The sequence below is a fragment of the Astyanax mexicanus genome, chromosome 17 (genome assembly GCF_023375975.1).
Source record: "Astyanax mexicanus isolate ESR-SI-001 chromosome 17, AstMex3_surface, whole genome shotgun sequence".
Lineage (NCBI taxonomy): Eukaryota > Metazoa > Chordata > Actinopteri > Characiformes > Acestrorhamphidae > Astyanax > Astyanax mexicanus.
Window position 1 is genome coordinate 839,509 of NC_064424.1, and position 62,612 is coordinate 902,120.

At 36.0% G+C, this 62,612-nt stretch overlaps 2 protein-coding genes across 9 annotated transcripts in view; both read right to left on the reverse strand.

Annotated features, from left to right (window-relative positions):
• Window positions 1-17,875, reverse strand: part of ebf1b (EBF transcription factor 1b) — a 219,206-nt gene extending 201,331 nt beyond the window's left edge. Inside the window, exons 1-5 of one of the 3 annotated variants that reach the window (XM_049466755.1) lie at window positions 17,185-17,875; window positions 16,404-16,560; window positions 15,573-15,636; window positions 14,276-14,331; window positions 2,358-2,431 (exon numbers count right to left, since the gene is read on the reverse strand). In XM_049466755.1, the coding sequence (XP_049322712.1) occupies window positions 2,358-2,431; window positions 14,276-14,331; window positions 15,573-15,636; window positions 16,404-16,560; window positions 17,185-17,318 (485 nt within the window). In that variant the 5' untranslated portion in view covers window positions 17,319-17,875. The remainder of the gene's footprint in view (window positions 1-2,357; window positions 2,432-14,275; window positions 14,332-15,572; window positions 15,637-16,403; window positions 16,561-17,184) is intronic. The other 2 variants (XM_049466754.1, XM_049466757.1) reach the window with 2 other exon arrangements.
• Window positions 17,876-25,667: 7,792 nt separating this feature from the next.
• p4ha2 (procollagen-proline, 2-oxoglutarate 4-dioxygenase (proline 4-hydroxylase), alpha polypeptide 2) lies at window positions 25,668-56,667 on the reverse strand. 6 transcript variants are annotated; one of them, XM_022686794.2, is made up of 16 exons: window positions 56,506-56,667; window positions 48,773-48,875; window positions 45,484-45,580; window positions 44,371-44,522; window positions 41,947-42,084; window positions 40,823-41,062; window positions 39,048-39,247; window positions 37,060-37,236; window positions 36,374-36,444; window positions 35,298-35,397; window positions 34,035-34,088; window positions 32,292-32,351; window positions 32,172-32,237; window positions 30,310-30,378; window positions 29,358-29,454; window positions 25,668-27,318 (listed from the first exon to the last, which is right to left on the reverse strand). In XM_022686794.2, exons 2-16 carry the CDS (start codon window positions 48,849-48,851, stop codon window positions 27,248-27,250), a joined length of 1,671 nt encoding a protein of 556 aa, XP_022542515.1. In that variant the 5' UTR covers window positions 48,852-48,875; window positions 56,506-56,667; the 3' UTR covers window positions 25,668-27,247. The 6 variants fall into 6 exon arrangements, with proteins under 6 accessions (XP_022542515.1, XP_022542513.1, XP_022542514.1 ...); XM_022686792.2 differs by lacking the exon at window positions 32,292-32,351 and having other exon boundaries at window positions 56,506-56,666; XM_022686793.2 differs by lacking the exon at window positions 32,172-32,237 and having other exon boundaries at window positions 56,506-56,666.
• Window positions 56,668-62,612: the final 5,945 nt, after the last annotated feature.

Genomic DNA, 62,612 nt, shown 5'->3' on the forward strand with positions numbered 1-62,612 from the left:
CACGCATCGTCTTTACGTACCTACAGTACGTCACACGTACAGCCTCTAAAAGAGGATCCGGCTCAGTTTTACTGAACGTGAGCGGCTGGTGGAGCAACGGGGACTTCAGAAGAGGAAACTCAGAGCTCAGTAGCTCATTTACTCATAGTAAAACCAAAGAAATGAAGGAATGAAGTTTCTGACTGAGCTCTCTCTCTCTCTCTCTCTCTCTCTCTCTCTGACTGAACATAACCTGGAATCGGATTCATGCGCTCTGAAAGGAGACCGCATCACACCCCCAGTTTAAAATGATTATTTCACCGCATGCTCTGTGCAATTACCAATTCTCACCAGAGAGGCACTAAATCCCACAAGTCCCAAAACTTACGGACATCAGCTTTAAAGTGTAAATGTAGGTTATATCTTTACTTTACTGCAGTAATTATTTTACATGTGCACTATAGGACTCTGTGGGCGTGGCCTAAGCTTTTGTTCTTAATGGCTTTATTTTTTCCCCTTATATTACTTTTACTTTCATAATTTAAGTAGTTTTGAAACCAGTACTTTTTTCACACACTTTTACTTAAAGAGTAAAAAGCTTGAGTTGATAATTTAACTTATTTACAGAAGTATTTTATTAAACTCTAGTATCTATACTCTATTTTACCTACAGAGTAATGAATGGGAATTATTAAAAATCAGATTTTTACATATTTCTATTATCTGATTAACCATGTTCATGCAAACCTTCATGTTTTGATTGTTCTGCAGTATTATCAGATGATGAAGTATACAACCTCCGGAATATTATCAAGAGGAAGATGGATGATCACAAGCCATCAAACCAAGAGTGTGTAAGACTGGTGGAGGAGAACATGATGCCAAGATGCATGAAAAGAAACTATGATTAAAAACCAACCAGGATTATTCCACCAAATATTGATTATTTCTGAACTCTTAAAACTTTATGAATATGAACTTTTTGTTTTCTTTGCATTATTTGAGGTCTGAAAGCTCTGCGTCTTTTTTTTTTGTCATTTCTGGCATTTCTCCTCATTTTCTGTAAATAAATGCTCTAAAAGACAATATTTATATATTTTATTTGGAATTTAGGAGAAATGTTGTCTGTAGTTTATAGAATAAAACAACAATGTTCTTTTTACTCAAACATAAACCTATAAATAGCAAAATCAGAGCAGCTGATTCAGAAACTGAAGTGTGATTGAGTGTATTTGATTTAAGCAGCTGGTTTCTCCTAACTGGAAGCCGGTGTTCGCTCAGACTCGGCGCCGCAGTGCAGGATGGCATGTTTGTTAAAGGACGAGAAAAATCCAAACTGAGTAATGAGTTTCCGCTTGCCCTAATTAACTAGGCGTCGGGGTGATATTCATGAGGAGGGACGCTGATAAAATAACGCTAAAAATAGGTGAAAGTCGATCTCCACAACCTACTTTTTACTCAGAATTCATCTTCAGATGTTAATTAAAGACAGAACCTTGTTTTACGTATTGTCGTGTTCCTCATCCGCTGGAGGTTTAGAAGGCTGACCTGGTTAGCGTCAGTGTGAAGCTATCAGGTTTTAATAACACGGCGTAGCGTTTTGTTCTGAGCGTGTTTGCTGAATTCTTCTGAGACCACAGTAATCGTAGAACGCGCAGGGTTATAATTTAGAGGGAGAAAATAACTCTATTAATGTAAATGTATGTTACTCTACAGCAGTGGGAGCATAAAGTGTCATAAAACTGCCATTAAGCAACAAACAGCGGCCTGTTTTCATAAAAAAATCATTTATTAACTGTCTGAGATAACCCAAAAAGACCAAAAGTGCATTTAAAATAAATGCAAATTAAAGTTCTGTACACATCAGGCCACAGGATCTGTGTTTCAATGACCTTTCAAGGAAACTAATGTAAAAACAGTGCAGGACTAATACCCTCCACCGCCAGACCTCGACTATTTTTGTTTGGATGATATACTGTCCCAGAAAATGTTGTGATAAACGATATTATTGTCATATTAAGACCATTACATGCCACTGATAAATAAGAATTTATCAGCATAATATGCCAATTACACAAAACCTTTAAAGTGCATTGATTGTTTAAATACCACCAATCACCAATATTCAGACATTCTAATAAATAAATAAACTATAAATCAAATAACGCCACTGTGTGTTCTTTCCATTTCTTCTTGAATTAACACACACTCTTCGAATCTGTTGCATTTAAAATTTAGAATTAGGACGAATAAACACTGAACTGATTTAGTACTTTAGTATCCTATTCAACTGCATTAAATTAAATTGGTGAAAAAAAAAAGTTCAAAACGGTTTCACCAAACTCACCAAGCAATGCAAATACAACCCATGATCTTACCTGCACATGATCTCGTGAGTCAGAAGTACACGGCACATCTCAGGGTTCTTGTCCTGACCCTCGTAGATGATGGCCTGGCAGGAGAGAACATCGAGAGGTTTGAGTTACAGAGTTAAAAGATCTTCTGTAGAACAGCTGGAGAGAGAATCTGAGATAAAACCCTGGTTATATGAAATTACACATAGTGTTGTATAGTATTGGTATCATAGTGGTATCGGTCTCATATTGGTATCGGTATCGGTATCAGTATCTGTATCAATATCGATATCGATATCGATATCAGTATCGGTATCTGTATTGGTATTGGTATCTGTATCTGTATCGGTATCTGTATCTGTATCTGTATCGGTATTGGTATCTGTATCTGTAAATGTATTGGTATCTGTATTGGTATTGGTATATGTATCGATATCTGTATCAGTATCTGTATTGGTATCTGTATCGGTATCGATATCAATATATGTATAGGTATCTGTATTGGTATATGAATCAGTAACTGTATTGGTATCTGTATTGGTATATGTATCAGTACCTGTATCGGTATCTGTATTGGTCTTGGTATATGAATCGGTATCTGTATCATATTGGTATATGTATCTGTATACTTATCGGTATATGTATCGGTATCGGTATCTGTATCAGTATCTGTATCTGTATCGGTATCAATATCAGTATATGTATTGGTATCTGTATTGGTATATGAATCGGTATCTGTATCTGTACCGAAATCAGTATCTGTATCTGTATTGGCATCAGTATCGGTAACTGTATCTGTAGCTATATCTTTTTAGTATTTGTATCCGTATCAGTTTCGGTATTGGTATATGTATCGGTAGCTGTAACTATATCTGTATTGGTATCGGCACCCGAATCGGTATCGGTATCGATCTCTGTATCTGTATCAGTGCAGGTAGTGGCAAAGTGGCATCAGTTAAGCCAGAGTTGGTTTAAGTACTGGTACACAGTATTGGCAAATACTTTAAAATCTAGCACCAGTATCAGTATTAGGAGGTACATCCCTAGTTAAACATATATTGCACCTTTCAGGAAACCCAAGGACACATTACCAATCAACTCTCTACACAATTCAACACATATTAGCGAGAAGTGGCAGCCAATCACATTTAACATACTCGCCTGTTTTCCAGAATAAAATTCCTTCTGAGAGAAAAACATGAATATCTGGGAGGAAACGGCCAATTTCATTCATCCTGAACGTCACTGAACTCCACCCATCACCATCTCAGTCCTTAAACATCCATTACTCATCCATTACCCAGCATTCCACAGCAACACTCAACAACTCACATCTCTCTCTCTCTCAATCTCTCCCTTTCTCTCAATCTCTCTCTCTTTCAATCTCTTTCTCTCTTTCTCTTTCAATCTCTCTCTCTTTTTCTCAATCTCTCACTATCTTTTAATCTCCCTGTCTTTCTATTTCAATCTCTCTCTCAAGCACTCTTTCTTTTTCTTTCTCTTTCAATCTCTCTCTTTCTTTCTCTTTCAATCTCTCTGTCTCTCTCTCTCAATCTCTCGCTCCATCTCTCGCTCAATCTCTCTCTTTCTCTCAGTCTCTCTCTCAATCTGTCTCATTCTCTCTTTCTCTCTCTATCTTAATCTCTCTTACTATCCCTCTTTCAAAATCTCTCTCAATTTCTCAATCTGTCTCTATAACTTAATCTCTCTCAATCTCTTTTTCAGCCTCTCTCTCAATCCTTCTCTCTATCTCTCTCAATTTCTCAATCTTTGTCTCAGTCTCTCTCTCAGTCTCTTTCTCAATCTTTATCTTAATCTTTTTCTTTCATTCTCTCAATCTCTCTCAATCTCTCTCTCTCTCATTCTCCCTCTCTGTCTCAATCTCATAATCTTTTTCTCAATCTCTATCTCAACCTGTCTCCCTCTCTCTCTCTTTCTGTTAATCTCTCAATCTCTCTCCCTTAATCTCTTTCTCAATTTCTCAAACTCTCTTTCTATATCAATCTACCTCTCCTCTCAATCTCAATTTCTCTCAATCTTTCTTTCAATCTCTTTCTATCTCACAAGAATGATCTCTTTCATTCAATCTCTCTCTCTCTCTCTCTCTCTCTCTCTCTCTCTCTCTCTCTCTCTCTCTCTCTCTCTCTCTCTCTCTCTCTCTCTCTCTCGTGGGCATGGTGGTGGGTATAATGGGTAATAGCCTGTGCCCTGGCTGGCGTGGTCCCTCCTCTCGCCCGTACGGTGCCAGGCCGTGGTCGAGGTGTGGTGGGCGGGGGGGGTGGGGGGGGGCGGGTTGGGGGAGGTGGGCAGTAGGGCTGGAGGAGGTGGCTGTGGGGGCGAGCAGTTGGGATGCCAGACTGGAGCACGGAGACGCCATCTGGCGTGCCCCCCCGCGCCCCCCCACCGGGTTTCTCCTGAATCTTCATGGCTTTGCTCTCGAACCTTACAGCAGAAATAACACGTCTCTGCCAGCCTGGCACAGAACACACCCCTCCCAAACTCAATACCCAGCATGCCATGCCATTCCAACCAGTGCCTCGCTTAACAATGCCAACCGCGTCACCTTGCTACGACTCGTACGTCTCATTTAAAAGCCTGCAGATCGGCTGCAAATCTGTCCAATTTCCCCATAACCTGCCCTAATCTATATATACAGCATACAATACACATACAGCTCCGGGAAAACATAACGAGAGCACTTTATAATCATCAGTTTCTCTGATTTTGCTATTTATAGGTTTATGTTTGAGTAAAATGAACATTGTTGTTTTATTCTATAAACTACAGACAACATTTCTCCCAAATTCCAAATAAAAATATTCTCATTTAGAGCATTTATTTACAGAAAATGAGAAATGTCTGAAATAAAAAAAGGATGTTTTAAAGCTTTTCGACCTCAAATAATGCAAAAAAAAAAAAAACAAGTTCATATTCATAAAGTTTTAAAAGTTCAGAAATAATCAATATTTGGTGGAATAATCCTGTTTTTTAATCACAGTTTTTTTTAATGCATCTTGGCGTCATGTTCTCCTCCACCACCAGTCTTACACACTGCTTTTGTGTTATCTGTATATAAGATTGTTAACGTGCACTTTCTGAGGCTGGTAACACTGATAAACGTATCCTGTGCAACAGAGGAAACTGTTGCTCTTATTTTCTTTGGCAGTCCTGATGAGTGCCAGTTTCATCATCATAACGACATCACAACAACTGATGCTCTCAAACACTTTATTAAGAGACAAGAAATTCAAGTAATTAACTCTTGATGAGTTCAGCACAGCTGTTAACTGAAAGCCTGAATTCCTGAGGGTTTGATTTACACTTCTTCATAGTTTGGATGGGTTTAGTATTAAAAAACACTGAATTTTAAGGTGTGTCCAACCTTTGGACTGCCTCAGAATCCCACATTAACACATGAATACGCAGAATTTCTTACGTTTCAGACAAAACAAAACAAGACAAGACATAGCCGGTCAACAACCTCTAGTTTCATAATGCTGAAACATCCTGCTCCACCCAGTACAGCCCACCAACTCTGGAGGTTAACTAAAAATCGGTCTCTGGTAAAGAAAAGCGCTGTAGAGAAACGGTGAAACGGTGAACCGGTGACGCCGGAGACGCCGGGCTCGGTGAGTGTGTTTAAATGGAGTCACTGTAGGGTAGGATCGTCCCGCTCGTCAGCTGATATGTCGGTGTACAATAGCGTACAATTGATACATTGTTTGATGTCTTTCAGGTGTACTTTACACCACACAAAGGCGCGGAAAGCGATAGCGCTGCAGCCGCTGCCGGAGCTGGCGAGCTCACAGCATTCATTCAGCTGCTTTTCTTTCACTTTGAGAGAATGCAGGCCAAGGTCTTCTAAAAGCGTGCGGAATATATCACTGTCCACCAGCAGCTCTACGCTTATACACCATACATACCCCTCTCAGCTCGTCCCCCCGACCTGCACCGAGACAAACCTATACCTCATCTTAATCTCACACCGACCCCAAACACACTACACCATCTAACACATCCCAGCTGAAACCAAACACACGCTCACATAAACTTATCATTTACACAAATTACCTCCACGCTACTGCAGCGCAATAACTCACAACTCCGCCTACAATAACCTTACATAATACATTTAACAGCGGGCACCTGACTGACCTCTAAATACAGCTAAACTATGTTTAAACAACTTTACTTTTAACCATTTGCAAGTTTAATGGATGCAAAATGTGTTTTCTACCTGAAGTATTTGTACTTTTACTGAAGTATAATTTTCTAACTGGAGTATTCGTTATAAAGTATTTTCTAATTTATTTTTTTGTTCTTTTACTAAAGAATGTTCTAACTAGAGTATTTGTACTTCTACTATCTGGAGTATTTTTACATGTACTAAAGTCATTTTCTAACTGGAGTATTTGTACTTCTACTATCTGGAGTATTTTTACATGTACTAAAGTCATTTTCTAACTGGAGTATTTGTACTTTTACTGAACTAATTTCCAAATTAGAAAATTTAGATACTTTAACTGAAGTACTATTTTATAACTATTGAATTTCTACTTCTAGTATCTTATGTATTTTACTTGTAAAAAAGTTTTTTTCTAACTGGTGTTCTTGTACTTATACTGAAGAAGTATTTTCTATCTGGAGTATTTTTATTAAAATCTTTTCTAATTGGATTTATTGTTACTTTACTGCAATATTTTGTAACTGGAGTATTTGTACTTCTACTGAAATAATTTCCAATTTAGAAAATATGGATACTTTACTGAAGTATTATTTTCTTACTAGAGTATTTGAACTTCTACTGAAGTATTATTTTCCGACTAGGGTATACGTATGTCCTTCTACTAAGTTAATTTTCAAATTCGAAAGTTTGGATAGTTTTAAAAAAGTATTATTGTCTAATGGAGTATTTGTACTTTTAATTAAGTATTTTCTAATTATGTGTTTGCATTTGGAATTGTTGTACTTGTACTGAAGCATTTAACTACTGGAGTATTTGTCCTTCCACTGAAGTATTTTCTAATTGGAAATTGTGCATATTTTCTTTCTGAAGTGTTATTTTATAACTGGAGTATTTCTTTTTTAACCACTGTATTTGTATTTGTACTTGCAATACTCCTGCAGTATGGGATTTGGGTACTTTGGTCACATGCTCTGCAGGTTCAGTACAGTAATGTAGAGAGAGTATTGTCCTGTAAAGTAACTGGTGATTATTAATGGGTCGAGGTTTCTATTCTGGACTCTGGAACCCGCGCTCGGGTAAGCGGGGGGCGTGTTTATAAACATGTAATGTTTTAATCCATATTTCATCTCGCCAAGCGAACGCTTCGTATTCTATCCGGCGTTCTTCCCCGGCAGCTTTGATGTGACGCCTGAAATCGCGGGCGTGTAAACAAGGGCCTATAAATACACGGAAACACACTTCCTACACGGTTAGCATCATCTGTTAGCGCGCCAACACCGCCGCCTTTCTTCCCAGGCCTGTGTTTGACTTTTAAAGAAGTGCTGCGATTTCCCCTTTCTTCCAAACACACACACACACACAAACACACACACACACACACACACATACACACACCATCTGAAACACACACACCACCTGAAACACAAAGGCATCAAGTGTAAGAAAGCAGGAAATGGTGAAATAATCCACAGGAAAAAAAGATACTAGGCCGCATCTGAGTTTAGGGGCGTGTCCTTGGAAAGACCGTCCAATGAAAACTCCTTATCAGTTCCCAGTAATATCTATTGGTCACTAGGACTGGCCGATATGGCAATATGTTAATGTACGATACTATATATAAACTATAATAGAGTTAAAATATCAGTATCAGTATTTATTTGCAGCACCAAAAATAAAACATTATTAAATGTGTATAATATTAAGTATGTAACTGTGTATTACTAAATTGTAAGTATTTCATTGAATAATGAAGTTACAATAATTACATAATTACTTTAATTACAATGTTTCTATGACATAATCTACACAAGTCTTTACTCTCCTCTATGACGTCAATTTTCAGGAACCAAACCATTTCACAACGCAACAAACGACAACCTCATTAAATTGAGAGCAGATACCACAGCAACTCATCCACAAAGATACCACAGCAACCCATACTACAGACACCACAGCAACCTACACAGATACCACAGCAAACCATACTACAGACACCACAGCAACCCACACACAAAGAGACCACAGCAACCTATAATACAGATACCACAGCAACCTAAACTACAGATACCACAGCAACCTAAACTACAGATACCACATCAACCCATACTACAAATACCACAACAACTTAAACTACAGATACCACAGCAACCTAAACTACAGATACCACAGCAACCTAAACTACAGATACCACATCAACCCATACTACAGACACCACAGCAACCCACACACAAAGAGACCACAGCAACCTATAATACCGATACCACAGCAACCTAAACTACAGATACCACATCAACCCATACTACAAATACCACAACAACTTAAACTACAGATACATCAGCAACCCAAGCATATAACACAACAACCCTTACTACAGATACCACAGCAACCCACACCCAAAGATACCACAGCAACCTATAATACAGATACTATAGCAACCCATACTACAGATCCTACAGAAACTAATCCACAAAGACACCATAGCAACCTACGCAGATACCAAAGCAACTCGTACTACAGATACCACAACAACCTAAACTACAGATACCACAGCAACCGATTCTACAGATATCATAGCAACCCACACACATATAAAATAGCAACCCATACTTCAGATACCACACCAACCCATATTACATATACAACAGCAACCCAAGCATATAACACAATGACCTTTACTACAGATACCACAGCAACCTAAACTACAGATACCACAGCAACCCACCCACAGATACAACAGCAAATCATACCACAGATATCACAGCAACCTATACTACAGGAACAACAGCAAACTATACAGATACCACAGCAACTGATATTACAGAAACAACAACCCACGCAGATACCACATCAACGCATAGTACAGATACCCCAGTAACTCACAAATACCACATAAACCCATACACTGTAAGCCCGGATAAGTTGAGTTTACTTAAAAAATTTGAGGAAACCGGTTGCCTTAAAAAAGTTAAGTAATGGGCAATGAAAACTTAAGTTAACATAACTTAAAACATCAAGTTAATACAACTAAATGGTAAGTTGATTTAACTCTTTTGTTTTTGTTACACCAATTCATTTGCCCTACAATTCTACTTAGTATCTTGAGTTACAAGTAAACAAAAATTTTGATTTCTTCTTACTTTTCTTTTTTATTAAACGTTACTTAAATATTTTTATAAATATTCATGGAAAAAACAGAGAAAAACTCGCGGGGCCGACGGGCGTAGCTCGCGGAGCCGGCGGATGGAGCTCGCGGAGCTGGCGGGAGAAGCTCGCGGAGCCGACGGGCGTAGCTCGCGGAGCCAGCGGGAGAAGCTCGCGGAGCCGGCGGATGGAGCTCGCGGAGCTGGCGGGAGAAGCTCGCGGAGCCGACGGGCTCGCGGAGCTTGCGAAGCCGACGGCCGAAGCTCGCAGAGCTCGCGGAGTCGATGGGAGATGGCAGAAAAAAAACTTTTTTTTTTGCATTTAAACCTGCCCTTTTCCCAGCTTGCTGTTGGTGAGGCGGCGGGCGAAGCTTTGCGTCCTCCGTGCCTCTGCAGTCTAAACTGCAAGGCGGGCAAATGTGGGCAGCTCAGTGGACCAGTCACAGCTGCCGCTCTCCGTGTCGCTGAGCCTGCGAGCCTGCCCGCCGTCTCCGCGAGCTACGCCCGCCGGCTCCGCGAGCTTCTCCCATCGGCTCCGCGAGCTCAGCCGAAGCTTTGCGTCCTCCGTGCTTCTGCAGTCTAAACTGCAAGGCGGGAAAATGTGGGCAGCTCAGCGGACCAGTCACAGCTGCCGCTGTCCGTGTCGCTGAGCCTGCGAGCCTGCCCGGCAGCTGTGACTGGTCCACTGAGCTGCCCACATTTTCCCGCCTTGCAGTTTAGACTGCAGAGGCACGGAGGACGCAAAGCTTCGCCCGCCGCCTCACCAACAGCAAGCTGGGAAAAGGGCGGGTTTAAATGCAAAAAAAAGTTTTTTTTCTGTCAAATAACTTAAAAAGTTAAGTCAATCAGTTCAAAAACTTAAAATGTTTAGTTTATTAAACTAAAAACTATTAACACGTTTAAATACGTGCTGAAATGAGTACAATATACTTACATTTGACAGTAATGGACTAAAACTTAAAAATTTATGTACATTGAATATACATTTTTAATTAGAAATAAAATCCGGGCTTACAGTGTACTACAGATACCACAGCAACCCATACTACAGATACCACAGCAACTCATAGTACAGATACCACAGCAACTCACAGATACCACAGCATTCCACAGTACAGATACCACAGCAACCTACGCAAATACCACAGAAACCCATACTACAGATACCACAGCAACCCACAGATACCACAGCAACCTACGCAAATACCACAGAAACCCATACAGGTTTCTAAAAGTCAAATTTGATTTGATCATTTACAAAACTAAGAAACTAATCCGATTCGCCTGCAGTCTGAACATTAATCAGATATGTATCATCAGACCTCAGACCTCAGAATGGAGTAACTCTGAGTCACATGCTCACAGAGACCGTACCTGGTTTAAGGTAGACGTTGAGCAGCTGAGGAGAAAATAAATGGTGCACTACTTTTACTCCCACTGCAGCGCTTCGATTCATGTCTTAAGCAGCGATTCTTTAGCGACCCGGAACTTTCTTCCAGACAATGCGCCAACAAAGCGGATGGCAATCTTATTACAAGCGACTTCTATTACACCCCTTCCATTAGGGTGGGGGAAAATAATGAATACAGGTGCTAAATATATTCGGCGATGTGGCAGCGCACAACTACAAACGAGGCAAAGGCGACAGGGTGATTATTATATATTTATTTTTTTCAGCTTGACACTGGTAAACAGAGGGAGCGCATGCGACACCGAGCACAAAAGTGCCATGTCCTCCCACGACGTGCGGCAAAACAGTTAGTTAGGAAACAACAGCGCTTCCCAGCACCGGCAGACAGGCGCTGTCAGAGCGGCAGCTCGCAGGGGCTGAGGTGCTTTGATAAACCCCATGACGTACGGAGGAACGAGCGAGGGGGAGGCGGCGCCCGCAGGTACGGCGCTGCCACGGTGCCTCGACTTTACAGATCAGCCCGGCGTTACTCACAGCGGACCAGCAGAGCCCCACAACACACTCAAACGCACAGGGGTGGAACAAAACATCGATACTGCCATATATCGTATCGTCCCTCAATATGACCTACAAATTAACAGTGTTAATAAACCTGCGGTGAAGAATATTGGTTGGTAAATTGTGTATTAAACACATACAGTAAATTAAATTAAATAAATCTATAACTGCTGGTATTTGATTATTTATGAGTATTTAAGTAGCTTAGTACCTCAGTAGCGCAACACGTTTTTTTGTGATATACGATATATCATGGGTAAGCAAGTCATGATACTGTATTAAATGTTGGATGTGAGGTAGAGTGAAGATAAACTGAGGTTCAAATGTATATGATGTATTATACCACAGTTAGTTTCAACCCTGCAATGTGATGATTGGCTGAGAGGCGTCTATGAGTGCCATTATCAGCCAGTAATGTACTTTAACGAAGCTCTCCATGTTTTACTCCGCCACATACAGGTAACCTAGCAACCATGCAGTGCTTACAAGCCATTTTTACCAAACACCTGAGGCCTCATGCCTACAAACGCAACACAGCAGTGCCAATATTACACGTTAAAGAACAAACCTCGAGTGTATTATAGCTTAACAGAGTGTGTTACTAATATTTTTATCTAGTTAAATGTGGGGGAAATACCTGTATTTCCTGGAAAAAATGAATTAGTTTCTTTGATTTTACTAAATTGAAAACCTCTGGAATATAATCAAGAGGAAGATGGATGATCACAAACCATCAAACCACCAAACTGAACTGCTTGAATTTTTACACCAGGAGTAAAGCAGCATAAAGTTATCCAAAAGCAGTGTGTAAGACTGGTGGAGGAGAACATGATGCTAAGATGCATGAAAAAACTGTGATTAAAAACCATCAGGGTTATTCCACCAAATATTTATTTCTGAACTCTTAAAACTTTATAAATATGAACTGGTTTTCTTTGCATTATTTGAGGTCTGAAAGCTCTGCATCTTTTTTGTTATTTCAGTCATTTCTCATTTTCTGTAAATAAATGCTCTAAATGAGAATATTTTTATTTGGAATTTGGGAGAAATGTTGTCTGTAGTTTATAGAATAAAACAACAATGTTCATTTTACTCAAACATAAACTTATAAATAGCAAAATTAGACGCTGTAAACAGAGAACTTAACCCTGGTCCTGATTACTCCTGACAGGTATAAAATTAGGTTTTCCCTTTCTCTTTTCTATTGGACAGATGCAATTTTTTTATTTTTTTCACTGATTCACTGCTCTGGATCATTAGAAACCATTAATCTAAATTAGATTAGGGTTGTGATTGTTATGAATAAGCCTTAAAATGCCCAAATGGACTGGTCAGAACATCAGTGTTAGCATGACCAGATCCTAAATTTTTAACTACATGCAGAAATAATTAGAAATTAGTTCAGAAAATGTAGAGATTTACTGTTTAAACACAACAATTACAGATTACACAGTGATAAATAAATACGAAACTAGGGGAGGTGGGGTTTCGTACAGTGACTAGCATGCCTTAATAGGTTAAGATATCTGGCTATTTGCTCTCAGGTGTATGTAGCAGTGTGTACTCGTACTAAAATCTTTATATTGTTGTGATATCTTTGGGTCCTTTCATCATGAGCTTTCAACACAATGTTAAAAAAGAAACAATAGCCAGATTCAAATGATGTAAAAATGAAAGATAGCAAAAAATGAGATACAAGGTTTTATCATGAACTGGGTTTAATTTTCAATTTTGCAATTTAGCAACAATAATCTCACTTTTACTCATATATACTTAATATTTACACCTACATACTAGATATGTCTGAACACAATGGTCATTTTAAAATCTAAAACGTATTTATTATGAACCCATAAAAACTAACCTTTATTCTAACGTAATTGAGAATAACATGCATAAATATATAAATCCCATGCTATACCTGGTAGTTAGCTATACATTTTTACTAACTGAGTTTGTCCAACGTGATATTGTCTGTAAGTATAATTACAGTCTGTATGTTTTGATGAGCATGTGTAATCGCTTATCATCCAAAGATGCTAAAAAGTACTTTTAGAACAGCTGATAGAACTTTATAAATAAATATTACTAAATATTACCTTTAAAATTGTGCTTTTATTCTCTTTTGCATTTGTTGGTAGACATGCACGCTTGTTTATTTCCTTTTTTTGTTAAAATGCTATTTGTGCTTGGACTCAAATAATCCCTCCCTTTATAGAATAGATAATTTCTATGAAAACATAAAAAAAAAAAACAACCACTAACCATCACCACTATAGACCACTATAGATCATCTACTCTCATCCACATCAATTTGTGAGCCATGCGCACTCATGCACTACTCCATCCATGATTGGTCAGACTCTAACTACAGATTGACACAGGTATTTGATTTAAACTGTAAATATTACAGGTACAGGTGTATCGAGTACAGAATTGTTTGATGGTGTTTCTACACACATCACTGTTGCACAACAACACAACAAGAATGTCCACATATTCCCAAACACCACCACCAACAACACAGGGTTGCGTCCCAATTTTGCGCAAAGTCTGCTGGAACGCTGATACAGAGGAGCCCGTGTGCGCATGCGCAACACACGTATACGCAATCACATATACGCAAGGTGGTAACACAGCTCCTTACCTGTTTAGTCATGGAGTCAATAAGGCGCACGTAGAAGTCCTGTTCTGTCCTAATGCCTGCAAAACACAAAAAGAAGCACGTGGGACGTGAGAAATACATGTTTTCGTTTTTTAACATTTAATGTGTTTTTTGTATCAGCTCAGATTTTGTATGTAATGAAAATATAAAAATGCAACGCAGTTAGTTAACAAAAACAATAAATAATATAATGTTGCTGTTCTCAGTGTGTGAATATACAACAAATAAGCAAACATAAGAAAAAATACACATAAACAAGCAATGCGAAAATTCAACAATAACGCTACGCATCAATAGCCGCTAATCAACAGTTTGGTAAATTAGACGCGTTCACTGTAATGATAAAGTGTTATTTGTTAACTGTTTGTTTAACTTGTGTTCCTGAGCCCCCAGCAACAATAAAAGCTAATGCTATAGCAGCTAATTGTGATGCAAAATAAACCATAAAGAAAATAAATTGTGAAATAAACGTGAATTATTTTTATTCATTCTGCCCGCAAGTTTGGGTTAAACTTCATTCTGATGCAACGTGTAGTTCATTTAGTTCAATCACAGTAAACTTTATAATGAGCTAACCTGGTATCTCCACACTTAGTTACAATACCTGATAGACAACCCTGCATTAAACAACAATGCTGGATAAGTGGGCGACGTGAGAGTCAGTCACTCGAGCACGTGGGATTAAGTAATGGTTTGCGTATTTATTAGTATTTTTAATTGCCTTTAAAATGATCATGCGTTAAAAATCTGATTTTTAACATATTTTGTCTGCATAGTCTTTATTTCAAAACGTCAAAATCGCGTGGAATAAGCTCTGATATCGGTTATGTTAGGCCTGTAATAAATAATGCTAATAAATAATGCATTTGTCCGGTTATGATTTAATAAAATAAACAAACGCCAAAATTCTGAATATTGTGAATTTTTAAATGTATTTAAAAATAAATGTATTTTGCAGAGAGTCTATAGCAGAACTGTGTGAGACTGTTATTATCGCAGTAGAAGTGCTTCATTGCTGCATTAAACCGCGCGGGTCAGTCAATCATGAGTTTAGAATAATTGTTTACAGACCGTCACAAACGATGCTAATCGCTGTTTAAACGACTAAATGAAACGTCAATCTTTCTGTAAGAGATTATCTGACAGCCCGCTCTCCGGAGCTATTTTTATTATATTATATTTGTATTATTATTATATATTTTTCTTTTTCTTGATGAATGTTGGATGTAGAGCGTGCTGGTGGTGAGGGGTGAAGCCGCGAGCCCGAGCGCTTCCCTACCGTTACTGTAGAGCAGCTGCAGCCGGTAATGTATTCCATTGTTGGTCTTTTCTCCGGTGCTTTCCTGAGCGCAAAAACAGCGAAAAATAACACATCAGAACAACACAGCACTCACGAGAACATCACGACTATAAAGAGCGAAAGCGCTGCAGTGTTTACTGAGATACAGGACAAACACAAATCAGTTAAATACAGTAAAAAACAATAAAAAAAAGGCCAATATTGACATTTATTTGATTTATTTTAATAATTTTATAACTAGTCGTATTCCTTTTAATTACAAAAAATGACTGGTAAGGATTAACTTTAACAGATATTACTTACGTTTTTTTTTTAGATTCAAGAATTCAACAAGATTCAAAACTTGCTTTAAAATTTAAATAAGATCTGCTACACGCTGCAGATTTTACTTTTTGTTTTTTTTCAGCCAACAACAACACTGCTTTACAATCAAGGACAAAACTGATGTGAAGATATGAAAATATAAAAAAAAAATGAACTAAATAAACTAAATCATAAAGAGCAGGAACCTGCAGGTTCACATGTGACTTTACATGCAGAAATAGACGTAATGTATAGAAAACCTTTCAGTTGTCAATTGTAGAGAAATCCAAGATTTTCCCATATAAGAAGTGTAAGAGGTCTATCAGTTTTACTTAAAAAAAATAACAAAACCACACAATATTGTATCTTTCGGTCAAATATCTACACATGCAATAATTATTTACCATGAATATTAAAATATTAAGATTTTACTGGTTTTGTGTGTTTGTTCTGTGTGTGTTAATTAGTTTAAAAAAGGAGAATATAAGATAAAAACACTGAATTCACCTTTTCTTTCTCCACAAATCCAACGAACGAGGTGCGCTCGATCTCCACGGGCTGACCCTGCCGGTCATACAGCGCGAGGACGAAGTGGAAGAAGTTGGATTTGCGCAGGTTGGAGGGCGGTTGCTTCTCAAAGTGCGCTCGAGCCAGCGCGAGCCCGCTGCGGACAGACACACAGTGCACGAGCAGTGAGCCGAAACCGGGTTATAGGGCTGTTTAAATTATTACATTTTATCATTCATTTTATCTTCGTACACTAATAAAATGGCTTGAATTTACAGTTTAAAACATAACAGAAATTAGCATTATATAAAACAATTATTACTGTAAACAATAATGAAAGCACCCATAATAGAAAAAATAACAGCAGCAACAACAAAATAATAATAGCAATTTCATTATATTGTGTTAGCAACAATAACGTTATTTTTGTTGTTATTATTGTTGTGCGATTAATATTATTAAATAAAAGTTTGCTATTATTGTTGTTTATGTTGATTTATAATTGCTATCACTATCACTATCATTATTATTATAATTGTTATTTTATTAGGCTCAGAATCAATAACAACAATAGTAGTTCTTCTTGTTCTTGTTCCTCAATTATCAAACAATATTCTAATTATTATATTTGTTGTTATTATTATTATTATTGCCATTATTATATGTAGTAGTAATGAAGATATTGATTGAATGTATTTTATTTGTATTTTATTTGTATTTGTATTGGTATTTAGTAATACTATTAAAGAATGGTGCGCACGTGTACGCGCGCGAGCTTCACCTTTGCGCGGCGGTGCTCGCGTCCAGCACACCGGCGCCCTGCATCCACGACCTCACCGCCGCCGCGTTCATCCCGAGCGGCTCCTCCTTTAACGCGCTCGCGCTCCGCTGCACGCTCTCCTGAACAGCGAACATGAAAGTGCGCTCTCCACCAAGCACACGCAGAGACGCACGTGTCTCCGTCAGTGCGCGCGTGCTCTCGGGGTTCCCGGGTTACCGCGTGGATGGAGGGAGTACAAAAAAGAGTGAAAGAGTGAAACAGAAAGAGAGAAAGAGAGAGAGAAGAAAAAAACACGAGGCAACAAGTCCGCGAGTCCGGCTAGGTCCAAATTCCAGATTCTCAGAAATACCGCAAACAGCAAACGCCAACTGCGCGCCCGTGGATCTTCAGAACCGGAGTGAGCTCCTCTCGCGTCTCGCGCTGAGTTGAGAAGATCTGGATGCTCAGAGTCCCGCGCGACTACCAAACCTCATCCTTATCCTCCAAGAACCAAGAAGTTTCACCTCCTTCACAAGATAAGCAACCGAAAACCGGACCGGGGTAACCAACCGGAGTCCTGATCAGATCGCCGCAAATTCCGAGTCGCCCCTCCGGTTGAAAGTGAAGTGATTTGTGTCTCCTCCCTAAGGATATCTCTCTGACTGTCTCCGCGAGCCAAACATGAGCACACTAACCCCAAAGGCTGGAGGGCGGGACCGTGGGGCAGGGACCGAGAAGCCACGCCCACAGTCCAACTGCGACCATTCACAGCGCTGAACGCCTAATTACACATTCATACCCCTCCCTCCTAGCGAGCTGCGAGGTAAAAGGCTGTCAGAAGTGGCCACGCGCTGGAGAAGAAGCCGAGCGCTGAGGTGGTGGGAAGGTGGTGGTGAAACCCGCTGCGTGTTTACATTTAATTCACTTTCCTCAGCTTGACTTGATTATAAACCGATTTGCGGTTACGAGCTGCAAGAGCTAAAATAGCAGCTGTAGGGAAATGCAAAAGGCAAAAGTATTTTTTTTTCATCACAACCTTTCACTGTTATAATGTGCACCACTCTACATTTACTTGCTAAAATTTATAATTAGGTCAGATTTTACTTTAAACCCGCTAAATTAAACCGCTAAATAAACTACAACAGCATAAGATTAGCGGTAGCAGTGGCGATGAGCTAAATCTTACGTACATAAAACAAAGACCACAGCATATACATTCACTCAGCTCTTTATTATCCATAGTATGTATTAGTTTTAATGTGAATTGTTGATATATATATATATATATATATATATATATATATATATATATATATATATATATATATATATATATATATATATATATATATATATTTTTTTTTTTTTTACCTCAAACCTAAAGTCCAAATCTCAATTTAGTCAAAACTAAGATATAACAATTCATCCTACAGAGGTTTTTACATCTTCCTGTCTACTTTAACTTACTGTCTTGGTTTGTCCAATATTAACTATACAAAAATACTATAACTAACTATACACAAACTAAACATGAGGCTAATAACTGAGCACAGTTATTCCTGATTTTTCTTTTTATTTCTACGAACTACTCATAATAATCATAATTTGTCAGCGATTTAATCGTTTCACAGTACCCTAAAATTGACGACTGGACATTTTTATTTCAGAATCAGGCTTTATTACTGCGGCACTGTAGTCTTTTTGCAGTGTTAGATATGAAAAAAAAACCAATTAACTAGAACATGGTTAAGTTTAGAAATAAATAAAATAGAAAAAGAAAATACAAATAAAAACAAGAATAATGATACAAACGCTTCCATGGATTATTAATAAATATGTACCGCAGGTGTAATCTAAAGAGAGATGAGTTCATGTTAAACAATGTGCTTTGCGGGTTTTGCAGCTAAAATAAATTTATTATATATTACATATAACATATAATTTTGTGTATATATTCATGTTCACTGTAGACTGGTATTTGTCTAACAGGCCTATCCCCTAAAGTATGACTCTACTTTTTTATAACTGGAGTTTAGATTTTTGTTCTTGATGATGTCATACCTGTGCAATTTTTCAAAGTCCACGCGAGTCTTTATAAACTCCCTGAGGGAAAACAGCAGAAGCACCACTGATCCGTTTGAATAAATGTTGTTTTAAGGTCGTTTTTCCATCATCAACATAAAATATGCAATGCAACCCAAACATTGAACGTTTATTTAATGTTTTTTTTTGCTATCAGCGTTGTTACTTGTGTTGTTAAAAGCATGCATTGTCTATTTTTCTCTACAACGTTATCATCAATAAGTTGCATTGTCTTTCGGTCATACGACAACGATTAGACAACATTCTGACAAGTGCATAAATTAGAACACACTTCAGTTCAACGTTGGGACAACGTTGTAGGCACCAAAACAGTAGGCTATCACAAAATAACGATGTAAGGAGTTATAACACAAGCTTTAATAGCAGTAAAAGAGAGAGCTCGATGCGATCGATGCTCATTTTTTCATTGAAAAATATGGTGTTAATTTGCTTTACACTATACAGTGCTAATAGGGCTCTGAAGTAACCCACCTCAGTAGAGTATAGAAGAATTAAAAATATACACATTTTGTTTATGCACAGAATAATGTGAACTACTGTTCAGGGTTCTTAAAATCAACTTTAAAAAAATGGTAAAAAACGCTTTTGTATAGCAGCACACGGATTAAACGTCTTTCAGCGCTGGAGCTGTAGGTCAGAATTACATACATTTCCATTTTACAACAACATTTCCAAAAATAAAAATGATTATTCTAACAACAAAATATCATGCGTTATTATTGTTGTTGTTATTATTTATTATCATTCCTTATATTATTTTAAGCCTAAACCAAACCACATTCTAAAACCTTGTTTAAATACCCTAATGCATCAGAGCACAGCAATAACAACAACAAAAATAAATAAATAAACATACAACATGCTTTATAACAATGCGGGTATACTTACCGCAATAACGACATTATTTACTGTTCAGACTTTACAGCTTTATTTTTTCAGTTTGGGGTTAAAAATTACAAATATAATATGCGCTCCCATTCAGTTCTGAAATTTTCAATGTTTTTATGAATAATTAGTAAAATTTTCACACATATATAAGCGACTTTCTTCAGTTACTGAGTCTGGTGATAAATATGTAGAATTGAAACAGGTCGCAGAGTAATGAAGAGTGAACGATCGCAGTGTTACACTATTAGAAAATACAATAGCGCCATCGTGTGTCTGAATGTGGAATGAAATCCAGCCACTTTTCGATTTTTTATTTCTGTGTTCCCGGTATATAAACACATAAATAACAATTGCTAATTACAGAATTTAAGAACACAGATCATGTTCAGCTGACATTTCAATGTTGAATCGAGGTTAAATCAACGTTGATGTTATAGTTGAGTCAACCTTGGATTTGATGTTGATTTTTGGCAACCGTTTCAACGTCATACATTCAACATTTTAGCTCACTAAAAGTATTAAATCGTATGTTTAACAGAGAGTTAATAATAAACTTACATCTCTGTAGTAAATCTACATAAATGTACATATAATGATTGCTTATACCCACCACTACCAATCTGATTACTGAACATCTGATCTCAAAAACACTAAAACAGTAAAACTAATAGAACATGAACATAAACCCAGGTATGGTGAAGAATTGGTGACGATATAAAAAAGCTTTAAATTACTGCAAATGAAAGTAAAGACACTTTTTCATCCCTCCATCCAACAGTTTTTAGAAATGATATGGTGATAAAATCTAAAATGATAATTCATAAGGTAGAAGGTTGAGGACATTATGTTGATTCAACATTAAAATTTCAACTTTGAAACAACTACAGACATTAAGTTAACCATGTTTAATCTACATTTTAACATTAAAGTCCAGTTTAAATGCCCGCTGGGTTGTTTATCATCATGTTAAACATGTCATTAATAACGTAACCTAATGGACTACTATATTAATTTCATGCTTTCTGATCTAATTCTTTGTCTTTTAAACAACATCAGAGCACAGTAATGACAAAAACTAAATGTGGGTATACTTACTGCAATAGCAAAATAATGTATAACTTTCCCAGCTGGCACATAACCAACCTTCAACGTTGAAATGTGGTTGAAATATGACTAAAGTAACGTCTTTTGTCGTTTCAATGTTGAATTTTTTTATGTTGAATCAACATTTAATGTTAAATGGTTGTGCAAATGTTAAAATTTTAACGTTGAGTCAACATAATGTCCTCAACCTTGTGCCTTTTGAATCAGCATTTTACATTTAATCACTGTATAATTTCTAAAAAAAAAAGGTTGGATGGAGGAATAAAAAAGTGGTTTTACTTCTATTTGCAGTAACTGATTTTTAATTTAACATATTTAATATTCTTACTGCAAAAACAAAATAATGTACTGTTTAGACTTTACAACTTTATTTTTTCAGTCTGGGGTTAAAAATACAAATATAACTTTCCTAACTGATTCTTATTGATTGTAATCCCATTCAGATTAAAGCATAAATAAAATAAAAAATCTGAAATATGTCAGCTATTTTCTTCTATTTTTTTTACAATTTTAAAACTGATTAGAGTCTGATTAGAAATGTATTGAATTTAAACAGGTTGCAGAGTAACGATGAGTGAATGATTGTCATTTTTCTATTTTAGAGTCTATTTCTATTTTTGTTTTCCTGGTAAGAAAAAAATCTAATTACAGATCTACATTACCAATTACAAAAACACACAACACAGATCATTATTCACATGTTAAAAATGTATTTGTAACGTAATCTAATGGATTACTAGAAATAAAATAATGTAATCTGATCTAATTTCTTGTTACTTAAAGACATTATTATATTCAAATCAAAAGAAAAAAAATATATATATAAATTCACATGAAACCATCCAGTCCCTGAAAGCAAAAGGCTCTGATCCAGATCCAGATCTGTTTTTTAAATAAAATTAATCTTAGAATTTGATTTGTGAATAATACTGTTAGCAATGAAATATTACACAGAAACACTCCTGTACACTCAAATATAACGGAAATATAGAAAGATTTAGACAACAGCGCCACCAGCAGGCCGCTAATCATACAGCAGTCCTGTTTCTGTAAACTGGAGACTTTTGAAACTGTGAGAATATTTACTGCTGAAATGTCTAATTTACATTATAAAGTGAAAATCTATTTATTTTTTGCTTATAAAATGATAAAGCTCATTTTCATTCCATTTTATTTCACGTTATGCAGGAATACGTTGGTTTTCAGCATCAGAATTGATTTAACACATAAAACACACTCAGAACTATGAAGAAAAACATATGGAATTATTTAATAAACAAAAAAAGTGTTAAACAAACCAGACTATATTTTATATTTTACATTCTTCAGTTTTGAACATCTCTGCTGGATTTTCTCAGTCAGTTTTATGAGGTAGAGTCTCCTGGAATTCAGGCTTTCAGTTAACAGCTGTGCTGAACTCATCAAGAGTTAATTACTTAAATTTCTTTCCTCTTAACCCTTTCAGACCTGAATTATGTTCTACTTATGAGACAAATACATGAACATATGAAAATATATTAATGCTGTCTGTAATGCCAACTCTATTTAAAAAAAAATACATATACATTTAATTACCTTTTCATAGGAAGCCTTTTTATTTCCCAAACCATCCCTAAGCATTAAAATAAACAAGGTTAAATGTGTTCTAAATCACATGAATTTGGTAAAAATGACTCTTTTTCTTGTAAATCTTTACAGCAAGTTAATAGCAAAAAATTGTCAGTAACGGACTGTAAAGCTTTCGTAGAGCACGTTTTGGACTAGATGAATATACAATGACCCTGTAAATATTCTTTACAAAAAACATATATACTTTAAAGTTTTGGGGTTTTAGTTACCAGTGAATAATAACCAATAAAAAAACATGATGCCCATTGTAATGGATGGATCTGGATGAGTTTATGTGTTTGAGAGCATCAGTTAAAGTAAAGTAGTGAAGAGGTAGAGTTACAGGTATACAGTGAATAGTGAATATTTCAGTAATCCAAATTTAAAAATTACTCAACTAAGTAAAGAATTACTTTATACTTTAAGAACAAATTAAGGTCAGTCAATCTGAAACCTTTCAAAACGTTTGAGACACCCTCATATAAATACTGCTTACATACTAATGTGTTCATTCCAACATTTGTAAAATATGGATAACCAACATATAAAAAAAATGAGTAAATTGAGTTGTAACTATAAAATCCAATATACTTGAGAAATGTCCACAGTAACTATTAGTTACTATTTGTTTTTCCCAGATTTTGAGATTTATAAATAATGCATCTTAGTAAACACTCCAAGCAATGTTTATGTTTACTACAGACCTAATATATGTAGTTTAGCACAGCAAATTTAAGAGTTCTGCTGATTGATAATTATACAGATGAACCTATGGAAGCCCATTCCCACCACCTAAAAAATAAAAATAATCAAAAGTCAATATTTTGAGATACTAAGTCAATATTTTGAGATACTAAGTAAAAATCTTGAGATACTAAGTAAACATTTTGAGATACTAAGTCAAAAATTTGAGAGACTACGTCAATATTTGGGAATGGGCTTCCAAACTGTACAGCCTACTAGTATCTCAAAATATTGACTTAGTATCTCAAAATATTGAGACAGCAGTTTACTTAATAATAATAATAATAAAAACAAAAATTGCTGGATTGTTTTTATTTTTTAGGTGGCGGGAATGGGCTTCCATATGAACCTGATTATTTAAACCCAGTTTAAAACAGATAGAGAGCATAAATACTATATATTATTCACAGAATTATTATGTATAATTTCTACCCTAAATTTGTTAGGTAGATAATCAGGGTAGAATAGCAGCTAGCACACAGCTAGCAGAGAAGAAAACAGAAGTTAGGAACATTAAATTATTACAGTGTCCCGTCATTAAATATGACAGTATGAATATAATAAATTACAGTGTGAATTAACTCACTGCTCTAACTGTTATAGTTTATCACTAGCACTGACTGACTGACACACAGGTAAATTAGCTTAACTAGCTAACATAAACATTACCTGTATATGTAACATATTGTTGTTAGCCTACCTGCTGCTAAATTACACAGTATTTACAAAACACACAGGTGTAATTTATCCAGTGTGAATTATAATTACCGCTGTATTGTTGTAAGTCTTCCTCTTCCTCCTTTCTCTCCTTTCTTCTCCTGCTTTCTAAAGGTGTTAAAGGTTCATATTTTGCCGGCTGCAGTAATGACCCACCTGGCTGACTGACTCATAGACATATGAGTCATAGACATAAATACATAGACACCGCAACACCTGACGCCCTCTACTAGAGCAGGCGTGTTAGCGTGGCCGCCATATTGGATGGGTCTCCCACGCGACCCCAGTGTATTTATTTACACTGAGAAAGGTGTTTAATACACATATAATAATCGCAACTTTATGATAATCAACTATTTTTACTAGATTTTTACACGGTTTGGTTTGTTACAAACAGCAGAGATGTAGAGTAATGATACAGGACGCTGTTACACATTACAAATACCTATATTAATAAGTGTATAAATTAATTCATTTTATATTTTTATGTACATACATACACATATAAATACATCAAACTCAGGGAGCTTTACTTAAATTTTAAGGTTTCTAGTATGAAGATGTTTACAAAACTCATGTGAGATTTAAAAAAAAAAAGTATGTTTAAAAGTAAGTCCACTAATTCCTTTGATTTTCTCTCAAGAAAGTCTTAATTTTAAAGAAATGATTGTAGACTGCTGTTCAAATAATTAATATTTATGACATAAAATAAAAATCACTCCTGTTACTTTTTATGATTTGAGTAACAGGACTGAAAGTAACAGGAATGAGTTTTAAGCATAGAATTAACAAAGACATAAAAAAATAGCTAAATGGTGGCTATGTGTAAAATGTGTATTTACCTTAAATATTATGGATTTATTATGAAAAATATATATATTTCTGAAGAGATTAGATAGATGAGATTTGGAGTCACACAGCAATGCAAAAAAATACATCTCTGAAGAATTTTAATAATTATATTTCTTTGTAAAGTTTATAGTTATAGTTAATTACATATCTTATTTTTGCAATTAGGTAAATACACTATGCTTAGTAATAAAATGTATTGTAATGTTATTTTAAAGTTATTTTGTGTGCACATTTATACATGTAATTTCCTGGGGACAGAAATGGCACCCATTCGGTGGAATGGCCCAAATATATATATATTTTTTAACCACAAACACGGTCTTAAACATGCTACTTATAGCATAATCTGATTTAATTAGGTAATATGCTTTCTCACTGTATAGAAATGCACTTGACGAACAGAAACGTGACGTCTGAAAGCAATTTTGTAATTTTTCTGCAAATATTCACAACCTGCAAAAATGAAACGTAGCTAAGAACAAACCAAACACAATTTATATGTTTTATTGTGCATCATAGACTGTATTTGATACATATTTAAAGAAGGAAAGTCTTAAAACAATGTCATAAATTACACATTCCATAAATAAAGAACGAGGTTCTGCTGATCGTAGATTATTGTAGTTTCCCCAAACTGAACTTCAGCTCATCCACGCTTTCCATCCAGACACACGGTGCCCCAATTCTGCTCAGTGCCCTGCTCTCCAGTAGGGGGAGGATACTCTGCTGGATATCGCTGACGGATTTAGCAACGCTTGCTATAAATCCTGTATTTATATATATTTATGCAATATATATATATATATATATATATATATATATATAGCTCTGGAAAAAAATAACAGACCACTTAAAATTTCTGATTTTACCAAATTGAAAACCTCTGGAATATAATCAAGAGGAAAACCAAGAACCAGATTTTTTTTACACCAGGAGTAAAGCAGCATAAAGTTATCCAACAGCAGTGTGTAAGACTGGTGGAGGAGAACATGATGCCAAGATGCATGAAAAAAAACGTGATTTAAAACCATCAGGGTTATTCCACCAAATATTCAAAGATTCCTGAACTCTACTAACTAAACTTTATGAATATGAACTTGTTTTCTTTGCATTATTTGAGGTCTGAAAGCTCTGCATCTTTTTTGTTATTTCAGTCATTTCTCATTTTCTGTAAATAAATGCTCTAAATGAGAATATTTTTATTTGGAATTTGGGAGAAATGTTGTCTGTAGTTTATAGAATAAAACAACAATGTTCATTTTACTCAAACATAAACCTATAAATAGCAAAATCAGAGAAACTGATTCAGAAACTGAAGTGATCTCTTCATTTTTTGTGGATGAAATAACAAAAAAGATGCAGAGCTTTCAGACCTCAAATAATGTAAAGAAAACAAGTTCATATTCATAAAGTTTTAAGAGTTCAGAAATAATCAATATTTGGTGGAATAATCCTGGCGATTTTTAATCACAGTTTTTTTCATGCATCTTGGCATCATGTTCTCCTCCACCAGTCTTACACACTGCTTTTGGATAACTTTATGCTGCTTTACTCCTGGTGTAAGAATTCAAGCAGTTCAGTTTGGTGGTTTGATGGCTTGTGATCATCCATCTTCCTCTTGATTATATTCCAGAGGTTTTTAAGTGCTCTCTTATTTTTTCCCATTGGTCCAGAGTTCACACATTGGTGCATCCATATTATGATGCATTATAAATACAGGATTCATAGGAATTGTTACCAGGTACTCTTTATTTTCATGCGGCTAAAGAACAATAAATGCTGACAGAAAGAAATGAAAGAAAAGAAAGAAAAGAAACAATAAAGGAAAGATAAAGGAAAATAAGAAAGCCTTTAAGGCACCTGGAATTCCACCCAACTCCACAGTGCAACAGTCTTTACCTCCATACATTCCCATTCATGGAGTGTTCCACATGGCTGAACGCTCAGCTAGCCAGTTCTGCACTGGAGTGTGTGTGTGTGTGTGTGTGTGTGTGTGTGTGTGGAGTGTGTGTCACAGTTCAGGTATTGCAGGTGAAGCTGATCATGTGATTTACGGCTTAAATTCCACTCAGTCCACTTCCGTCAGTCCACAGGGTCGCCTGAACTCCTGACCTCTCTCGTGAATCCATTTATTGGACACTGTCAAAAAAGAGAAACACAGAAATTAATTGACCAATAGATGAGCTGTAAACCGTGCAGTGGTGTGTCAGTGTGTCTTTGCTATCGTAACGACAGGAAAAGTACACCTTGCGCATTTCAAAACACAAAGCAAAAGTCATGTACTAATTCTCTTAATTAATGATGGGTGTGGTCTTTAAGAGTAGAACCAGGTGAGCTCTGACTTTGTTGGATTGCTATTGTAACGGTGCAGCTACCTGGACGTGTTCAACAAACTCTTCTCAGCAGAGGAAACTGAGCTGCTGGTTGACGCTGTGAAGGAGCTCCAGCAGCTCATTTACGGGAACAGCAATGTTATTTTATTTACTATTCTGTTTATTGTTGATGTAAAAGTTGGGTTTGTGCTGCTGTGTGTTCATGTGTGTGTAATAAGTGGGGGCGTACGCTCGGCTCGGCACGGCGCCTGTGTTACCGAGATAGCGATGAACGTCTGACTGTTGGCGTCTGTCTAGGTTGTATTCAGTCAGTGGAGCTCCTGTGTTTTCTGTTACCAAGATAAACAAGATAAAACTCCAGAAATGTACCTGAACACACCTCATTTCCAGAACACCACGCCCATCAGTGTAGATACATTCAGAAGCTCTGCTGCTGTTTAAACCAGGCAGGAGTTATGAGGGTCCAAATATTGTAATTAATGTTATTTGTGTTCTTCCCAGCACATATAAATCTAAAAACATATTTTCATACACTATATTGATCACATTAAAGTGAAGTAAAGGGGTGTGAATCACAGGGCATCTTATTATTACAAGATAATTCTCACAATACAATACTTCACAGCATCTAGGTTACTGAAGAGGATTAAATACTCCAAATTAGTAATTATATATTTATTGGTGTCAGTTTCATATTTGTCAACTAATATGAAGCAATATATCTCTTTATTTTTATTAAAACACAAACACTCAAGACTGCAGCTCTACTAAGTGTGGGTATAATGATTATTATTGTTTTAATAGTGTAAAATATAAAGCCATAATCTGCTATAAATTAGAATAAATCAATTTTGCATCCTTAAAATATTCAGGTAGAATATGTTAGAACTAGGCTATACTAAAATATTTACAAACTGTGAAACAAAAGCTTATAGTAATGCTAAAAATATAAAATATCGATATTTGACACCACAATATCAATAATGTATTGCAAACGAAAACAATGCAATATATAACGCTGTATCAATATTTTGTCTTTGTAGTTGTGAAAGTTTCTATGATCTGGATCAGTTGATGAGTTTGTTAATTTGAAGTCTCCCTCTGTTTGGTTTGTTTTCACACAGGTATAAAAACCTAAACGCAAAAAAATGTGCCCAATAAACCATGTGAGCACATCGTCTCCTCTGATTGGTCAGATTGTCTGGCATGGAAGTAAGAAAGTAAATATAGTAAAAAGATTCTGTGTTACAGTGTGTATATCTGTGCAGTGTAAAGCTGCTTTAAACACAGAATGCGGAAACTTGGAGAAAAATGGAGTTGTTTGGTGGAGAGCAGTGAACGCAGCACATACTGTGCTCAGTGTGTAAACAGCATGGAGCAGCAGAGACAGCATTTATTCATAGCTGTGGTTACTAATTAGCGTTTTCTGCACTACTAACTGCACCTTATCAGCAGTTTAGCTCAAACAAAAGTAGTATATTTGATATCTGGGTCAGATCGAGAACGGATCACGTTCACACCACAAGAGAACCGAACCAGAGTTCATTTGGGACCGGATTGAGACCACCTCCTCTACCGGATCTTAGTTTAGGGTTGTTTTGATCTGAACCAGATTGTGATAACTGTTTTCACACCTGATCAATCAAACCAACCAGAGTCTGTTTTTAACCGGATTAAATAGTGCTGGTGTGAAAACGCCCTTAAATAAACATTGCATTTAAGGAGAAAATCAGATTTTGGCTTCTTTACCTGCTGTGTAAACGCAGCCCTAATCATATTTGTAATTTTATACCATTTAAAACCAAATATTTGCTTTATTTTATTAACTGTTTTTACTGAACTTACCCCATTTACTTCCTATTAAAACAGGGCAGGCGGCGTGTCGGGTCCGGTAGTCCCCCTCTCCACTCCGGAACAGGTTATACCAGAACACTGCTGTTCCCTAAATACACATCAAATAACAGCAGTTTATTAAGGATGTGTTTAACGATTTTTTATGTATTTGTCTGTTTTAGGCTAAATGCAAAAAAAGAAATTTGAGATGTAAAAACTCATAATTTCATTTTTTTTATGTAGTACAGTGTACAAGAGATCTATTTATTATTTTATTATTAATTTATTCTTTTGACTATTTTAGGCCAAATGCAAAAATGGAAAATTGGATGTAAAAATATATATATTATTTTATGTTGTGCAGTGTCCAAGAAACAAGTTTTCATACATTTTTCCAATTTAATTTTTATGCCCCAAACAATCGGAATTTCAGGGGAAAAAAGAAAAAAATGATCTTTTCCTATTTTTCTACTTTTTTTAGTTTTGCATTTTGCAAGTTGGATTAGGTCAGTGTAACATTTATTAAATTATTTTTCTGACTGTTTTAGGTTAAATGCAAAAACAGAAAAAGTGATTTAAAAACACATTATTGATTTTTTTTTTTTAAGTAGTACCGTGTACAAGAAATAGGTTTTCATCCATTATTCCAATTTAAGTTTTTTCATCTCTGCCCCTCACAATCGGAATTTCAGGGAAAAAATGAAAAAAATTGATCTTTTCTTTATTTTCAAATTATTATTATTTTTTTTTTTTGCATTTTGCAAGTTGGATTATATCATCAGTTTTTTTTGTTACAAAACACAAAAATGGACAAATCTGAAAATAAAGAGAAGATTCAACTTAAAATAAAATAAAAAAATCTTAAAATGTTGTTTGTGAATCCCGAAACGAAAAATAGATAGATAATTGAAAAATTTGTATAAAAACTCATTATTTCTTCACTAGACTATGTAAAAATTCCTACCTTTCTCGGCCAAATAGCAGCTCCAAAGTCCGGGAACACCGTGGCTCCACCTGCGTCTACATCACTCATCTGCAGATAGAGATAAAACAGCTCTCACAACACAGCTCTCACAAAGCACAGCTCTTACAAAGCACAGCTCTTACAACACAGCTCTCACAAAACACAGCTCTCACAAAACAGCTCTCACAACACAGTTCTTACACAACACAGCTCTCACGAAACACAGCTCTTACACAACACAGCTCTCACACAACACAGCTCTTACACAACACAGCTTTTACACAACAAAGCTCTCACACAACACAGCTCCCACAACACACAGCTATCAGAACAAAAATCACACAACACAGCTTTCACAGCACAACTCTCACACAACACAGCTCTCACAAAACACAGCTCTAACAACACAGGACTCACAAACACAGCACACACAAAACACAGCACACACAAAAGACAGCACACACAAAAGACAGCACACACAAAACAGTTCTCACCAAGCACAGCTCTTACAACACAGCTCTCACAACACACAGTTCTTACAACCCACAGCACTCACAAAACGCAGCTCTCACAAATGCAGCTTTCTCACAAAACGCAGCTCTCACACAAAACAGCTCTTACAACACAGCTCTCACGACACAGCTTTCACAAAACATAGCTCTTACAACACACAGCTCTCACAACACAGCTCTCACAAACACAGCTCTCACGAAACACAGCTCTTACACAACACAGCTTTTACACAACACAGCTCTCACTCAGCACAGCTCCCACAACACAGCTCCCACAACACAGCATTTACAACACACAGCACTCACAACACACAGCTCTCACAACACACAGCTCTCACAAAACATAGCTCTCAGAAATCTCACAACACAGCTTTCACAGCACAGCTTTCTTTCAAAACACAGCTCTCATGACACAGCTCTAACACAACACATCTCTCACAACACAACACAGCACTCACAAACACATCACTCACAAACAGTACTCACAAACACAGCACTCACAACGGAGCCCTCACAAACAGCACTCACAAACAGCACTCACAAACACAGCACTCACAACAGAGCTCTCACAAACAGCACTCACAAACAGCAGTCACAAACACAGCAATCACAACACACAGCTCTCACAACACATAGCTTTCTCACAAAACACTGCTTTCACAAACAGCACTCACAAACAGAACTCACAAACACAGCACTCACAAACACAGCACTCACAACAGAGCTCTCACAAACAGCACTCACAAACAGCAGTCACAAACACAGCACTCACAACACAGCTCTCACAACACACAGCTCTCACAACACACAGCTCTCACAACACACAGCTTTCTTACAAAACACAGCTCTCACGACAAAGCTCTAACACAACACAGCTCTCACAACACAGTACTCACAACACACAGCTCTCACAACACACAGCTTTCTTACAAAACACAGCTCTCACAAACAGCACTCACAAACAGAACTCACAAACACAGCACTCACAACACACAGCTCTCACAACACACAGCTCTCACAACACACAGCTTTCTCACAAAGCACAGCTCTAACAACACAGCTCTCACAAACAGAACTCACAAACACAGCACTCACAACACACAGCTCTCACAACACACAGCTCTAACAACACAGCTCTCACACAACACAGCTAATAAATAAGAATAAGATCACTTAGCCTCATCCCTTTATTTAGTTTTTAGCATGAGGGAAAAGACTGCAGAGTCAGCACTGCCCGTACAGGACTTTTATTTTGATATCATAAACTAGCAAATCATTTTCACACATTCAGAAAAAGAATGTCTAAGAGTGTCATTCGCACCAGACACCGCGGGAGACGCACATACTTACATAATTTAAATAAGTAGCCACGCGATTTCCTGTGCCTAATGATTTGAAAGCATCGGGCTCATCTTTCTATAAAGATAAAATTTGAGAGTAAAGGCAGTGAAGGTTCACACAGATACTTACATAGTTCAGATAGGTGGCAAGTCTATTTCCATCAACCTTGAGGTTGCTGTCAAAAGGACGCTGCAACAGATGTTCGTAACTTTAAACTTAGATTAAACGCAAATGAAAAAACAGCGCAGTGAGCTGCACATCTGAAAAATCAGGGATTTACCCACAGAGCTTAACGCCGACACAAGTACTCCAATCCGCATTTTGTAGTAACTTTTTACTTTTTTATACGAAATAGCTGCAACACCTCACAGTGTGCGAGTGCACCTCACAGTGAACAGTGAACATAATCACAATCGTGATGCTACCACCACCATGCTTGACTGTAGGGCTGAGCCAACCAGGTTTATCTTTGTCTCCTTAGACCACTAAGGACATAGAACTGCGGGTCTTCAGTAAACTGTTTCATGCTTTATTGTGCATCAGCTTCAGAAGAGGCTTTCTTCTAGGACAGTTTCATGCATACAGAGTTGATGCAGTGTGCAGTAAACTGACCTCCCACTTAATCAATCTCTGCAGCAATACTGGCAGCACTCATAAGTCTATTATAGCCAAACTCTGAATATTACGCTATAGACGTGGACTCAACTTCTTTGAGGAATAGGAATGGGTGTCAAAATTCGAAAAACAGAAAGGCACCAATCGAAAGTCTCCATACTACAGAGTACCAAAAGCTCTGTTTTCGATACTTTGCGTGAAACACGCATAAATGCAGATAGCACACGCAGCGAGGTAAAAACAACCGCCACAGTGCCCTGATGCAAAGAAATAAAGAACGTAGACCATCTTTATACAGAGCAAAGAGTTCTTTGCCATGAGGTGCCACAATGAATATCCAAAGGCCAGTATGAGAGTACTGTAGCCAAAACACTGAATTTAACCTTTTGAATCTTAGAACTTGTAACACAAAAAGTCACATTACACCGAGGAGGGACAAGGACACAATTGTGCACAATTTGCACAATGTTCACTATGTTCACTATGAGGTTGATTCACTTGTGTTGTAGATATTTAGATTTTAATGCCTGTTAGTTTAGTTATTTTTAAAAGACAGTAAATCTATACTGTTATATAAGCTATACAGTAACTACTCTAAATTATATCTAAATTTAATTTCTATAGTGTTTTTCTATTTAAAAATATATAACACAATATTTGCTTTCAATTTTGTTGATCGTAACCCTTATTTTGAAATAAATCTAATATTTCTAATGGATTAAACTTGACTGAACTTAACTCTAAAACAAAATGTGCAGATTCAAATACTTATGTCAGTTTTTAAGCTCCATATAAACTCAGGCAAAACCCTGAGGATATATCACAAATTAGAATGAATCAGAATAGAATTAATTTTACTCCTTTACCAGACCCAAATTGCGGTAAGCAAAATTCACTTTCATTGCAGCTTTTAATGAATGAATGATCTGGTGCATGCTTTACAAAAAAAAAAAACATAGGGACAAAAAAAAAAAAAAAACAATTTAAAAGCAATTCTAAATTGTGCCAAATTAAAAAGCTATCAATACAAAAGTCATTCAAATAAAAAATAAAAAAAGTCAATAAAAATGAAATGATGCGGATTTATCAGGCTGTTAATGAACATGGCATGCCTTTGTTTGGTACAGACCTGTATAGATTAATATAAAATTAAATATTACAGATAAAATGATCCGTAACGGAGAACAGTAGCAGGCCACTAACTGACGAATGCTAAAATATTTATACAGCCATGCGATCCATGCACAGTGCACTTACTCTGGAGAAATCAAAATGTGGCTCGTATTGACCTCCGACCCCATAGTTAGCAACCTGTTTGGGATTAAAAATAGTAAATAAAACAGTCGTTTAACAAGGAGATTTTATACCAGCCAGCGCACAGACCTGACCCAAAAACTCTTTATGATCCCGAGCCTGATTTAAACCCCACATTATTTAGTAAGTAGAGAGTAATTATTGTTGATGATTATGGTTTAAAGCTAATGAAACCTAAAAATCAGTTTCTCAGAAAATTAAAATATATTAAATAAGACCAACTGGTACCTTTAAGAGTGTGGGCAGTGTGCCAAGTCCTGCTGGAAAATGAAATCCACATCTCCATAACAGTAATTTTGAGTTTTTATTGGCTATACGCCATAATCATCAACAATAAAAATAAATAAACGCTTAAAATAGATCACTCTGTGTGTAATACATCTACAGCTTTGGAAAAAAAATAAAAAGAGATCACTTAAAAATGAGTTTCTTTGATTTTACCAAATTAAAAACCTCTAAAATATAATCAAGAGGAAGATGGATGATCACAAACCATCAAACCACCAAACTGAACTGCTTAAATTTTTGCACCAGGAGTAAAGCAGCATAAAGTTATCCAAAAGCAGTGTGTAAGACTGGTGGAGGAGAACATGATGACAAGATGCATGAAAAAAACTGTGATTAAAAACCAACCAGGGTTATTCCACCAAATATTGATTATTTCTGAACTCTTTAAACTTTATGAATATGAACTTGTTTTCTTTGCATTATTTGAGGTCTGAAAGTTCTGCATCTTTTTTGTTATTTCAGCCATTTCTCATTTTCTGTAAATAAATGCTCTAAATGAGAATATTTTTATTTGTAATTTGGGAGAAATGTTGTCTGTAGTTTATAGAATAAAACAATAATGTTCATTTTACTCAAACATAAACCTATAAATAGCAAAATCAGAGAAACTGATTCAGAAAGGTCTCTCTTTATTTTTTTCTAGAGGTGTGAATATGAGGTGTACTGTAAGGTGTAAAAGGTTGGGAAAACCTGTTTTAATGTAAAGAAAATTTAAAACAAAAATGTTAAATATACATGTGTTTATCAATCAAGAAAACAAAACACTATAAAAAGGATTTTATACGGGACAAAAAATACACAGGAAAAAAAGGAAAAGGGGATAATAGAGCTCTTGTCTTTTAGTGTGTAAAGGGAATTAAAGCAGATTAAACTTACATTTTATTTTTAAAGTATTAAATTAAAGGATGTTTAAATCACCTGTAGAAGTTCAGCAGTGTCCACTGTTAGACCTGTAACATCTTCTATTCTCTGATTGACGCGTCTGATGACCAGATCATCCTCATCTTCCAACCACGCACTGAAAATCACAATCACACGGAGACACGTCAGCATCAGCATCAGCACCACCGCGGTACATCAGGAATCCAGCTGAGCATCTTTAGCTTTAATTACGGGGAATCGTTTCCACAATTATTCACAATCACAACATTTATTTCAGTCCAGTTAATAATTCTCCCTAAGATCTTACAGTAACACTTTCTATAAACACATTCAAAACATACATTCATAACAACATTATAATGCATTCATAAGGAATTATAAACATGGCTATTAATATTTATAAAAATGCATAACCCATTATAGCCATGTTTATTAATTTAGTTTATTAATGCATTAATTTCTCCCTAAGATCTTATGGTAACACTTTCTATAAATGTCATACGATAATACACACATCATATCAAACCACAGTATAACAATCCACTGTTGCTTCATAATAAGTGTCCTGAATCCTCAAACCAGATCATAGTAATGAAAATATGTATATTGAAAAAAATGAAAACTATTCTGTTTTGTTTTTTTTTTTTTCAGTTTGACATTTGGACCTTTTGATCAAAATATATATTTTGGTCAAATATATAAATTTAGTTAAAATTATTATTAATGATTATATATAGAAGAGGTGAAATTTACTGTATATAATATATATATATTTTTTTTTTATGTTAGAACCTGATCACAGGCTACTGCACTTTTATACAGAAGATGTTGTATATAATGAAGAATAATGACATAAAATGATATATAATGTTATATAATGATACATAATGATATATAATGATATGTAAATGTATATAATGATATATGTTATATAATGATGTATAATGATGCTAAATGATGTATATGTATATATAATGATATGCAATGATATATAATGGTGTGTATATGATGTATAATGACATACAATAATGTATAATGATGAATAATGATACATAGTGATATATAATGGTATGTATAATGGTATATATGTATATGAGGTGTTCAGGACTCACCTTTTGGAGACTCTGTATTGCGCTGTGGTCAGCACGCCTGTTTTAGGATCTCTCACTGTGGCCCTCGCCAACTGCACATATAAAATTACACATATTTAACAATTAATTCACAGCCTAAACACTCATACTTCTACAGAATTAAAGCTCCACTAGGTAGGATTGAGATTTTGTGCTCGTGGGCTCCCCCTACAGTTGCAGAGTGTAATAAATGTTTCAGGCAGATTAGTTTCTCTTTCTCATTTTCTGTCTTTCACAGACATATTCGGTCTCTTTCCAGCTTCTGCCAGAGTGTCTGTATGTTAGTTTGTAAAGAATGAACCAGTAGTTCTTGTAGAACTGTTAGAACTAAAGGTTGGAAAGCAGGTCGCAGTTCTCGCGAGCGTTGGTCGCGGCCGCCTCTGAAAACTTACAGAGTCTGATTTGAGCTCAGAGGAGCTCCGGCACAGACACGAGAGCACCGCTATTCCTCCTATTACACCTCAATGCAGCGCTGCAGTGAGTTTCAAGATGTAATTTTACTTCTTTAAAATAATCAAAAATCAAGGAAATCCTACCTAGTGCTGCTTTAAGCTTCAATACCTGCTCAGGTGGCATTAACGTGACTAAAAAACTGATAAATTAGCTTTAAAACTGAGAAAATAATCTCAATATTTCAGGTTATTTTGGGTGATTTAATCTGAACCTGCCTTGGGTTTCGCCAGTTCCTTAATTCTGTTCATTTCTTCATCAGACAGGGCCTCCAGGTAGCGTACGATGTGCGGACTGTCCCACTCGTCCTCCTCCTTCATGGGCTTCAGCAGGAGGCGGGGGTTCCTGTTCCTGTCCTGGTACCGGCAGAACAGCCTGCTGCTTCTCTGTGGAGTCTACAGGACATCATCTTCATCACCATCATCATCATCATCATCATCATCACCATCATTATCATCATCATCACCATCACCATCATTACTATCATCATCATTGCCATCACCATCATTATCATCATCATCATTACCATCATCATCATCATCATTACCATCATCATCATTACCATCATCATCATCATCATTACCATCATCATCATTACCATCATCATCATCATCATCATTACCATCATCATCATTACCATCATCACTATCATCATAATCATCATCACCATCATCATCATTACCATCATCAACATCATCATTACCATCACCATCATCATCATTACCATCATCATCATCACCACCACCATCATCATCATTACCATCATCACTATCATCATAATCATCATCACCATCACCATCATCATCATTACCATCATCATCATTACCATCACCATCATCATCATTACCATCATCATCACCACCACCATCATCATAATCATCATCACCATCATCATCATTATCATCACCATCATCATCATCACCATCATCATCATTATCATCACCATCATCATCATCACCATCATCATCATTACTATCATCATCATCATCATCACCATCATCATCATTACCATCATCATCATCATCACCATCATCATCCTTACCATCATCATCATCACCATCATCATCATTACCATCATCACCATTATCATTACCACCACCATCATTACCATCACCATCATCATCAACACCATCATCATCATCACCATCAATCTCACATCCAAACAACGCTTCACAAAGTCTGAACACACCTCCTCACTCAATATTTTTATTATTTTATTTTATTCCTACATAGTAAATGAATAGTGAAGTGATCTATCAGATTGTGAAGGAACACATAAGGAATCATGTAGTAACTTAAAAACAGTGTTAAACAAACCAAAATACTCTTATCTGGAGAGCTTGCACTTCCATCATTCCCTGGGGGGGTCCTGATGAGTGCCAGTTCCATCATCATAACATATTTTAAATGTGTTTTTTGCGGTGACTGCACTCAAATATTCACTATTCACTGTATACCTGTAACTCTACCTCTTCACTACTTTACTTTAACTGATGCTCTCAAACACTTTATTAAGAGACAAGAAATTCAAGTAATTAACTCTTGATGAGTTCAGCACAGCTGTTAACTGAAAGCCTGAATTCCAGGAGACTCTACCTCATAAAACTGACTGAGAAAATCCAGCAGAGATGAGAAAAAACTGATCATCTAAGAATGTAAAATATAAAACATATTCAAGTTTGTTTAGTAAATAAGTCCATTAGATTTTTTTCATAATTTCAAAACTGAATTTTAAAGTGTGTCCAAACTTTTGACTGGTAGAAAAATCTGAACAATAGTCTGGCGATATATTGTATTGTTTTCATTTGCAATATATTATTAATTTTGTGGCCTCAAATATTGATATTTTGTATGTTTTGCAAGAAGGTAAATATAGTAAGACGGTTCTGTGGTCCAGACCAGTGTGTATATTTGTGCATTGTGAATCTACACAGGGAAAATTTGCTTCTGTGCTTTTGAAGACAGTGTTTTCATTGGGATGTGTGGCCATGAGCAGTGAACGCTGCACATACGGCATTCAGTGTGAAACAGTGTAGCGTGGAGCAGCAGCAGAAACAGTGCTAGATTATAGCTGTGGTAATTATCTGGCTAATAAATCAAGCTAAACTGCACCTGAACAGCCGTTTTGCTAGAATTAAAATAGTATATTTGATAGCTCATGGTTGTTTGGAGCAATTAACTACATGTTTTTAATAGTAAAACTCACCATTCTGATGCCCTCTCCTCTGCACAGAGCCTCGTACGCCTCTCTCTCGGGCAGGTAGTCCCGCGGGCGCTCGTATGTCCCCAGCTGAATGGGTTTCTCCTCCGTCGGTTCCGGACGGTTCTGATCCATCTCTCTGAGCTCTTTAGAGAGCAGCCGCTCGAAGTACCGCAGGTTCCCTCCTGCCCTCTGGTGGCTGGGATCTGTAAACACACACAAAAATATAAAACTCGTACAAGAGAACAGAGGAGTGGGCGATAAAAAAAGGCCCTATCACAATCATAATATCACAATATTTCAGGCTATTTTTGTGATCACGGTATGAAAACACAATGAAAAAGTTTAGGAAAATACTACTGCAAAAAAATCGTTAGTTTAATATTTAGTACAAAATCAAAAAAAAAATCTGTAACATGAACATGTTTGGCTAAAAATGAAATGGAACAAAGGTCGAGATGGAAAAAATGTTATATCACGTATCACATATTAAAAAGATATTTTAATAATATCAAATATTTATTGCAATATTTTGATCATGGTAGATTTATTAAAACTGCTATTCCAGTGGTTTTCAACCTGTGGCCCCCCCAGTGGGCTGCAGAGGTACTGCAAAAGGTACCCCAGTGGGCAGTAGATGTTCTGCAAAAGGTACTTCAAGAGGTACTGCAAAAGATACTCCAGTGCTTCGCAGAGGTACTGCAAGAGGTACTGCAAGAGGTACTGCAATAGGAATCCCAGTGAGCTGCAGAGGTGCTGCAAGAGGTATCCTAGTAGGCCACAGAGGCACTGCAAGAAGTACCCCAATGGGCCGCAGAGGTACTACAAAAGTTATCCCAGTGAGCCACCGAGGTACTGCAAGATGGAACTGCAAGAGCTACTGCAAGAGGTACCCCAATGAGCCACAGAGGTACTGGAAGAGGAACTGCAAGAGCTACTGCAAGAGGTACCCCAATGAGTCACAGAGGTACTACAAAAAGTACCCCAATGGACCGCAGAGGTACTGCACAAGGTACTCCAGTGAGCTGCAGAGGTACTGCACAAGGTACTCCAGTGAGCTGCAGAGGTACTGCACGAGGTACTCCAGTGAGCTGCAGAGGTACTGCACGAGGTACTCCAGTGAGCTGCAGAGGTACTGCACGAGGTACTCCAGTGAGCTGCAAAGGTACTGCACGAGGTACTCCAGTGAGCTGCAGAGGTACTGCACGAGGTACTCCAGTGAGCTGCAGAGGTACTGCACGAGGTACTCCAGTGAGCTGCAGAGGTACTGCAAGGGAACTGAAGACCAACTTTTGCAAAGCAAAAATTCCTCCAATATATAGATAGTTCAGTAAATGTAACTTAAAATGGGAAAGACATTTATTATATTTAGTAATTTTAAAATCTGATTGAAGTGGTTGTCCTGTGCTTTGTGTTTTACACATCATGGACATGGTTGGATGGTTAAAAACAATATTTTTCTTTTTTACAACAAAAGAGCATCCTACAAGCGAAGCAGCCAATCACAGAGAGAACTGAGAAAAGCAGCGTTAATGCAAACGAGTACTACAGCAGTGAGTACCCGGCACCAGGCTGTCTGTGCACAGGAACCTAAACTATGAAGCTGATGACGACACTTTATTGGGTTTTAAATGGAAAATAAAACATTCTGGGGGGTGAAATGTTCTGAGTTGGGTTAAGTGGGCTGATTAATCGCTCTTTTATCCACAGTGCAGTGATTTATATTTAGTTTCTGCTGAGTTTGATTGTTTTAAAGAGCTGATTAAGAGGTAAGAGGTTACCGATGGACACCAGGCGCCGGGTCAGCTCGATGGCTCGTGGCAGGTCACCCATCTGATACACGGAGTAACTGAGGTAATCCAGGATCTCAGCCTTCGGTACTTTAGCCTCCTCCCCGGCGTCCTTCTGCCGGAGCGCCTGCTGCATCCACAGCACCGCGTGGTAATAATCGTTCTCATTATACGCAGTTTTCCCCATGTCGAAACAGTCGTCTACCGTCAGGAACGCGTTGTAGCGCACACCTGTACACACACACACACACACACAGGTATAATAGTTACGTTTTAGAGGTGTTAGTGCTGTAGAACCTTGCTAAACGGAGCTAAATTATCTGATTTTAAAATTTATCTGATTTTAAAATCTTAAAAACAGAAGCTCTCATCACTCCCATTGTGATGCTGGTTGATACAGGCGTCTGTTAGCTGTTGTATCAGAGCTGGAGATCCGGCGCTTTTCTCTAAACGTGCACTGTGATGCTGCCTAGTGATACTACACTGATTTATGATTGGCTGCAGCTGGAAAAGAAGCTTCACCCTCCTAGTGTTGAGATCTTTACTAGTAATTGAGGAAAGTTCATATTAATAGGAATTGAGTAATTAGTTTTCATAATTAGAAAGAATGATGGGGTTTTCACATTAGCCTAAATGTAAACTACCCACGGTTCAAATGGAGTTCTTGTGTGTAAAAACAAATCAGCAATAATAAGCTCCTCCCCCAAACCCGCCCAGATTCTGTCCTGGGTGTGTATGTATAAAGAAAGCAACAAGTTCATATTCATAAAGTTTTAAGAGTTCAGAAATAATCAATATTTGGTGGAATAATCCTGGTGTTTTTTAATCACAGTTTTTTTTCATGCATCTTGGCATCATGTTCTCCTCCACCAGTCTTACACACTGCTTTTGGATAACTTTATGCTGCTTTACTCCTGGTGCAAAAATTTAAGCAGTTCAGTTTGGTGGTTTGATGGCTTGTGATCATCCATCTTCCTCTTGATTATATTCCAGAGGTTTTTTTTACAGAGCTGTATATTCAGTATGAGTGTTTATATCAGCTGGATCTAGACCATCATCTTATTTAAATCACAGGGGAATGCAGATAAGCCGGTTACCAGAGTACTGCCCCTGACCTGGCAGCTTCCCTTTAGAAAAGCTCTCCGAATCCAGGTTATACGTGTCCTGCAGACGCATCAGAGCTTTGGCCGCCCCGTTCTCGTCCTCCTGATCCGGGAAGACCTGCCTGTGCACCGAGATGTTGGAGATGAACCCTGGATAACGGAGAGACGAGAGGAGAACCAGATTCAGAGAAGCAGAACTAATGATGAAGAAGCAACACTAGTTCCTCTAAAAGCAGTAAATACAGGAACAGGGGATTGTATATTAAAGTTAATTGTTCAACTGTGGGATCAATAAATGTTTATCTTATCTCTGTCTATTTCTATTTGTCAAGAACGCCAATGGTTTTTGTCAAGAACCTGGGGGTAAAGCTAAGCTAAGTAAACAAAACTGTAATAAAAATACTTTCTTTTAAAGTTAAGCAAGTGCTGGATGTTAGTCTACACAGATTTCTCATCCGAAAACTGTTTATTTAGGGGAAGAAAAATGCTTCCATTTATTTACAGTAAGCTTAGATTCCCAAATTTCTCCAGCACTAATGCTGGAGCATTAGCATTAGTGGCTCACCCCTAGCAGTTAGCGGCTAATGCCACCCAACAGCGCTACACTCAGTAACGCTGAGTGTTACAGTAAACTAGGGTGATATTAGCTAGTGGTTCGTCTCACGTAGCTTGTTTTAACATGGTAAACACACGCAGACTACAGTCCAATGTACTCACCTCTGAATGCCAAAAGACCTAGTGCTTTGTGCTGCAGTTAGCGGGTAATGCTAATGCTAAACTCCAGCAGTGCTATCCGGGGTAAGCAGCAGGCTACAGGCCGATAATATTGCTAGCACTGCTGGAGTTTTGCATTAGCATTACCCGTTAACTCTGACCGGTGAAAGAGCTTAACGCTGTAGTTAGTGGCTAATGCTAATACTAATACTGCTCCAGTATTGGTGCTGGAGAACTAAACTGAAACTCCTGTATAACTCTGTACTTCAGTGGTGTGGCTTTACTGCTCCTTAATACCTGACTGGTAGAATTCATACATAAGGAGCACCAGATTATAAGGAGCTCTGATGATTTTTAGGAAAATTAAAGAATTTTAGGGGTGCATTATGTTGCAAAAAATACAGTATTAAGAAAAACAAATTTCAGGACTTAACATTAAACAGCACTCTCCTTTGGATCCTGGCGTATCTCACTCTTCAAAAACAGACAGGCCTTCATCTACTCTATTCATCAGATGCTTTTGATGAAACTCAGAGCATCTGCTAGCTAGCGCTCCGCGCCGCAACATGCAAACACATGCTGGAGGAGGTTCAGCTGGAGGGCAGCGTTCAGCAGAAGGCGTGCAGGGCTGAATGGAGGCCTGATCCTCTGTACACTACAGTAAAAATCACCACGTGAACCATGTACACCACATGTACAAAAATCAATCAAAGCTGTCTCCGTTCATTACGATACTAGAGTTTAATAAAAAAATACTTCTGTAGAAGTTGAAAAAGTAACAACTCAAGCTTTTTACTCTTTAAGTAAAAGTGTTTAATTAAAAAAGTACTGGATTTAAACTACTTAAAGTATAAAAGTAAAAGTAATGTAAGGAGAAAAAAAAAAATTAATTAAGAACAAAGGCTTAAGCCACGCCCACAGAGTCCTACAGTGCACTATTCCCTAAAAAACATTTTTTTCTAAAAGCTATAATGACTATAATGTTAAAATATTAAAATGTTAATGTTGATAATATAATTTGGGATTTTGCACTAGACTGTTCCTTAGTGTTTCATCTGCATATATGCCCCATTGTAAATGAATGTATTTTAGTAGAATGTAAATATATTATATTAGTCATTGACTATTCACACTTGCTACTGGCTTCAGGACAAACCACATGGGTTATAGAACAGGTTCTTCCCTACTGCCATCAGCCTCCTTAACCTACATCTAATAAATAATCCTGCACAATACTGAACCTACTGAAACATTTGCACTTTTGTCACATCTCACTGCTGTAAATAATACACATATCATATATTACTGTAATCATGTGCATACTGCAATTCTTGATGTAAATTTAACACCAATATATACTTTTTTATTATTATTAATATTTCTTGCGCTGTTGTATTTTGTTCTACCTTTTCTCTTTATGTGGTATACATGGCAAGGAGCAAAGACAGTATTTACTAATTTTTTGGATTACAAGGTGCACTGGATTATAAGGTGCATGTTTGCGTTCTAATGGGGAAACAACTAAGTAAACAAAACTATAATTCTTTGTAAGTCAAACGAGTGCTGGATGTTAAACTGCACAGATTTCTCTCCTGAAAACTGTTTATTTGGGTGAGTAAAGCGTTTCCGTTCATTTACAGTACGCTTAGATTTCAAATAAGATTTTTTAAGAAATGTATAGATTTTATAAGCGTGGTTAGCAGCACTTAGCTGATTATTTACCGTCTGAAGGGTCGTGTAGCACGAGGCTCTCCAGCTCGGACCACTCGGTGTTCAGCCTCTTCACCAGTTTATAGGCGTTCACTGGGTGAGCCAGGAACCCCTCCGGGTCCGAGGTGGAGGCCCGGGTCAGAACCTCCAGCTTATCAGCCCATCTGTAGGAACATACCAACACGTGCGTCAATTAGAGCAATAAACTGGTGATACGATACAGTACATATCACAATACAGGGGTTACGATTCAATATATCACAGTATACTGTAGCTACACTGCAATACTTTAACAAGCTAATATATTGAGAATTAGCCCTCCTGTTCTGGGTCAAATTGACCCATTTTAAAGCTTGAAGATCTAGAAAAAATAGTTAAAAGTATTATTTTTTCAGTATGAAACGTCTTCTGCTTGCATTAAATAATCAGTGTAATCAACATAAAATAATATGAAAATGGTTCATCTCACATATTTTCAAAAACAGAGCAAAAACCGAAATTGTAATGTTGTGTTTAATGTTATACAAAACTACTGTGTTTTATATGTTGGTCTTTCTAAGTAGTAAAACTTAAAAAAAAGGTTTAACATGTATTTTTTTATGAAAAACGTGAATAATCCTAATTGAATCATTACCTGTTAGAGGTAAGGAACACTATTGCACTAAATATTGATAGAATAATTAGTAATGGAGTTAATAATAACATATTCACACTGTTTGTTAGGATTTCATTTGGTTTCTTTTGGATAATTAAACATGAACTGGGTCAAACTGACCCGGAAACACCATTACTGTTGCTGATAATAAACATAACAGGAGGGTTAAATTAGATTATTAGATATAAATGTCATAATATAAAAACACACAAAGTACTTTTTATACAATCAGGACACTGGGAACTACAACAGTACAATACTGCTATCTAGTGGGGCTCAAACAAAACACTAAATGAACCACTTCTGACACCAATTCTTACTAATCTAACCTAATAATTAAAAATCAATGCTGTGATCTTGAAATTCAATACAGTATTGCTAAACAAAATATATCGATATTTTCTCACACCCTCAATAACTGCAGGGATAAACAGTGAAATGTAAAGTTATATATTACAGTAAGACTGTACCGTTTCACAGCAGCGAGTTTGGACTCCTCAGCCTGGATATATTCCTTTAGAGACTGAACCAGTTCTCTTTCTGTAAACAGCAGATCCGTCATCTGACCTGTAACAAACACAAGAGCAAAAAACTACTCCTAATATATATATATATATATATATATATACATATACATGTGCACACAAAATAACTTTAAAATACATTTTATTATTATTAAGCATAGTGTCTTGTACATTGACCTAATTGCAAAGGAAGGTATGTAATTGAAAACATTAATAAAAAATACTTAAACACTAAAAAAATAGCATTTGTTACCCATTCTCCCCACTCTCTAACTATAAACTTTACCATGAAATATATTTATTAAAATCCTTTAGAGATATATATGTTTTGCATTGTTTTGTGACTCCAAATCCAATGTATACTTTAAAAATATTTTTTTATAATAAATCCATAGTATTTAAGTTAAAATACACATTTTAGTTGTGTCCCTGTGTTGTGGTTTCACTCAGTCCTGTTACCGTAACACATTACCCCTGAACATCTGAAGCATCTGGAACAATCTACAACAGGAAGTCACATCTACAACAGGAAGTGACATCATCAGCTGGTTCTGAAGATCATGGGAAGACCAACATTAAGTTCCCTCATTAGTTTTTTTCTGTATATTTGATCTTATTGTAACGATGACTGAGGAGCTCAATCTCAACACTCAGTCCTGTTACCTACATTAATTCTTACATCTTATTTGTTTATTTTTAAAATACAAATTTTGGAAAAATCACTAGAATGAGCTCAGTGTCCTCATGCTGTTAGCATAGCCACCATTTAGCTATTTTTCATGTTTTTGCTAATTCTATGCAAAAAACTAATTCCTGTTCATTTCAGTCCTGTAACTTAAAACATAAAAAGTAACAGGAGTGAGTTCCAGTAACAGGAGTGAGTGCCAGTAACAGGAGTGAGTGCCAGTAACAGAAATGAGTTCCAGTAACAGGACTGAGTGCCAGTAACAGGACTGAGTGCCAGTAACAGGAGTGAGTGCCAGTAACAGGAGTGAGTTCCAGTAACAGGAGTGAGTTCCAGTAACAGGAGTGAGTGCCAGTAACAGGAGTGTGTTCCAGTAACAGGACTGAGTGCCAGTAACAGGATTGAGTGCCAGTAACAGGATTGAGTGCCAGTAACAGGAGTGAGTGCCAGTAACGGGAGTGAGTGCCAGTAACGGGAGTGAGTTCAAGTAACAGGAGTGAGTTCCAGTAACAGGAGTGAGTGCCAGTAACAGGAGTGAGTTCCAGTAACAGGAGTGAGTGCCAGTAACAGGAGTGAGTGCCAGTAACAGGAGTGTCTATAACCATTTCTTTAATATAAAGACTTTATTGAGAGACAATTAAAGGAATTAATGGACTTGCTTTTACATTTGCTTTTTAAAAGAGTTTCACATGAGTTTTTGTAAACATCTTCAGCTTAGAAACCTTGTACAAATTAAGTAAAGCTGCCTGAGATGGATTAATACATGTGTTGAATAGTTAAATATATGTGTTATTAGATTCAGAGTTAAAAAAAAAGATCAAAAATAAGTTTAATTTGGAAGAGTTACAACAATATATACCTTAAATTAAGTGTTTTTTCATTATTTTAAAAAGAATTTCTAAAGCGCTGCCAATATGAGCAGGAGGTCGCAGGTTCGAATCCCGCTCATGCAGCTTTACAATCAAGCTGCCAGCGCTCAGAGGGAGCACAATTGGCCCTGCTTCCTCTGGGTGGGTACAGTAGATGGCTCTCTCTCCCCACATCACTCCTAGGGTGATGTCTGCAGCACAGGGCGTCTGTGAGCTGATGTATCAGAACCACCAGAGTCGCTGCGCTTTCCTCCGCGCTGTGATGCTACTCGGTAATGCTGCATCAGCAGCAGCTAGAAAAGAAGCGGTGGCTGACTTCACATGTATCAGAGGAGGTGTGTGCTAGTTATTTTAACCCTCCTGGCATCACTAGTGATAGGGGGAGTCCTAATAAGTGGGTTGGATAATTGGCCGTGTAAATTGGGGAGAAAATGGGAAAAATTAGAAATAAAATTATATATATAAAAAAAAAATTATATATATATATATATATATATAGTACTATGATTAAAATAAATTAAGATAAATTTAGCTGTAGGTATAGTTATCTGGCAGTGAAAGAGCAGGGGTGTGAGGTCTCCACCCAGTAAGGTCTAGTTTTAGGATTATACACTATTATCCTCCACCACACGACTCTCACTCAGATCCATCAGATTAAACACTGCCAGCTCAGAGAGCTCTATTACAGGACCGCTTAAAACCACACACACACACACTACACACACTATACACACACACACACTATACACACACACACTATACACACACACACACCATCTGCAGCTCAGATACATCTGTGCACTGCGTTTACATCTCTCCAAGATCTGTAAATCAACACAGCACCAAACACACAAACATCTGGCAGTAATTACAGTAAATATATTCAGTCAGCACTGGAGGATTTAACAGAGCCGCAGACTTTACATCACTCTAAATACTATTTATAAACTGTACAGACGCGCAATAATATCGGAACAATATCGGTATCTGCCGATTCAAGGATTCAAGGATTCAAGGAGACTTTATTGTCATTTATTATCATTCTACCTTTATTTTTACTCTGGAATACACTGAGGATGACCCCTCATTAATAAATAAATAAAAATGTAATTACATTTTAAATAAATATTTACTATAGAAATATCCATGAAGTTTTAGGAGTTGCAAAATAATCAATATTTGGTGGAATAATCCTGGTTTTTAATCACAGTTTTTTCTTTATGCATCTTGGCATCATGTTCTCCTCCACCAGTCTTACACACTGCTTTTGGATAACTTTATGCTGCTTTACTCCTGGTGTAAAAATTTAAGCAGTTCAGTTTGGTGGTTTGATGGTTTGTGATCATCCATCTTCCTCTTGATTATATTCCAGAGGTTTTTAATTTGGTAAAATCAAAGAAACCCATCATTTTTAAGTGAAATCTTATTTTCTTCCCAAAAAAATAAAATAAAATAAAGTCTACATATAGTAAAATAAAAACAATTACCTTAAAAACATTTACACATGAAAAGTGAAGAATTATATAAATTATATATATATATATATATTATATAAAATATAAAAAGAAAATTGAACAAATAAAACAATAAAAATTTTAATAAAACATTAAAAGCTTTCTGGTGGTGATTAGAAAGTGAACCTGAAGGAAATTTAGGTTTATAAATGTTAGAAATAGTTTACCGATTGATGTGAAGATCTCTGCGTGTACGCTGCAGGTGATGCAGCACACGGTCCACACGAATACAGCCAGAACCCCCATCTCCAGCACAGGATCCTGCTTCAGCTACAACCATAAAAACAACAGCGTATTTATATTTCTTTATATTTCTTTACATTTCTTGATTTTACCTGTATGAAAACTGCTGGAACGCTCTAATGATTAAAAAAGTGTTACCGTATTTTTCACACTATAAAGTAGCATACCTGTCAAGTCTCCCGTTTTGGCCGGGAAACTACCGTATTTTACTCCTCTTTCCCGCCGTCCTCCCGTATTAGTATTTTCCCGTAAATTTCCCGTATTCTATTACAATTAAAAAATATATATTATTGAGGAGACAGGGAGCTGACTGCGCTGTGTCTCTTAACCAATCGTGCAGCCGGTTCAAGGAGAAAGTCCCGCCTTTCAGGAGAAACAGCCAATCAGCTTGCAAAGGAGGGTCAGTGTGGGGAAGCCACAGGCAGCTAGTCGGAGCTGCTGATGTTAAAACAGATCTGTATATACAGCGATTTTTCTAAAAGTAAGGGAACGGTTGGCTAATCATGTAAACTGTGATGAGATTTTTCTGATAGCTGCTTAAAAATACTCGTCTCCGAAATAAAACACACAGATTAAACCTTTAAAAATAAAAAAAAATACAGCTTGAACTAGAAATGTTAAAAATTAACTAAACTGATCAGGGGTGGAGTGATCAAAAGATTCAGTTTGCAGAATTTGTGCACCCTTTGTTCAATTTTAAATCCATTAAATAAATAAAAAATATATTATAAAAAAGAGTGCATTTATGCCAAAAAGACATGAAATCTTAACTTTTAAAAAAATATTTGGAAAAGTGTTTTTAATTTGGCTGTATTAAAAGAATGACATATGTAGGAATGTCCGCAACATTTCAGATTCTGATAATCTAATTGTGTGTAAGTGGTTCACATGTCGTTATTTTAGATTTTTTTTGTAAACCTGTCTTAAAATGTAAGGGATACTGAACCTACATTGGGCTGGTGGGACAACTTTAAGCGGACAGAGGAAAATATCCCTTATTTCTTAATCTAAAATTTGACAGGTATGTAAAGTAGTGCTGTGTGATATGATGATAAATATCGTGGGGACGATAGAAAAGTGTCTATAGTGCTACTTAACTTCTATCGTCTCTATCGTTTCTACAGTAATTTCATCAATTATTCATGTAAATATAGTAATAAGGTAGGCTATGATGAAATGTATTGGCGTGATCACTTTGCATAAACTGGGTTTATATAAGTGATAATAAAGTAATCTTCATAAAGCTTCATAATGTGGTTTTGCGACGTGACGCTGCTTTACGTTATTTGAGGGTCACGCAGGGACACGCCGAATTGAGACGTGTTTTACGTTATTAAACTCATGAGAGCTGAACAATGGAGACGCATTGTTCTTTTAAATATGAGCTACTGCATCTACCTCCTCTGTTTCCATTTGATATATATTTACATATATATTGCTGCACTAAAAGGTAGTAATTCTCATTTGTGAAAGTTTGGTTTAATGTCACTATGAAATAAATTGTATGAGTATATAGTGAGTATATTGGCCTGTAGTCTGTGTGTTTACTGTGTTAAAACAAGCTACGTTGGATGAACCTCTAGCTTATATTGTCCTGGCTTACCGGAACACTCAGGGTTCCTCAGTGTAGCGCTGTCAGGTGGCATTTACTAACGCTAGTGCTCAGTTGCTAATGCGAATGCTGCTGCACCCAGCCTTAGTGTAAATCTGAAAATCTAAGCTTCTTTTCAGGACTTTTTCATGTCTTCAAGGCAAATTTTCATGATCACACAATCTTTAAAACATCAGTGCAGACATGGACAATAAACCCAAAAATCATCAAAAACTATAATGACAAAAAAAAACATTAATTTAAGCAATGTTGACACACAACCTTTAATAATAATAAAATGTCTGTCAGATCCTGAGAGTTCCATTGTGTAGAGCTAAATTACTGAATTAACTCTGAGCTGATGGATGTATTTGTTAGATCAAAATAGATTTACTCGGTCAATAAATAGAAACATACGTTTGTAGATTGGAAACTTCCATGACTTTACCAAAACTTTCTGGGTATTTTTATTTTTCCAAAACTTATCCAGGCCTGAAATTGACTATTTTTAAATTCCATTTTTTTTGCAGGTTTTTCATGACCGTATGAACCCTGAAGCTTACCCCACAGTTTTACAGCCACAGATCCAGCACTGGCCTCCACTCAGCCTCCACTGATGGAGCTGAGATTCCCACATTTCAGGAATTTACAGAGTCAGCACTATCAGAGTGCAGGGGCTAAGCCTGACCCCGGGTAAACCTCCCTCCTGACCATAGTATCTTTAGTATATATATATATATATATATTTTGGAGCTGTTAACATTAAAGCATTAATGCACACAATTAATTTGTGTATATTAGTACATAGTATATTTCTTATTAGTGGTGTTATTAAAATACTAGTATATAATTGTATGATGTTCGAGGGGAGATATTTCACAAAACTAAAATTAAATTTGATTATTGCATAAGATATGATAGGGCACAGCCCTAATAACTGAGATATTAAAAAATACAAGAATTTTATCAAATGTACAGTAACAGAAGTCAATGATCCAGAATGTTATGATATTAATTATATTAATAATATACTCCATTTATATATCTGCATATATCCAAGATTAAAGTAAAATAAATGATACTGGACAGATATAATCTGTCTCTAGTAGATATATAATGAGAAATTATGAGAACAGTGTGAATTTTTTTAAAATAAAAACAGTAAAAAAAAAGTAAAAAGTAGAACCCTGATGTAATAATTAGGGGTGGGTGATATGGCACCATGTTTCAGGGTATAATATTAGTATCGTTCACCATATTCAAAAAATTTATGGCACATGCCTACTCACAACCAAGCTGAGATGTTTTTAATAAAGTAAAAAGTTTCCTCGATCCAATTGATCATGCATTCTTGCCTCAAACTTACAAGTATATACTAGTATTTTAAATTAACACCACTAATATAAATATAATTGTATTTTGCATTTCTTACATTCATTATTTTATATACATTTAAATATCCCCTATAAAACTTTTATATCTTTAGAAGAACAAGCACAATTAATCACAGTTAAAATCGTAGAAGTTTGTCGTGATTAATCTGATTAAATTGTTTGATTAAATCGATTGACAACACAATTTTTTTATTATTTAATTATTGTGACACAATATATTGTATAAAACACGATATGCCACACCCCTATACACCACTGACTGGAAATGATTTTGCCAGCACAGCAGAATAAATAAATAAATGTCAGCAGTTTCTGCTCTTTTGCAAACGTTTAAACAGAACTTGCAAAATTCATCAGCAAACAACAAAACTCAGTGAACAGGTTTTAACACTAGAGTGTGAATGAAATCACCAGAAACAGCAAATAATCCAGTTCAACCAGCAGCTGCTGATCAATCAGTTAAGGTTGATGATGGAAAAAAAAGAAAGAAAGACAGACAGACAGACAGACAGACAGACAGACAGACAGATAGATAGATACTTTATTTATCCCGAAGGAAATTTAGGCATCCAGCAGCAACAACCCAACACAATAAGAAATATATTCAAACTTAAATTAACACAAAGAACAACTGAAAATATATAACTTGCTATACAAGTTTAGTTCGGGATAAATAAAGTACCTATAAAATTAAGGCGACCCAATTTTTTTTGCTCATTGCATTTAAACACATGCTGCTCTTTAGCGTTGTTCATTTTTGTCCATCTTTTGTACATTAATAGCTGAATGTGTTGCTCTTTATTAATAAAAAATACCAGCCCTGCTTAAAAATAATATGATATAAGAAATTTAAACATTTTTATAAAAAAAAATACTTAGTAAAGTCTGAATAAAATTAAAAAAACATTTCCTTGGTTTACAAGTACTTGTTTTATAGCACATAGGGAATAGCAGATTAGCATCAATGGCTAACAGCTAGCTAACTGGCGATGCTAACTGTATTTTAGAGCTAAAATTTCCCTGTTTTTAATAAAAGACTGATGTGTTTGTGCTGGTTAAGAGTTGGTGGCTGATGTGATATTATATTATTTCTGTATTATTACTAGAATTTACTCAAATCTTTAGTTATTACCCTCACAACACCAAAATAAAATCTGTCAGCCCAATGCTAGCTAGGCTAACAGACCGCTGGGGAGAGCTAACGGCTAACTGTTGATGCTAACTGTATTTCAGAGATGAATTATTCCCTGTTTATTAATAAAAGGTTGATGTTTTTGTGCTGATTAGATTAATACGTTCTTTTATTGGATATAATATGTGGGTTATGGTTATAGTTTATTCAAGTCTTTAGTTATTACTGTACCCTCACAACACCAGAATGCAGCAGTGGGCCCAATGCTAGCAAGGCTAACAGACTGCTAATGTTAAGGGAGATGACTAACGGCTAACTAGCGATGCTAACTGTATTTTCAAGCTAAATTAATCACTTTTGTAAAGAAGTATTTAGATACTTTTATCTGAGGAGCTGTTTGTTAACTGGTTTCTGAAGATGGAAACTTTGATGAACTCATCCTGTACAACAGAGGAAACTCTCGCTCTTCCCTTCCTTTCCTGGGGCGGTCCTGATGAGTGCCAGTTTCATCATCATAATGTTTATTTTTTTACAGTTTTTGCATTGACTGTACTTGAGGATACTTTCAAAGTTTCTGAAATTCTCCTTTTTTCCGATTTACTGAACTTTTAAGTATTTTTTTTACCTGAGTATTTTTTGTTTCTCATAATCTGGATTAGAACATTATTCAAATATTCACTATTCACTGTATACCTGTAACTCTACCTCTTCACTACTTTACTTTAACTGATGCTGTCAAACACTTTATTAAGAGACAAGAAATTCAAGTAATTAACTCTTGATGAGTTCAGCACAGCTGTTAACTGAAACCTGAATTCCAGGAGACTCTACCTCATTAAACTGACTGAGAAAATCCAGCAGTTAAACAAACAAACATTCTGGTTCAACACTTTTTTGTTTACTAAATAATTTCATATGTTTTTATAGTTTAGATGAGTTTAGTATTAATCTACAATGCAGAACATTGTAGAAAAAAATATATAATATATAATAAACATAAAATATTGAAAAAAGCACTGAATTTAAGTTGTGTACAGACTTTTGACATTGTGCTTTGACGTTGTTCTTTAGATTATGGGGAAAGTATGACGGGAGATAAAACAGGTTCAGGCTGGTGATGTTGAGCAGTGCAGTCTTTTAGAGTTTAGCTCAGCTGGTCTGGATTCAGTGATTATCAGATAATCAGATAAACGCACTGTAGCTTCATCACTTCCTGCTGAACTGTTCAGCTTCTGAAAGCTTCTGGTTAAAGACTTCCAGAATTCATAATAATATTTTAAAAGCCTCGTCATTTTTTCGTGTTTTATCATTAATTTTTAGTTCAGTTTGATTATAGCGCCATCATGTGGAGTAATGAAGCAGTAACTTTAGTAAATCTAAATGGAGGGGGCAAATCTTAGAAAGTTTAGAGCGCTTTAATAAATGTTTCAATAAAAAAACCAAAAACTTTGAAAATGATATTGATAATGTATCGAAAATAAAAACAATGCGATATATCGATATACTGATATATTAGTATTTGAATTCGATGATTTAAAATTACAGTGTTAATGCGATTTTCAAAATGGAATAATCACAGTTTTACATACAGACATTTTATGTTTTTAATCTAAATATCTGAAAACGCTGAAGTTTTTATCCGTCTTACCCTGGTTACTGATGCCTCCCACAGACTAACCCGCACATATTTACTCAGTCTGAGGACTGAGCTTTTACCGAAAACAGTTCCAGCACTTTAAAGCATATATTTATCTAGAAATAAAACCTACAACACTTTATAAAAACTGCAGTGCATCGCTCTCTGGTGAGGATCCGTAATTAACTGTGAAAAACAATAATAATAAAAATCTCTCCTTCAAAGTTTCTTCTATACTATGACTCGCTTAGTGCGTTAATTCTCTATTTTCAGTCACAAACCATTTATCGTTTTTAATCATTTCTTTGCCATGTGTAGTTTGATTATTAGTAGGAGAGGAAAATAATCTATTCTAATCGAAAATTGGATTTTTATCTAACTTTTATTAAATAGCCTCCACCTCCTTCACCCCAGCATTCCCAAATACAACACTTTTAGCTGATACTTCCAAAAGACCTAAAATACTAATGATAGGGTCATAGAGATACCCATGCAAAGAAACCACTATTTCTACACCATTAATAAACTCAAAGTATACTCATAAAACTCATAAGAGCCCTGACATTTAAAACATGTTTCAATAACACTTTAAATGTTTGAAGGGTTAAATGGTTAAAACAGAGCAGCTAAAGAAAAGCTGAAAATACACTTTTAAAAGAAGCTAGTTTAGTTTTATCTCCAGCACTAATCCTAAAGTGCTCCTACATTCTGCAAATAAATAAAATCAGATGAATGAAAACACAGATTCACACTGAGTCCTGTAGTCAGTATGTATCGCTTTAGGAGCTTAATGAGTTAAAGTAAAGTAGAGAGTTCCGTAAGGAATTTTACACAGATTTTAAAGTGTTAAAAGATGTAATGCAAACAAAAATAATGTTTATTTAATGTTCCATCTGCAAAAAGTACTACACCCTCCAGCCAGTCTACACACTGAGTAACTCTACACACACAGTGACTCTCTACAGGATGTTTCTAGAACATCCAAATCTCGGCACAGCCCCAACACAGAGATCTGCACAACACTTCACTACAGTCTGCTTCCATTTAACCCCAACACTTTAACACACTTTACTCACAGTTTACCCACTGACCCTGGATCAGTTTCAACTACTAGATTTGTATCTAATAGTTATATACCTAATAGTTCTATACTAGTTCTGTACCTAACAGTTATATAGTAGCTGTATACCTAATAGTTCTATACCTAATAGTTCTATACTAGTTATATACATAACAGTTATATACTAGTTCTGTACCTAATAGTTCTATACTAGTTATTTGCGTAACACTTATATACTGGTTCTATACCTAACAGTTATGTACTAGTTCTATAGCTAACAGTTATATACTAGTTCTATACATAACGGTCATGTACTAATTATATACATAGCAGTTATATACTAGTTCCTTACGTAACAGTTATATACTGTTTCTATACCTAACAGTTATATACCAGTTCTATACCTAATAGTTCTACACGTAACAGTTCTATACTAGGTCTCTACCTTATAGTTATATACTAGTTCTTTGCGTAACAGTTATTTGCTAGTTATATACCTAAAAGTTATATACTAGTTCTATACCTAACAGCTATATACTAATTATATACATAACAGTTCTATACTAACTAGTTCTTTACGTAACACTTATACACTGGTTCTGTACCTAACAGTTCTATAACAGTTGTATACTAGTTGTATACCTAATAGTTCTGTATCTAATAGTTATATAAACGTTCTATACCTGGTAGTTTTATACCTAACAGATATATACTAGTTCTGTACTAGTTTAAGTTCTGTAAGGTTACTGTAACAGTGATCCGAACCCCCGGAACAGCCCACAAACTCCTGTATCAGAACTCTGCAGCTCCAGAACCCCAGAATATTCACCATACTCACACTTACCCTCTGATCACTGACAGATCCACCTAATCCTGCACTAATCCTCAACTTCTGCTGGATGTTTTCAGCTCGTTTGTTGGGTGTTTGCTGTAAATCCGCAGAGAGAGTGAAGCGTGTTTTGCTGCCACGTCCCGAACCCCTCTATAGCCGCTACTCTCATTACCGTAAACCCGCTAAACAGCGCGCACAGCATTCCAACACCCAGCCTGTAAACCGCTATACACACTATTACACTAATACAATAATACACACTGACAGCTGCTTTACTGCAGGACAAACAGCGACAGAACTGCACTTACTATTTAAAAATAAATAAAATGAACCAAACAATCCCAATAAATACAACAAGTCCAATAAATATACAGCTTAATCTTAGAATAAATAAATACATATAAACACATTACTAAGAAAAAACAAATTACGTTAAATAATTAACAGTAACAAGACATGTGATAACAATAATAATAATAATAATAATAATAATAATCAGTACTCTTTATGTGAATAATAGCTTCATTGTTTTTTTTACTGTAATGACTAAAATATAGCCAAAGCATTACAACAACAAAATTACAATAAAATAAAAGCAACAATAATTTGAAAAATTTCACGTTATAGCACATGTTGGGTGCCAGAAGGAGAAATATATGTGCAGTCACGGGCCACAGACTCAAATAATGAAATATACCACTTATAAAAATATATATTTTTATTACTATTTTCATTTACACACCATTTTACTATCTTTATCTATATTTGACTGTGTTGTGTACACAAATATTTTTCAAACTGATGTTTCGTTTCATAATGTCTCTTAATATTATTATACTTATTATACTTATTATTATTATTATTATTATTATTATTATTATTATTATTATTATTATTATTATTATTATTATTATTATATACTCCTTTATTACAGCAACTGATTCCTGACAAATTAAATATTAACACTTCCCTCTGAAAATTGCTATTAAAAAATAGCAATTTTCCCAATGTGCCTGAAATTTTATGCATTTACTGTCCATTACTGTGTCGTTTCATTGGAGTTATCATTTTTTCCCTAAATCTAAGAAACATTAAAACGGCAGTCTGTATTATTTTGCCTCTTATCTCTTTGGCCCGTTTTCTGTGCTACAACTGAACTCCGCTTTTAGACTCTTTGGCTCGTTTATTCCTCTACAACTGATCATTCTCGCAGCTTTTAGACTCTTTGTCTTGTTTATTCCGCTACAACTGATCATTCTCGCAGCTTTTAGACTCTTTGTCTTGTTTATTCCGCTACAACTGATCATTCTCGCAGCTTTTAGACTCTTTGTCTTGTTTATTCCGCTACAAATGATCATTCTCGCAGCTTTTAGGCTCTTTGTCTTGTTTATTCTGCTACAACTGATCATTCTCGCCGCTTTTAGACTCTTTGTCTCGTTTCTTCCGCTACAACTGATCATTCTCACAGCTTTTAGACCCTTTGTCTTGTTTATTCTGCTAAAACTGATCAATCTCGCCACTTTTAGACTCTTTGTCTTGTTTATTCCGCTACAACTGATCATTCTCGCAGCTTTTAGACTCTTTGTCTTGTTTATTCCGCTACAACTGATCATTCTCGCAGCTTTTAGACTCTTTGTCTTGTTTATTCTGCTACAACTGATCATTCTCGCAGCTTTTAGACTCTTTGTCTTGTTTATTCCGCTACAACTGATCATTCTCGCCGCTTTTAGACTCTTTGGCTCGTTTATTCCTCTACAACTGATCATTCTCGCAGCTTTTAGACTCTTTGTCTTGTTTATTCCGCTACAACTGATCATTCTCGCAGCTTTTAGACTCTTTGTCTTGTTTATTCCGCTACAAATGATCATTCTCGCAGCTTTTAGACTCTTTGTCTTGTTTATTCTGCTACAACTGATCATTCTCGCCGCTTTTAGACTCTTTGTCTCGTTTCTTCCGCTACAACTGATCATTCTCACAGCTTTTAGACCCTTTGTTTTGTTTATTCTGCTAAAACTGATCAATCTCGCCACTTTTAGACTCTTTGTCTTGTTTATTCCGCTACAACTGATCATTCTCGCCGCTTTTAGACTCTTTGTCTTGTTTATTCCGCTACAACTGATCATTCTCGGCGCTTTTAGACTCTTTGTCTTGTTTATTCTGCTACAACTGATCATTCTCGCCGCTTTTAGACTCTTTGTCTCGTTTCTTCCGCTACAACTGATCATTCTCACAGCTTTTAGACCCTTTGTTTTGTTTATTCTGCTAAAACTGATCAATCTCGCCACTTTTAGACTCTTTGTCTTGTTTATTCCGCTACAACTGATCATTCTCGCCGCTTTTAGACTCTTTGTCTTGTTTATTCCGCTACAACTGATCATTCTCGGCGCTTTTAGACTCTTTGTCTTGTTTATTCCACTACAACTGATCGTTCTCACAGCTTTTAGACCCTTTGTCTTGTTTATTCTGCTAAAACTGATCAATCTTGCCACTTTTAGAGTCTTTGCCTTGTTTATTCCGCTACAACTGATCATTCTCGCCGCTTTTAGACTCTTTGGCTCGTTTATTCCTCTACAACTGATCATTCTCGCAGCTTTTAGACTCTTTGTCTTGTTTATTCCGCTACAACTGATCATTCTCGCAGCTTTTAGACTCTTTGTCTTGTTTATTCCGCTACAACTGATCATTCTCGCCGCTTTTAGACTCTTTGTCTTGTTTATTCCGCTATAACTGATCATTCTCGCCGCTTTTAGACTCTTTGTCTCGTTTCTTCCACTACAACTGATCATTCTCACAGCTTTTAGACCCTTTGTCTTGTTTATTCTGCTAAAACTGATCAATCTCGCCACTTTTAGACTCTTTGTCTTGTTTTTTCCGCTACAACTGATCATTCTCGCAGCTTTTAGACTCTTTGTCTTGATTTCAACTCGCTACAACTGAACAATCTTACCGCTTTTAGACTCTTTGGCTCGTTTATTCCGCTACAACTGAACACTCTCGCCGCTTTTAGACTCTTTGGCTCGTTTATTCCGCTACAATTGATCACTTTTGCCACTTTCCACAAAAATAAATGTGGATTAACTCCCCCTTCACACACAAGAAATGAACAAATATTCTTTTCATTTATTTTTTAATCATGTAGAGGCAGCAAAAATAATTTTAGACACCACACATTAACACAGGTTATGTACACTATAGACATTATTACTTTTTACACACTTTTACATGCACCGTTTATAGTATCCTAGAGATGTGTGAATTTGTGGAGTGGATCACATGTCCTGATTAATGACAGCTAAAAACTGAAACACACACACACACACACACACACATATACAGTGGGGAGAACAAGTATTTGATACACTGCTGATTTTTCAGGTTTTCCCACTTGCAAAGCATGTGGAAGACTGTAATTTTTATCATAGGTACTCTTCAACTGTGAGTGATGGAATCTAAAACAAAAATCCAGAAAAATACATTGTATGATTTTTAAATAATTAATTTCCATTTTATTGTGGGAAATAAGTATTTGATCATCTATCAACCAGTAAGAATTTTGGCTCTCACAGACATGTTACTTCTTCTTTAAGAAGCCCTCCTGTTCTCCACTCATTACCTGTATTAACTGCACCTGTTTGAACTCGTTACCTGTATATGCTAGGTTACCTGTATGGGGCGAAGTACTACAGTTACAGTGCATTACAAGCTGATAACAGCACTCACAGCAATCACATTGCAGAGTTGCAACTAATTGTGGTATAATCATTAATAATTAAAACTATTTCATACTTTCTTTTGTCTTTTTCTCTCTCACTCTTTTTCTCATATTTTATTAATCTCTCTCACTCCTCTTACTTTTCTATAACTCTCTCGCACTCTTTTACTCTCTCACTCTTTCCTACTTACTCACTCTCTCTCTCTGTAATTATATGCTGTGTGTAATCCGGGGGCTCTCTGTGGTTAGTAGGGTATTTACGGTAATTCCTGCATGCCGGTCCGCACGTTCGCAAGTGAGAGTAACAGACTGTTAAACCCCTGATCCGTTGAATACACAGCACCAGTCAAAAGTTTGGACACTCCTCTTCACCTCATTCAATGTGTTTTCTTTTTTTTTTTTTTATATATATAATTTTTTACATTATAAATGTAATATTAAAGACTATCTTAAACCTCTACATGCTGAATTATGTATCATAATAAACCAGAATCTGTTTATTTCATACTTTAAATTCTTCTAAATAAGTATCTCAGAGGACAGATCTGCAGACTCTTGGTATAAATATATTTAACAGTTTTTCCCAAATGTTTAAACGCATTTCTAGAAACTTGGCTCAGTTTCTCAAAACTCTAAACACAAACTAAAAATTATTAACTGCTTTGTTGAAACTCTACAAATCTCCAGCAAAACTGATTCCTTCCCCCAAAACAAAACACACACAGCTATTTATCTGCTCATCTCTTACAGAGCATCAAATAACACTGTTATCAGAAGTATTTGGTTATGATTTTGACTTCATGAGGCCACTATACAAATTAAAATGCAGACAAGTCCATGTAAATATATTGAATTTCTGTTCTTTATATTTATTTAGTGCGGTGTAGGACCCCCCATATAGCATTACAGTACTACATGTATATGCAACACAAATGTAAGCTGTTTTTACTGTATGTAGTAAAGTTGCAAAACTGTAATTTTCACTTATGTAAATACAATAAGAAACATGACGAGGGAAATCAGTTCACATACAAAAATGTATTTATTATGTATGTATCTGAAGGTCAGTGATTCTTAGGTGACCAAGCTGTGCTAAACGATGCAGTTTGTGTTTAGGGATTAGTAAAGCTGTGATTTAGAATGATATTTGAGTTTAGCAGTTTGAAGTCACAATGTGACACATGAGCTTCATGTTTTTGGATTTGTGTGCATAGTTCCATATTTTGTGTTTAAACAATGTGGAAAAACTGTAATCTCAGTATCTTCATGATTTAGAGTCACCTGGAATAGTTTTCTCAGCATCTGGAAGGAAGGAGTTTCTGGAGGTGCTGAACAATAGCTGCTGCTTTTCCCAGCTCCTCCCAATTAAATCACCTCAAATCACCATCTCAGTTCATCAGCTTTAGATCAGGAGATTAATGTGGAGGAATAACTACAGAATTATATATGTGTCCCGCAATCGATTTCATCGCTTTAATATTAATCTACAATGTAGAAAATATATAAAACAAATAAATAATGAAAAACATTATTTTCTGAACTGTACCAACTGCAGAGAAATATAATATTAATGTGTTCATTCTCAGGAAGAGGACGAGGACGGACATTAATGCAAGCTTACTCCTTTATTCAAACTAAACCAAAAACAAAACACAGTTTAAAATAAACACAGGTAAAACACATAACAGTACAAACACACAGTTTAAAATATAGCTGTCAATACATATGTTTAGATGTATAGCTTGTTTACAGGAACAAAATACTGTTAAAATCATCAGTAAAAAGTGTTTCGGATACATGAAAAATAGGTTAAAATAAAAAAAGAGTAACTGTATATTTAGATTATTTCAAATTCTGAAAATGACCTCAATATTTAAAGGCTTAATACATTCAAATCATAAACAAAAACACAGCACTTTTACTAAAATAAGAGGCTGTTCTGTTTATCTGAACACCAAAACCTTAATTCAACCTCAACAAAACATTCAAGCCTTCAAAAACACTAACTAGTCAGCATCCTGTAGTTTCAGACACAGCCGTATTGATTAATCACTGATCGAGCATTACATTATGACCACCTTTTGTTTTGTAAGTTTAAGAATGAAAAAGAGTGAAACATTTTCCATCATAACTTTGCTGAGTATCATCAAATACAGTTTAGGGCATCACATCACACTTAATCCACTGGTTGCATTTCTTCATTAGAGAAGCAAATAGTAGGAGAAGGTTAACTCTATACACACTGCATACATTTTACAATACTGTAAACAAGGTGATATACTGTGACTGAATAAATCAAACTGTGACAATATAAAAAAAACAAACACAGTTTACTTTTTATCCAGTGAGAACAGTGGGAGTACAGCACTGCCATCTTGTGGGCGGGGTTTAAACAATAAATAGAAAC

Bases quoted from the DNA above. Each gene is read 5' to 3' on its own strand.
- p4ha2 (XM_022686794.2), bottom strand. From the start codon at position 48,851: ATGGGGGTTCTGGCTGTATTCGTGTGGACCGTGTGCTGCATCACCTGC. The intron at 36,445-37,059 runs GCAGGTTCAGAT...TTATATGTGCAG, and splicing joins AGGAACTGGCGAAACCCAAG to TTGGCGAGGGCCACAGTGAG. The intron at 27,319-29,357 runs GTAAGTTCAGTA...CTTTTTTGACAG, and splicing joins TTTAATAGGAAGTAAATGGG to TGTCCAATAAATGGATTCAC.